We start from the raw sequence: 71,553 nt of genomic DNA, 5'->3' as shown, positions 1-71,553 counted from the left end.
GTGGCCCCTTCTTTCCTTGATTCCGGGTTGGTAGACTTAGCTAGCAAGGCCTTTTCAGGGATCACTCTCTTTTATCCTGCTATCCTCTTGTCATGGTTCATTTTTCTCAATAATATCATATCTTTGATCAAAAACATAGTATTAAAGATTACCAAATACTTTCCGACAACAAATTCCCCAGCTTGTCAATCTAAAGGAACACAATAGGGACTATTCACGAGTCATGAAAAACAAGTAGATAATTAAAATGAAGAAAGATGGTACTTTCCCATCAACTAGGAAGCAATATATATATAGACACACACACACACATATACCACAGTAATAAGAAAGTTGAGATTCCACCATAAACTAATTGGCAATATGAAGAGTAGTTTGGATCACATATGGCGAATTTTCAAGCTTAACACGTGAATAACACAATGGAGTGACATGGAGCGCTTGTGGCTGTTTGGCTTCACATGTGAGACAAGCTGCTCTGATACCATAAAGAAAGTTGAGGTTCCACCGTAAAACCAATTTGCAATATAAGGACTAGCCCAACCTCTTATAAGCTCATGCAAGATCCTTCTTTTCATCAATGTGAAACTCATTCTCAATAGGTAATGGGTGTAACTTAAGTAAGCCTTTTGCCAAAGAGGAATGTAAACATTATGTACATTCACAAGCAATTGCATGGCTTAGTCAGTTTTTAATTAACTTTGAGGAGGCGTAAACACACGCTCGGTTGCTTGAGGTTATGTGATAAGTTTAGAATAATGAGTATCTAACATTTATTTTGTTCAACTGTAAATTTGAATGATTGATCGTATAATCTTAACATACATACCATCGAAATTTACAATACACATCAATATAAAAATTTGCCCACTTAGCAACAGAAGTCTAACAAAATAACATTACGCTACGCAAATTGTTGAAATATTGGCTGTCATATTCTATTTTTTTGGGTCTGGTAGAGCATGATGGTGCACTGCCACTGTGTTTGCCATGCAAGACAAAGAAATGCTGCGTCAACCTAGCACAGACAATGCAAGAAAAAAGCAGGAATAAGCCAAAATAAAAAGAAAGATAAATATAGAGAAGTGATACTTGGCCATTTGGTAATGTGGTCTCTCTTTTACATGATAGCCACTAGGTTGATAACCAATTATTGAGGTGCAATACTCAAATCGTTGGTTCAAAATAATACTAATTACCACAACTAATCATCAATTAATTAGGTAGCCTTACACAAATAGATTTTTCTCTAATTAATTTAAGAACTTTCTGTGTTCATACTGTGGTAAATTAGCCAATATAATTTCACTTTACAGTATTTTAAGGTTTGTAAAGTTATTAGGTTAAGCTATACTATAGGGGGAGATTAATTAAACAAATACACGGCTGAAACAATTAGCGAGATACTATACGTTTTGATAAGTATAATTAAAGGAGTTTTTACCCAGCTTTATTTTAAATTAAAAAAATTATATATGTAGTTCGAGTGGATAGAAGTGTTTACTTACAACTCAGTTGATGTTCAACATTCGAAAGTCTCTTCTCTTAACATCGTTAGTATTGTAAGGCTGAAAAAAAAAATCACCAAATCTAGCTAATATCTACTATAAGATCTGCTGTTGCCATCACATATCATAAACAAATTTTTTAAGTAATTAAAAATATGAAACTGGCAAGTCTTGAGCTAGCACGCAAGTGTTCTGGGTACACAGAATTCAGTTTTAAAACGAAAAGACAGCCATGCATCATCTTCATCCATATAACTTTACAAAGGTAGCTAGGTAAGATTACTTGAATAAATTAACAGAGGGCTCACTTTAGCTTTATTTATATACTAGCCTTTATGCACGTGCTCACGCGCATGCAGAAAATATTTTTTGAATCACAGTATGATACGCGCGATTTACACATTTTAAATCATGTTAGAAGAAAAGTCAAATATTTGAAGTAAATAAATAATCTTAGATCATGCTAGAAGAAACCCCTCATAAACCAATTAAAGCAGCTGAATTCACATAATAAAATCAGTCTCTATAGAATTTACATTAAGAATAGAGAAAATAATATTTAATAAATAATTAATTGAATTACATTATTGTTAGCTCATTGTGAGGCATAACCCACCCCCTTCCTCTTAGTGTAGATAATATGATTTGTTAAAAAAAAAAAAACAATCATTTGACAACTAATTTAATCACATTATTATTCGCGTGCAAAAGATTTTTTTATAACCGGCATTACATGTCTCTTAAGATGTTTTGAATGAGTTTAAAATAGAGAGAATAATATTTAATAAACAACTAATTGAATCACATTATTGCTAGCCCGTTATGAGACTAGCCCACCTCCTTTCCTCTTAGTATAGATAATATCGTTTGTTACAAAAAGAAAAGAAAAAAAAAGTCATTTGACAACTAATTTAATCACATTATTATCCGCATGCGAATTTATAACAGGCATTACACGCCTCTTAAGATATTTTGAACGTGTTTAAAAATAGATAAATTGAATCACATTATTGCTAGCTTATTATGAGGTACTAATTAAAAAAAAACCACAAAATCATTAATCCTTAAAAAAAAAATACTATTAAAATGACGAAAATACCTTACCTTATTTGATGCATTATTTTGGAATGTCGTTGAAGTTTTTTGTTTTAGGACCATTTTGGTCCAATTAATTTTAGTAAAATGACACCAAAACACTATTCATCTTTTGTGTTCTCTTCATATATAATAATAGAAATAGATAGATAATGCTTCAGGATGGGATTGGGACCTGGATTTCTTTCCACCTTTTTATAATTATTTGTTTTCACGAGGTAATGGCATCTACTTCCCAACTCCAATCTAAAGTGATTATCTAGTGCTTATACCGAACGCATCTCCAGCATAAGGTCACTTTAAGAAAATCATTTAACAAAAGGTATTTTGTTTGGACTTTGGCCTCTCCCGCCCACCTTCTGTCTCTTTATTTCTTTCGCTTTTCATTCCTTCTTCTTTTCTTCTTCTCAATTTCCAATAGCCAAATAATATATGAACCTTAACATGATTCATTCCCTTACAGCTAGCACGTGTACAAGCAACGCTTGACATTCTCAACGCAAGATTTATATCCTGAATTGTTTGAAAAGTTAGCTAGTAATTGATTTATTTTTAGGGAATTTTCATGAAAAGGAATTCGGCTAATTTTTTTTTAATAAAAAAAATTATGCTATAACTTTATTTAATTAAAAAGACTTAAATATTAATGAAAATTCTTAAATTTTAATAAAAAGGACAAAAGAACTTAAATTTTAATGAAAAAGACATAATTTTAATATTTTAAAAAAAAATTTAACGCGCGGATCCACACGTCCTCACACAAACTGTTTATAAAGCTTTCTATATTGTTTATGAAACTTAACAGTACTACATTGTTTATGAAATTTATTACACTGTTTATGAAACTTACTACACTGTTTATGAAATTTAACGATGTTACACTGTTTATGAAACTTAACAGTACTACACTGTTTGTGAAACTTTACGGTACTACATTCTTCTCTTTCCTTCTTGAATTTTCTTGGCACATTCTCACCTTCCAAACACATTTTCTTCTTCTAATTTTCTTCGATACTCTTCAAATTTTCTCTGTATCTCTTCAATTTCTTAACTTTCTACACTAATTACTTAATTTTCTTCTATTGTCTACCCATTTGCGGCTGCCTCTTCTCCTCCACCTACAATCTTAACTTTCTACACCACGTGTTATTATGTAAGTGGTGGGAAATTTTATTTTTTAACACAAGAATCTCACCACTTATATAGAGACGTGGTGTATCACTCCATGTTCTGGACATATTGAAAAATCTCTTGTCATCTTGACTACTATTGGGAAACAACACCACAAAAATAAAACTGAGAAAATGTAATTCAATTTGAAGTCTTTCTCTTAATAATAATGGCTTAATGTTAGCTAACAATGGGGAGAAAACAAAGTGGAAATGGGGGGTGGGGTGGGGTGCATGCGCACCAGCTCATGTGGTATTTTTTATGCTTTTTTTATTTTCTTTTTATTTTGTCTCTTATCATTAAATAAAGTTAGTGGATGATTTTTTATTAAAATGTAAAGATTTGAAACCCCTTTTTATTAGTTTTCCTTTATTTTTATGCATGTCAGAGTACTTTTGATTTTTTTTTTTTTTTTTTATGTATTATGCTTTTCTAGCAGGATAAAAATTAAGATTGCTTTACTATACCTAATCTTTTAAGGTTTAGGATTACTTTCCTGTTTATTTTATTGTTGGCCTTGGTTTGAGATCGATACCATCAAACCCTTGCATATTAATATTCGGTAAATCTATGTTGTCTATGTTGTGCATGGGCATTAAATGAACTTGCATTAACCCTAATTACTTGTATACAAGGCTAACAAACCTAACCTGAGTTTGTAGCCATCTTTAGCACTCGATGAGTTAATTCTTATGAGAATGATTAGCCTTCTCCTCTCTTGTGATCACGTTAGGATTCTCTGGTTTTTAATGGGACAAACCAATCTAAATGGAACAAAGGATAGATCATTGAGAAGAGGGACCAAGCATCACTATATATACATTGCAACTGCTTCCTCCCATTAAGTGAGCAGTTGCAATTAGTTGTCAAAGAAACCATAACCGCATCATTCTAATTTCAAATTAGTTTCTTATATTTTTCCTCCAAATAGTTGTTATCCCTGAAAGGGAGATGAGTTTAGCCTCACAATGGGCTAGCAAAAATGTGGTTCAAATTCGCCTTTGGCGAGAATCGAACATAAGACCTTTTATTTACAAATGAAGAAGAATACTACTAGACCGTAGTACTAAGTAAAAACCCTAAATAAAGTCTTGCTTCATATATAACTCATATTACTTATGTTATTGCACGACTTGGTGTTTGATCATGCTTACTAAAGAAAACCTTATATTTGTTGCTTTCTTATTTGTTTCGTATTTGTCTTTATAAATACACCGTTGTAACACAATAATTAAGTATAGCAAATTCCTTAGCCATGTTACCGTCTTGATAATTTATAGTCTTTTTTTTTAATTTTATTTTGTGTCTATAAAATAAGAATCAGAATTTGTCTCTGTCTTTTGAATTTGTTAACATGAGCTACAATCACACATGTACAAATGCTTAAGCAATGTAACGTATGCAATTCAACATGGATCCATTTTTTGACTTGAGGTCAAAGCATTTGGAATTTGTGGCTTTCACATGAACAAGTTTCCATTTCTTCATATTCCTTTTTATAATTTACGTGTGATGTATTTCCAAAAGATGGCACAAGGTACACGCAAAGTGCAGCAGAATATGGCCTAACTAGCCAGTTGATTGGTCCTGCGATGAGATTCTAGTCCCATGTAATTTTGTGAACCAAGCGATCCACACGAATGGACCTTTGAAAATTCACTAAATACAAAAGCAAGAGCATTTCAGAGAATACCAACCATTTGGGTCTCAATAGATCCCTCCATTTATACCTACAACCCATTATAAATGGCCTAAAAGATTCTCCATTAGCATGCTGGTGATTGTCGAATTACTCAAATTCCTATTCGTTGTGGGGAAATCATAGGAATAATTAATTGAATTGATGATCATCAACCCCGCGCTGTGAGTTCTATCACAAACTCACTCGTACACCAAACATGTCGATACTCCTCTTAATTAAATAATTTAAGTTATTGGCTCTAGTTTGCAGTTTAGTAAGATATTGTAGCTGTGACTACCATGAATAATGAGTTTAATATTAATTCTTATGACTGCACATTGTAACATATAGCACAAATTCTCCAATCTCTCGCCACTAGTAAGGAAGTATTTTCTTAATTTATCCAAGCCACTTTTTATCACCATTTGGCATAGAAAAGAGTTAGACATTGCTTTAATCTAAGCCGCTTTTTATCAACGTTCCTTTCTCTTTTGATTGTCATGGCATATATATATGGAACACTAGGACCCCTTGACGTCATTCACTTAATCAATAAGTAGCTAGGGTTTAAAAAAGAAAATAAGTAGCTAGAGTTCATCGGGGCTGCAATAATTTGGCACTTCATACACTTTGTCCCCCCTCCATTCTTTTTTCTCTACTTTCTGCAGAGATATTTGCCTCCAAAAAAATTGTATAAATAATCCATTCAATTTTAAAACGCCAACAATAATTGAAAAAAATAAATGATTAAAATGATTAGATACTAAATTTTAATTATTGATTTGATTAAGATTAAAGATTGACGACTTAGTGATCAAATATTTGATGATATAGCGATGGGATTTTGATGATATAGCGATCATATTCCAATGACATATGAAAAGATCATTTTAACCATTTATTTTCAGGTCCAAGTACCATGAGTGTGATCCAAATTGTGTTGGTACTTGGTACTACTGTTTGGGAATATAGAGCAATTTGGTAAAACAAAGAAGGTGTTCAACAACAACCATACATGTTTGCTTGATTCTGTTGATCTTTTGCTCTATCCTCATGCATTATGCTTATTTTGGTGGTGTAAGAGGAAGACCTTTATGAACCATATATACTGGTTTGATTTGGTTCCCCTAGGCCTAAGTTAAGTGGCACTACACTACAATTTGGATTCCTTAGTGTAAAAAGACAATAAAACAACAATAGTAAGGTATTAACGCACTCTTTCATACAAATGAGACTCACATACAATAATATGATTCACTTATATTATAAAATGTATCAGTAAATATGTCGATTTCCGTGACCTAAATTTTATTGGAATAGTAATAAATAAATTTTAGATGCATTTCTTCCTAACAAAAGTGAATTGGAAGTTGTTTTCTTATTTGGTTTGAATCTATGAGCTTAATATATTCATTTCCTAGAGATCAAACTTGGGCTGAAAAGGGACAATCCATGTGCTAAAAACAAACCAGCCGAAGTGTTCTCTTAAAGTTATGGACAATAACTTATCGAACTGTCACCCTGAGGAAAAGAAATTTTTTTAACTATTTCCCATAGCTGAGGAACACTCTTTTCTTTATCCATTCTTCATATTACCATTTAGGATAATATTAGGTAGATCAAATTTTCTAACTAAAATTAGAAATTATGTGACGTATCACTAATAGGAAATAAATACGTTAATCAACACTTAAGTAATAATTCAATTATCAACAACCACGTCATATAATTTACAAAATTTGATTTAAATAACATTAACCTAACTCTTATTGCAATTCAGCCTGGAAAATGAACGAAAACAAAAGCAAAATTTGAGTGGTGAAATTGTCAAGACCACGTTGGCAAAGGGAAAAAACAGAGTCATTTACTGATGGATAACCTAATTTATTTTTTCTTTTTTCTTCTGGATAAATGCATGTAACTTTTTTGAAGAAAAACTAATTAAAATATTTTGAAAACTTTGAGTTTTAATGAAAATGACAAAAATAAAGGATAAAGTAAATAGTACCAGGATTGACCTTTTAGTGTAAAAATATGGTTTTTCATTAAAGTGAACAGTATCAGAAACTTTTCGTTAAAGTTCCCCTTTTCTGATGAAGTTGAAAGTTAGGAAGGTACAAGTGCAACAACAATAAATACTTATACAATAATGAATTTTGGGATATATATTTTGTGATTTTCAATTTCAACTTATGACCAGTATTCCGCGAAAACAAATTCACTTGAAAATTTTCCAACTACCTATTTTACCTAGAGCATATCATTAATTTCACCGAATCTTAAATTTGTTAGTTTATTTTTGTTCTTAGTTTTTATGGTCTTCTACGGAGATTATTCAAGTAAGACCATCTATGTACCACACTACTATATGGCGTAGACTCGATACCACATAACTTCGTGACACAAAGATAGCGTTCCTTTATAGCACTCACATTTCACAATCATCTTAAATATGCATACGATAAATCATTTCATAAAATAAATCGATGACTGAATTTAAAAACAACAATTTAGTAGAAAACATTTTATAAGTTACTCTTTCAGAAATTCTCTTTACTTGTTTCGAAGTTCCTTGTTAACGGTTTATCACAATTTCATGAACTTTGGGCTTAACCAGCTCAAATAAACCTGGAAACCCCAATTCTAGTGGGTGAACTCAATTCCCAAGAGAACCCAAAAGAAAGCCCATTCTGGAAACCAAATTCTAGAGATCCACCCTATACCGAATAAGAGATCCATCCCCCTTCACCAAAATAATATGAGATCCATTCTTCTCTTTTCAGATTTGATCCAATATTCTTTATATGATTGGATTTCTTTCTGTCAGCTGTGTTCTTCTCTTTGCTTGTTCCCAAGTTCTCAAATCAGAATTGAGTTGTTCATCCGACTCCAGTTTTGTTGTATCCTAGAGGAAAGACCGTCATAACCTGCGAGACATTGTTTTCACGACAATGACTAACATGCCTCAACTTAAAATTTTGTCAATTCCGGCATCAGCAAAGAATAGTTTTTACACTATAAAATTAGTATTTTTAAAGTTATTTTGTTGGCCTTATTTAGCACTGAAAATTATCATCAACTTATATTTATTGTATGTGAGTACTTGCAGGAGAAGTAGCTCCAACAAGAAGTGTGTGGGATCGTTGGGTCTCTCTCTAGTTTCTATCCCAGAAAAGTGGCAGGCAAAAATGGTATGACTGTTGAGAACTTGTTGAGTCTCTCTCTCTCTCTCTCTCTAAAAATAGGATCCTCTACAACAAATCAACTTCATCCAGATCATTTCTGGCGGCTCAGATTTCGCTCCTAAAACTTCATATCTATCGGCTCTCACTACTCCACTTTACACAATCTGACCACTTTTCTTTAGCCCTCACTCACACCTTATGTATCACTTAACTCATCACACATGCTTTCTTCCTTACATTTTTTTTTCTATTCTTCAACAATTTATGATATACATGTACATATAAGAATTTAACATTTCTCTTTTGGATTGGGTGAAACTTAAATTTGATCATGTTGGAGAACAATTCAGAAAATAAATAAAATAACAGAAGTTGAAATACTAATTCTTTATTAACGAAGTATACTTGCAATACAGAATGAAATAACAGAAATAAATACAGTAATTAAATTGATACTAACTTGGTTGAATCACAGATAGAGGCTAGTGAAAAGATATGTCATTTGAACAGTATTTCCGTCTCACTCTTGTGCTTGTGGTTCTATGACGTTTGCTTGACCAGAATACAACTATCTAATTCTACAACCCGCCCTAGATTATAGAATTCTGGCGGATTGCTTTGTGTGTTTACTCTCTGTAAGGTTTAGTATGGGAGATATGGGAAAAAGAAAAGGATGATGTACAATGGAATTGAGACTCCAGTTATATAGGTTATTTCATACCTCTTCAAATACCTTTTGGATTCAAGCCAGATTTGCACCCAGAAAGCATAAACTCACCCCGATTCAGTCATTTTAGCAATAGTTCCCTTAGAAAAACTATCTTTTGTCTAGTGTAAAAACTCTGCGACCTTCCATAGTGTTGTAGTATCAATTCCCTCGTGTAAAACCTGTTTACCATACATCCCTTTTAGCTTACAACCTCTGTAAACTCAAAGAGAAGTGGTTGCAAGAAGTTCAACCTTACTCGACAAGGTGAAATCTTGCCCAACTCTCTTTGTCTGTCTTTTAAATTAGTAGATATGTCGCTTAAATGTACTTTTTGACATATATTCAAGTTATTTCCAACTGTTTTCTACCTAACAGTCCCATTTGCATTCGAATCTGGTTAACTTAATAAACCTTTTTTGGGTAAGAACAAACTGGGATCAAGGAAATGGTTTAAAGGGCTCTGGATTCCCTCCTTTTTGGACATACAAGATTATGAACTAAAAGTCCTTGTTTGCAAGGCAAGAAAAAGAACTTAATACAGACTTAACTCATCTTTGACAATCATTTGATAAACAAGAAGTTTAAGTAACTTGGGGCGCAAGTAATTGACTTAAAACACACTTGTTCTATATTTGTTATACTGAGATAGCAGTGGCACGCCAAGGTCCCTGTTGGTTTTGATTGTGAGCCTCAAGGGGTACACCTAAGGTCCCATAAGGGCACTTTTCAAAACTAACTACTAACCTATCTTGCAGAACACCAAGCAAGAGCAGGCCTAACAACACATCATTACACACCAAATGCCATTTACCCCCGGGGAGCTATGCTAATGGACAATTCCATCTTTGCCTCAAACATAGTTTTGGCACGCTTGGTGGGATCCTGATAGTCTTGTATGCTAAGAAAAAAAAAAGGAATGAATGAACTTTCAGGTGGAACATAGAGTACAGACCACCCTATTGTCTATCAAGATCAGACATGACAGATCACCTAGAAGATTTTCCCTCCCTACAAGGTTCTGTGATTCTAGAGAGCTTAACTTCTTCTAAGAAGTCGGGTGAAAGGTTTACCAACGAAGACTTGCAAGCTACCATGGTGTAAGTGTTGAAGGGTATGAAGAAGATATCTTTGGAGAATAAAGGAGAGGTCAGTATACTTTGTTCATTAACTAGAAGTTTGCAGAGAAGGTTAGAGTTGAAGTATTCTACCCCAAAAGATGGTCATGTGAGGAAGGTAATGAGAGAGGCGAGCCCTGAGAGAAAGAGCCAGTAATTCCCCTGTTTTCTATGCTTGAGGATATGAGGAAAAAGAAAAAAGAGCCTAGAACTAGCCAGCCAATAGAGAAGGAGATCCAATTGTGATTTAAAGATTGGACCCATGACCTAATAGTTAAGGGAAGCTGTTGTTGAAGAAATCCTAGGCAAATATGATGATTGACATATATCCATTCCCAGAAGCCCCAATCAATATGATTAACCTTAACTGGGTTGAGAAAAGAAAAGTAAAGGCTACATAGGAAGAGATGAGTGAAAGAAAGCAAGCTGTTAGGCCATCTAAGGGTACTAGGAGGTTGCTCGATAGACCACAAGCAGTTGTGATTAAGGGAGTAGTCTTATGCAATAAGTGTCAATGTGAATATGAATTGGAGGTGCTCTCATGGGGCACCATTATTGACCAAGAGTTAGTTAGAAGGAAAGAAATAGAGGAACAAAATGCCCGTAGAAGTGTTATGCGAGCAGTAGAGAATGAAACCTCCAAGAATGTATTCCAAGGGTTAGGTGAAGACTCTGAACCTAAAAGCTTATCTGAGGTATTCAGGAACTATGAAGTCTCTGAAGAAGCTGAGGATAAGGAATCCAATATGCCAAAGTGGGTAGAAGTTAGACCTCCTCAGCCAAGTTATCATAACAGTTCAAGGCAAGGATGGAGAAAGAAGACCAAGAACTCAATTCCCCTAGTTACTAAGAAGGATTCAGCTCGACTTGGTCGTAAGTGGTACATAGTTGGGAAGGATGGGAAGCCTATTAGAGAAATGGGAACATCTATGATCAAGAGGGTCCAAAAGTAGCATAAGGTTCACATGAACTCATTGAAGATCTCTACCATTTCAGAAGCCTTTGGAAATGTCAAGTTTGAAAAGGCTATCCAAGGTGGACAACTCTAATAGGGGAGTAAGAAGGAGATAGAGAAGACTATTAGTAAAATGAAGGGTGAATGAGATCATGTACCTTAGAATCCTCATCCAGGAAAATACAGAATGTTGAGGAGAGCTTAAAAAAGTGTAGTGATGATGCATACACCAGATTAGAGACCAGAACCTCTTTGTTTTGGGACCATATGTGACATCCCATATCACCCAGGGGAATGATCCTTATATGTATATTCCCATCCCTACCTAGCACGAGGCCTTTTGGGAACTCACTGGCTTCGGGTTCCATGGGAACTCCGAAGTTAAGCGAGTAGCGCGCGAGAGCACTCCCAGGATGGGTGACCCATTGGGAAGTTCTCGTGTGAGTTCCCAGAAACAAAATCGTGAGGGCTTGGTCGAGGCCCAAAGCAGACAATATCATGCTACGGTGGTGGAGCGGGCCCGGGAAGTGGTCCCTCTCGGGCCGGGATGTGACACCATTTCCCTTAAGATGGGGATACCCACACCTTTACTAGAAGATACACCATGTCAAATGACTAGACAATTACCCAGTTTTGACATACCAGTAGAGGAGGTGCCTAAGTTACTGGTGCCAGATGATGCACATACAAGGATGGATGAATTTGTAGTCAAATTGGAGGAAAGAAAGAAAAAGCACTGGACCCAGCAACTTCCACGTAAACATGACTTATGTTTTATTAACCATGTTCTATGCCGAACCAGATCAACCTGCCACTATGGAGGGTGATTATTTGGCTACAAAACCAGTGATTGTTAGTGTTAAGGAAGTTAGGAGAAATGAATTGGGCATGGTAGGTTTGCCTGAACCCACAAGAAAGGAGCCCAAGAGGATATATTCGGACATAATGGCCTTCAGCAACCTAAGTATGGCCTTAGCCAACCATCTCATACCCATATATGTAACTGCTCATTTAGAGGAAGTACCCTACAAGAGGGTGTTGATTGATGGTGGAGTTGTTGTCAATGTGCTTCCACTTAAACAAATGAAGAGGTTATGTAGAAGTGAGGAAGATCTTATTCTCATTGATCTAACAGTTTCAAGTTTCTCTGAAGCCATCACAAGAACACATGGGATATTGCCATTGGAAGTTGACTTGGGGTCCAAGTAAATCATGCTAGCTTTCTTTGTGGTGGATAATAGTTCTACTTATGGAGCATTGCTTGGCAGAGATTAGATTCACCAAAGCATGTCTGTGCCATCCACCCTACATCAACAAGTTACTATCTACCACGATGCAAAAACCAAGGAACCAGGATTTTGGGAAATTGTGGAGGCCGAGGCATGACCATTTCTCCTCACAACCAATGTGGCAAAAGCAAGCTTCTACAACTTCAGTATTGGGATCTTGGAATGTTTAGGAGCTGATGAGAACGGTCGCCCGACTAAGGTGACAACCTAAAAGCTTCTAGAATAAAAATTGACTCTCACTCGGGAGGAATGGGATAGACCCCATATTGTCGAAGCTCCTCAACACCAATGATGTTAAAGCAAATGAGGAAGGACCAAGTAGTTGCAATCAGGTCCTTAATCAAAATATTGTTAGTGTATGGGAAAGAAAGAAAAGAAGTAAGAGAGAGCTCGATTAAGGAGGAAGCAGAATAGGAAAGAGAGGCTTTAAGTGCCAAAAACAAAGAAAAATAAGAGTTTTTGGAAGAGAAGATAGAGGCAACCATTCACATAGCTGAGTGTATATATGACTCGGACTAGCCAGATGATGTGCCTGAGGCTTCAAAGTTAATTGAATTTTTGTGTACAGAGCCTGATGAACCAACACCAGAGGTACAAGACCCCTTGGAAACCATTAATTTGGGGACTGAGGAAGATCCAAGGCCAATACAACTCAGTGGCTTATTAGAAACCGAAGATCAGGCAAGAATAATAAACCTTTTGCATAATTTAAAGATTGTTTTGCATGGCATTACACAGAAATGCCTGGATTGGACCCCAATTTAGCAGAGCATAGAATACCTATCAAGGAAGGGTACAAACCTGTGAAGCAACCTCCAAGGAGAATGTCCAAAGAGATAGAAAAAAAGGTTAAAGAAGATATCAAATGGCTGGTAAATGCAGGATTTATTAGGCCTGCCAAATATGTCGAGTAGTTAGCCAACATTGTACCTATAGTAACAGCTATAACTAATGCTATCAGATTTTGTGTCGACTACAGAAACATTAATGAAGCCACACCTAAAGATGAATACCACATGCCCATAGCTGACCTATCCATTGATGCAGCTGTAAAACACAAACTTTTATCCTTCATGGATGGGAATGCTGGCCATAATCAAATAAAGAAGGCTAAAGAAGATATCCATAAGACAACCTTTAGGTGCCTAGGACATGTATAAGCATATAAATATGTTGTTATGCCATTCGGGCTCAAAAATGCTAGTGCAACCTATCAAAGGGCAATGAATGCCATTTTTCACGATTTAATTGGCCATAGCATGAAGGTGTACATTGATGACATTGTAGTCAAGTCTAAAACTGAAGAGCATCACTTATGAGACCTCAGATAGGCCCTAACTAGAATGAGGACCCATATGTTGAAAATGAATCTTAAAAAATGCGCTTTTGGAGTTAGATCGGGCAACTTTTTGGGATTCCTGGTACATCAAAAAGGTGTGGAGGTAGACAAGAACAAGGCTTGGGCTATAATGGAGTCACTTTCTCCCACCAATAAAGTGCAGTTGCAAAGGCTACTGGGGAAGATCAACTTCTTAAAAAGATTCATTGTTAACTTGACGGGCAAGATTTAACCATTGACCATTTTGCTAAGATTAAAGAATCAAGAAGAGTTCGAGTGGGGCCCACAACACCAGGAGGCTTTTGACAAAGTGAAAGCTTACCTAGCATCTCCACCAGTACTTATGCCCTCTCAGAAAGGGAAGCCTTTAAAGCTCTATATCTCTGCTTCTAAAAAGTCAATAGGAAGCCTGCTAGCTCAGAAAAATGAAGGAGGGAAGGAGCAAGCAATATATTATCTCAATAGGATCCTTACTAAGGTATAAACAAGATATACCGTAATGGAGAAGCTGTATCTGGCTCTATATTCCATTGCCTGCAAATTAAGGCATTACATGTTACCTTGTCATATTCATATCATTGCCAAGACCGATGTGATTAAGTATATGCTATCAAAACCAATGCTAGCTGAGGGAATTGGAAAGTGGATTCTAGCACTTTCAGAGTTCAGCCTTCAATATATACCTTAGAGAGTAATAAAAAGACAAACATTGCAGATTTCTTGACTGGGCACCAAGAATCACAAGATGAACTTGTTAACATTCCAAGAACTTTGGAGGTGGCCAGCATTTATATCCTACCAAGTATTACTTACTTGGGCAAGGAAAAATGGATTCAACAAGAGGTAAAGAGAATAACCAGCCTCTGGATCACTCATTGGAGGTTGTATTTTGATGGATCTTGCACTTAGCATGCTGCTGGAGCTGGGATTGTCATCATTGATCCCTAAGGGGTTCATCATTGCTATTCATTCCTTCTAGATTATCAAGATACTACCAACAATTGGGAAAAATATGAAGCACTGATAATTGGCTTAGAAATCTTGATAGAGTTGGGGGCAACTGAAGTTGAGGTATTTGGTGAATCAGAGTTAGTGATCAATCAGTTAAATGGAGATTACAGGTGCAGACACATCAACATTGCTGGTTTTTACTTGGCAGCTACTCAACTATTGAGTTATTGGGGTACTGAGATTTCAATTAACCATATTCCCAGATAGTCAAATTTAAGTACTAATGAAATGGCACAGTTTTCTTGAGCACAGATCCAAGAAAGAAGGTTCGAGGTTGATGTGAAAATACAAAGAAGAAACTTCCCATCTATCTTTGAGAGAGAATTTAGCCTAAATGCAATGACCAAGCAGGCTAAGATAGAAGATTGGAGAACACCCATCATCCAATACTTAAAAGATCTTTTTTTCCCCACAAGTAAGAAGATTAGGCAGCAAGCAACTAAGTTTGTCATGTGGGATAGAACTTTGCTAAGAAAGACTCCAGATGGGCTTCTGTTAAAATGCTTAGGCCTAGAAGAGTCAATGAGAGTGATGGTTGAAGTGCATGAAGGAATTTGTGGAGCTCATTAAGCTGGAACCAAGATGAGGTGGTTGCTGAGAAGATATGAAGAATGATTGTAAAGCTTATGCCAGAGGTTGTGAAGAATGCCAAAAACATGGACCACTTCAACATGTACCCTCAATACCCTTGAATCTAGTAGTGAAGCCTTGGCATTTCAGGGGGTAGACAATGGACTTCATTGGGAAAATTTACCAGGTTTCTAGCAAGGGACACACCTTCATAATAATGGCAACATACTACTTCACCAAATGGGTGGAAGCTTCAACTGTGAAGACTATCACTTTAAATGCTGTGAAGAAATTCATTGAAACTAAGATCTTACATAGATATGGGGTTCCCGAGACAATTGTTACAGACCGAAGGCCATCTTTTATCCCGAAATAAGTAGAGGAATTTGCAAACAAGTTCAAGATAAAGATGATCCAGTCTAGTCCTTATTACCCCCAATCAAATGGCCAAACAGAAGCTAGCAATAAGATCTTGGTGAATATCATTGCAAATGGTCTAGAGAAATGGCATAGAAAGTTGGGGGATACTCTTTGGGCCTATAGAACCTTCAAGAAGGTAGGAACTGGAACCACTCCTTATGCCTTAACCTTCGGGCAAGATGTTGTGCTTCCTATGGAAATCAACAAGTGTTCTATTAGACTTCAAAACCAGTTTGTGGTCTACACAATGAAGAATACATTCAAGCTATGTGTCAGGAAGTTGAAGATTTGGATGTAGCCCAAATTGAAGCCTTGAACAAAATTCAAGAAGGGAAGAAAGTTGTTGCCCGAGCTTATAACAGGAAAGTAAAGTTGAAAACCTTCAAGGAATGAGAGTTGGTATGGAAGGCAATTCTACCTTTAGGAGCTTAAGTTAGAGGCTTTGGGAAGTGGAGTCCCACTTGGGAAGCTTTTTTCATTATCAACCAAGTGTTGGATAGAGGAGGATATTAATTGGTAGATTTGGAAAGAAATTTGCAAAGGCATCCAGTCAATGCTAAGTTTTTTAAGAAATATCACCCAACTTTGTGGGATGTCAGAGATTGTTATATTGAGGAAGTCTAAGCATTTTGAGAAAAGTTGAAATTAGTTTGTGCATTTACCACAGTTAAGCTTCAAAGAACAATAAGACAAGTTGAAATGAAGAAGGAAGTCATTTCATTTCATCAAGAGAGAAAGTTACAAAGACCTTAGCTTAATAGTTTTACATCTTTTGCCAAGGCAACTATCTTAGAGTAATATGTTTGCATAATAGTAAAAATTCTGCTAGGCTCTTCTAAGGCAATGTTACTGTTGGCTAATTGGGCTTCAGCATCTTCTACTTCTAGATTAACTTTCTTCATTTCCTCAATTTTTTGGTAAAGCTTGCTGGAAAGAGTCATTTGCTTAGCCTTCAATGCAAATAATTGCTCCTCTAACTTCTGAATTGAAGAAGTCACCTTCACGATTTTGGCTTCCATGGCCGAGACCTTATCCACCAGTCATTGCAGAGAGGATGAAGTTCCGGAATGTTTCTCTTTGTAGCACTTTACCCTGTTAGCTTGCCTTTCTACCCGAATGTGCTGATCTCTCAAAGCTTTTAGGTTCTCAAAGAAATTGAGGAAAGGCTCATACTAGACCTTCGACATTTGCTAAGCCTTGTACAGCTCAATCAAAGCCTTCTCAGCATCTTGGAGACCTTTAAGGCTGAAAGAGGCTGTGAAATCCCTTTGCATCCATTCTTTGAAGATCCGACGCTGATCTTGAAGGTGTTGGGGCTCAGAATGATACCTCGGAGACCTCAACTTGGTTCTAATTTGCTTGAACTCTTTAACAAGCTCGGGCAACGAGGTCGTGGCCAGAATGAATGCAAGGGGTGAGGGCATTACTCTAGCACCCCCAGAGGCAGCATCAGTGGAAGCAGCTTCAGTTGTAAGTGAATGAGGATGACCAGAAGTAGAGGAGGCAGAAGCAGCAGCAATGTTGGTTTTCTTCAGTTGAGGGATAGGAATCTCTATGATCCCAGAGGCCTTAGGAAGATTAGGAAAGACTGCATTGCACATCGCGGGCTGGGGAGACTTACTGGAGCCCTGATTAGAAGCTTGTTTTACAAGGAAAATAAGAACTTAGAATCTTAGTTCATATTTAAACTAAAGAAAAGACAAAACTAGGAATACTTATATACATGTGATGGAATTTAAGCGGGAAGATGAGGCACCTCTGTTGTTGCAACAGCCTAAGAAGCCCGCGGGCTAGTTACTTCTGAAACCATAGGGATCTCAAGGACTATTGGCTCCCCAAAAGTGGTTGGTGGTGGTTGGTGGGCCTCATGCACTGGAGAGAACTGAAAAAAGAAAAATATAATGATAAATACAAGTTAAGGAAGAATCTGGATGAGACTTTAGAAGAACTTAGGGAGAAAAGAGCTTACTAAGGTGCTGTCATCCTCAACATAGTGAAGCATCTCCCCAGTCCTTGGATTAAATTGGGAAGTGAGAGCCACCACTATCGCCGAAGTAGGAGAAGGAGTAGGAGAAATGAGGACTAAGCTTTGCTCGATATTTGGCGTGGGTATCCCAACCTTTGCCTATGAAAAGAATAAAGATGTTTATTAATTTCAAGATTAAGAAAATCCCAACTTTAACCAAGGATAAAGGGAGGTATACCTTTGAAGGCTTAGCCCGACAAGGAGAATGATGTGCTGCTCGGGCTAAAGAAAGAGAAGAAGGCTCGTGTTCGGTGGTCCCTTCGCCTCTAATGTCCTATTTCAAGAGAACAAGTAAAGAGTCAATGCAAGTATAGATGAAAATGAACTTCAGGAGTAATTTCATACTTTAAAAGAACAAAAGTTATACCTTCAACTCCTCAAGGATTGTCTCAATGACTGTTTTATCCTCAAGCTGGAATTCCCTGCCTGACTGTCCCTCTTTGAGAGTAGGGGTAGGTTTCTTGGTTGCTGGATGACTTAGTTACAAGAGAAGAAATAAGTGTTACTTCATGACCCAAGAAAACAGAAATGAAGGAAGAAAAAACTTAAAGTACTTACGAGAGGATTTATGTTTTTTCTTGCCCGCTTCAACTAGAAGGGCAGGGGAGGATTTGGAGGCCTTGAAGGTCTGAGTTATGGTCATCTTCCTAGTAGAAGTTGCCCTCGGGCCAGGCAAAGCAAATTGAGTTGCAGGCTTCTCATCGGGCTCAGACTTCTAGGATTCCACTATGGTTGCCCTTGCCCGCTAGGGTGCCCGCGTCTCGACTTCTGGGTAGGAATTGAAGAAAATTGAGACAGAAAGCAAGAAAGAACTGCGAAGGCAAGAAAGTTATGGAAAATCTGGGAATTCTGAAAACTCGAAAAATAAGAATTGCTAAGGTATTTGGCCAAAGTGGAGGTTATATAGTAGGCAGTTAGTTAACGTTGGAAATCGTGGGTTAGTGCAAAGGAATTATTCAAAAACGACTACTTAAATGGTGCAAGTCCCAAGGTAAAGCATGTGGTTGTTGTTTAATCATTATTAATGTCTCGGATTGTAGACTTAACAATGATTAAATAGGCTATTGTTTGAGTTAATATTTGAATATTAGGTTTAGCATAAAGGAAGCCCAAAGGCACCAAAACAAGTTGAACTTGCCCGAAGCCTAGCGATAAAGCCTGAAACAAATTGAAGCCTTCTTAGCTAAGGCATAGGTCACATGCTTATGATTGAAGTGACATAGACCAGCTCACTACTAACCAAAAAGCACTTTCTGATGGCATAAAGGTGTAAATACAAGATAACTCACTGCCCTTGGAAGCCCTCAGCCAATAACAAAGCCCAGACAGTCGGACCATTGCCTATAAAAGCCAAGAGAAGCACAAGAGACAAAGAGACTCAAACTATTAAACAAACCACATACAAACTCTGCTCTCAAGCCAATTTTGCACCCAAAAAGCTGAAACTCACCCAGATTCAATCCTTTTAGCAATTGTTCCTTTAGAAAAGCTATCTTTTGTCTAGTGTAAAAGCTCTGCTACCTTCCATAGTGTTGTAGCATCGATGTCCTCATGTAAAACCTGTTTACCATACATCCCTTTTAGCTTACAACCTTTATAAACTCAAAGAGAAGTGGCTGCAAGAAGGTCAACCTTGCCCGAGTCTCTTTGTTTGTCCTTTAAATTAGTAGATATGTCGCTTAAATGTACTTTTCAGCATATATTCAAGTTATTTCCAATTGTTTTCTACCTAAGAGTCCCATTTGCATTCGAATCTGGTTAACTTAATAAACCTGTTTTCATTAAGAACAAACTGGGATCAAGGAAATGGTTTAAAGGGCTCTGGACTCCCTCCTTTTTGGACATACAAGATTATGAACTAAAAGTCTTTGCTTGCAAGGCAAGAAAATGAACTTATGACAGACTTAAGCAATTTGTGACAATCCTTTGATAAACAAGAAGTTTAAGTAACTTGGGGCACAAGTAATTGACTTAAAACACACTTGTTCTATATCTGTTATACTGAGATAATAGTGGCACGCCAAGGTCCCTTTTGGTTTTGATTGTGTGCCTCAATGCCTACACCTAAGGCCCCACAAAGGCACCTTTCAAAACTAACTACTAACCTATCTTGCAGAACACCAAGCAAGAGCAAGCCCAACAACACATCATTACACGCCAGGTGCCATTTACCCTTGGGGAGCTGTGCAAGGGACAATTTCATCTTTGCCTTGAACACAGTGTATGATAACTCAGCTGTGAATAATCTTGATTACTCGGAGAACCAAGTGAGCATGTCAATGCTAGTGCCCGCAATATCAACATCGTTGTCAGAATCTCACGCAACATCTAAGAGGAAGCGCCATTTTTCTGATATAATGAAGGAGAAAACGATAGAAATGAGGCAGAAGCGGATGATCAAGAACCGCGAGTCAGCTGCCAGGTCTAGGGCAAGGAAGTAGGTCATATTGAAGTTTAACTTCTCGAATTGTACACAAGATTTATGGTGTAGTTAGAGTTTCGGAAATACTCTCTTGTCAGACTATCAAGTAGTATATGTCATATTGTGAATTTGAACCATTGATTATGTTGATTTTCACCTGAATGCAGGACTCAGATTCACAGTTTGACAACATAAACATGTTTAGCAAGAGAATATTATCCGTTACAATTAATTAGATATTTAATATGACTTGCAACTTATATTGAGTATTCTTTTTGTTTAATGATTTAGGCTTATACCAACCACTTGGAGCATGAAGTATTCCAGTCGCGAAAAATGAATAGCTAGCTCAAGAAGCAAAAGTTATCACCAGTGTCTCAAATTTCAAATAAATGACCACATGAAATCTATACCGTAAATTACGCTAGTGCTGAATGAAACTAACCCTAATACTATACTTCTTTTTTTTCTTTTTCTTTTTTTGAACAAAACCCTAATACTATATAGTAGCAAAATGTTAATTTTATCCAGCTCAAAGGAAGCAAGACAGATTGGATAAATTTACCATTATTGCTGCTTGGTGCTTTTGGTTGCAGGAGAGAAGATGATCATATCTTCAAACCCTATTTCTATGCCTAAATACCAACTCCGGCGAACCAATTCAGCTCCCTACTAGCATCTGTTTCTACATGTTCTTTTGTTTATGATTAAGCTTCATCTATTCTTTTATTTATGGATTTCAGAGATTTTGGTTTTGCATTTGTGAGAATTGGTGTTTTTCATAAGATGGAAATTTCTTTTCTTTCTTATTTCTCATGTTAAGTACATGAACAAAACAGAAAATGAATTAATTTAGCATTGAAGCTTTAATTGGAAGTTTTCATGAAAAGCCTATGATATTGTTCACTTTAACGAAAAACTACATTTTTACACTAAAAAGTCAATCTTGGTATTATTCACTTTACCCTTTATTTTGTCCTTATCATTAAAACTCAAAGTTTTTAAGCCATTTTCATTAGTTTCCCTTTAATTATATTATTTATAATTCCTCGGTTGAGGTATGAGCAATTCAGTTTCCATTTGGTCTTGGCTTAGCCCAATGTCTTCGGCTTCACACTTGTGCATTGGGCTCTATTTTGGGGATTCTTGGTGAAATTTTAAATTTCCATATAATATTTTTGAAAAAGAAATCAGGTACCACAATTGCTTTAATTATTTTGTTAAATTTTAGGTTTCATCCATGCCTTTCTTCTTTTCAAAACAAAAAATATTAGCTACTTACGTGAAAATAGTCATTTTTCCTCATTAGTTATAAGTTACGCAGTTTGACGATTCTAGCCACATACTATATATAGCAAGATCACACGTATATTAATTTGAATAAAATTGAGTACAAGAAGTCAAGTTGATCGAGTTCATTCTCTTTTTTTTACCATATGACATCGATTCTAAAACTATCAAATCTTCTCTATCTGCTGAGGAAAAATTGTCAAGAGGTAGCTCAGCGACCAAGTCACTCTTCTTCCTCACTTGGCACTTAGTCTCGCGCCATCTTTTCCTCCAACTAGGATCCCACTTCCTCCGGGACATGTATCAACACACAATAACCTTAGAGTCGCACATCGATCACGTTCAATAACTTCCCCGAACTACACCCGAAAAAGGCCATTTTTGGAGGCCGCTTGCTCCAGGACATCATAATCTCACCGATCCCTTCGACACTTCATGTCTTCCTTGCAGATTGTCGAGGCATAACTATACCAAACAACTGAAGCACCACTGCGGAGGTTCACTCCACTATTCTAAATTATCCACTTTTTGGTATCAGAGGCCTGTTTTTCTTCTTTAAGAGTGTTTTTTTTTTTTTTTTTTTTTTTTTTTTTTTGTAAATTCGGTAGCGGAACTACGTTAAGAATTGGACGGAGTCCAGCCCAATTCAGCATCCTGGTGGAGGAGTAATTAAAAGAAGAATCAAATAAAAAGTGTGGAAGGCTTTAGAACAAACATTATCAGTGGTATTGAAAGTGCCCTGTTCACAAAGGGTATCCTTTGTCTCAAAGAGTTTGGGAAATTAGTGCGAACAAATGCTGAGATTATGATATTATTCTTTATCTATTATCTCTTTCTATTTTGCTTTTTCTAGTGCTTCAACAAAAGTGGTTTGAGATTTGAGTAATGAAGAAGCTACTAATTCACAGGAATTATGCTGCTGCACTGCACTGCATTATCACAGAAAAAGTGAAATAAGCAAGATAATGACAGATCATATGTATCATGTATTAGGGTTTGTTGACTCCTTTCTGTGGAGGGCACTTGGCCGCCCTAGCCTATTTGAAGTATCACCAACGAACTTTTTAAGGTTTTCAATTTATTTTTCAGGTGATTGTCACACAATTGCGTTTTATTATTAATCTATTTGTCATATAAGATGTGGATTTAGTTCTTAATATTATACTTCAGGTCTATGACCTAGCAACCAACTATATTTTCCACCAATATTATAATACGCATACTAGTAACATTTTGTACTCAAAAGTTTATGCAAAATAAGCATTGTTTCATTGTCTTGTTAGGTTATTAAGAAGTCTAATTAATAATGGGTCAAACAAACAATATCTTCAAACATAAACTATTTGTACCCTCTGTTATAAAAAATCCCGCCTAGAGTCACTTAGGCCCTGCCTAGCTAGCGACTCATCACTGCCCTGATTAATCCTTAGGCATTTGAAAATTAAGAAATGATGCTTAGACCTGCCTAACATACGCCTAGGTCACGACTCTCACTTAGACAAAAAATAGATAACTTTCATTTTGCATTTTTTTTCTTCAATAGATTGAAAAAGACTTCTTGAATACTTGGATGAATTAACACTCATAACATGTTTGTTCTCATGTTTTCAATATGAATACTTTGTAATCTATATGTTATTCTATTTTGCAAATAATATATCCTAGTACAATTATCTTTTTTTTTTAAGTATAAGAAGACACTTATTTATATGTTTATATAATAAATTTAATTAAAATATTGAAAAAAATTGTCTAGGCCTGCCTAGACGTTTAGGTGCTAGACCCTTATTTCGCTGCCTAACTAGCACCTAACATTTTTTAAAACGTAAATTTGTACCACATTTATCTTATAATGAATGATATTTTGATTTTACATGAAGAAATTCACTATTAAAAATTAATAATTTGTATAGTACATTGTGGTAGGGCTTATATTGGAGTTAAGTTCCCGTCTCTCAAAGGGCAATACTTTGCTCATTCTTCGAAAGGAGGAAAGTCTTCATGCCTCACTAACGCACTAAACATTTAACCGAATAATAAAGATGCTCGGAAATACTGTTGTGTACATGTAGAACTTATACAGTGTTTCTCTCTTATTATATGCTCAAAGTATTTACTTTTGTCCACGAAACATGATCATTTGGTTTACTGCCACAACGTCACAACTCTAATGAAAAATATCTGAGTTCAAATTTTATAAACGACAAATGTTGAATTGACGATATAAAATAAAAACAATTCCCAAAGAAAAAATTAATATATGGGAAGTCTGACTGCTCTTCGGGCAGCAGAAGCATGACACTGTATCACTGCCCATACTGCCCCATTGACCATACTTCATTCATTTCCAACTTTAAGCTCAATCTCTCTCTCTCCCCCCCTCCCCCACCCTAAGAAACAGAGAGAGAGAGAGAGAGAACCTTTCTCTCCAGGATCACAATCCAACGGTTCACAATGGAAGCCATTCCTACGCAAAGCTTCCTGATGCTTTAGGACAAACAACTCACTCTCTCACCACCAAACCACAACAGCTGACGAACAAGCTTCGCAACTCTCAGATCTCTCTCTGTCTCTCTCTCTCTCTCTAAGAAAGCCAAAGCTTTCAGTACCAGCTGCTTCAAATTTCGCTAGCTCTCAGCTCTCTTCAGGTAACCACTCTCTTCGACGTCGTCGTTTCCTTCCCTTCCTAGTTTTCCCGGAAACTCTCCGGCTGCCTGCTATAGCTATTATTACAGTAAATTTTATTTTATTTTATTTTTATTCTACTATAAATTTAAAATTAGTGAAAAAGTTGTAATTTTACTGGCGGATCTAACGGTGGGGCCGAGGGGGGAACAGATCTGACGGTCTGTCTTGACAGGGCGTTTTCCGTACGTCGTTGAGTCCGTACAAATGGAGACCAAAAGGTGTACGTCGACGAGTAGTGGTGCTGCTGCTGTCGTTCAACTAGTTGAAGCTACGTTTGGTCAGCTCTTGCTGCTAACGTGCGCCTGGGATGCTCTTCTTGCGAATCTGCTTACCGCCTCTGGCTTGCTTTCTTTCGCTCAAGTGAGTAGTCCAGTTTTAGCTTTTTTTTCTTCTTCGTTATATATATATATTTTTTTTAAATTCGAAATTACATGAAAATCTCCTTTCCTTTTTCCTCTGATTTTTCCTCAAAAATGTTTAATTACTACTGCAGCTTATCATTATTTATTTATTTTGCTGAAAATATTCATTATTTATTAAATATTATTGCGAAGAATATGATGATAGGATATTCTGTGTGTGTCGTTTGTTTTGTTATACCAGTCAACGGTCCTCGTACAAGTTTATTTGATTATTTAAAATATAAAATAAAATAAAAAAATTATATTTTTTCTTGTTGTTCATCAGATATTATCTCAGCACCTGTCATGTCAGTTTGGATTTGGAAAATCTTTGGCACCTGTAATATATGTTAAAATTCCCCTTTCCAAACAAGAAAAATAAAGAAAATCTAAATTAGGATTATTTGTACATCACAAATCATTTTTGGTTAATTTTTGCCTGCCCGCAGCAAGTGATATTTTACTATCGTGATAGAAAGGTGTTGAGTTCTTACATAACTGCGTGAGTTTAAATTCCTTCAGTAACTAATATAATATCTAATATAATAAAATCGATCATTTGACAAAAAAATAAAAAATATTTGTCTGCCCATAGGAGGTTGACTGTCATCCGTTAATTATCATTTTCAATAAATGAGCGGCACAGATGTATGTAAATTGTGGACAAAGAGAAAAATACGATGATATTGCATATGGTTGCGCGAGGGACCATCAACTGATGATATTGAACTCCATTAACTGTTATACTCTTAAAAGAAGAATATCACTAAACCGAAAGCTAATTAGTCATATTATTTACATTTTTGCTGTAGGTATTGGGTAGCAAAATATAACCTTTTAAGAACTCCTGTGGTCCATTAATCCTGTGGTCCTTTGGTTTCAGGATCCTTTCATGCTCTCAACAACTTGTGGACAGAAAAGTCACGGAGACAATGAGAGTGAACATTCCAACTCCGAAGCCGTTGATGGGGACGAAGATGGAGACAAAGAGAAGAACAATGACGGTGGCTTTGGAGACACTGAAGAGGAGCTATCTTCGGAAGATGGAGGTGGCGCTGGGAACAACCCTAATGGGAAAAGTAACAACTCCAAAGCCGGGTCTGGAGGAGAAGACGGCGAAGTAGGCAAAGATGGTGAAGAGGAGGAGGAAGATGGCAATAATCGCGACGACAATGACAATGATGGCGAGGATGACGGAGATGAAGACAATGAAGATGATGAGGACGATGAGGATGACGATGAAGGTGAGGTCAAGGACGAGGAGGAAATTGTGGACGAGGAGGAACCCGAGGACGATGAAGAAGAGGACGAGGAAGAGGCCCTTCAGCCCCCGAAGAAGAGGAAAAAGTGAAAGAAGCATTTTTCAATTTACCAACTCCGCAAAAATGGTGGTACTCTTTTCGTAGGGGAAGCTACTGTTACCAGAACCGTTTAAGCTAATTTTATTGTATTTCGTACACATTTTGGTCCAATAATATTCAGTTTACAGAGAGAATTGACCCGGGATTTCATTAGATCACATCTTGTTGGCTGCTAATTTCAAGGATTATAGCATAATTAATCTCAAGGATAGAGATTACTAAAGTTAATAATAATCGTAAAACTCCTCGATCTATGTTAATTTACAAGAATATACAACCACCAGATTATTTCTATTTACAAGCTAAATAAAGTTAATTTCAAATTAAAACACTGCAAGAGTGTTACAGATCCCGTCAAGGTCCGCCGGCCTTGCGTTTTGTTCAAGTCTCTACCTTGATTTACCTGTCCGGTCCAGAAAAAAAGAGAAATTAACAGAAGAAACATTAAATTTCAAGGATGCACAAATTGGTAGCTAGAAAAAAGTTACGATTATAAACAAACAGAGGCTGTCATAAATATAATAGTATTAGGAACATAATATTGGTTGTGATTAGTAAACATTTTTTACTTTTTTTCAGTGAAAATGTTAGTATTCAAAGAGTTCCAAGCATAAATTGTGCAGAGAAATATTCAAGCGGTGAACTTACAGAAAGCAGCAGATAGACCCCGTTGTAGCACCAAATCATTTTCTTTTAGCATCGATGATCATGGCTCGAGTCCAATGCTCAATATCCTCGGACTGTGATGGTGGAGGGGGAAAAGTCGGATGTTCCACAAGATCCCATCCTTCAATAAGGGATTCATTCTTCCCTTCAGACAACTCAGTGGAACAAAGAAGGTTGTTTTCATTTAAGTTTTTCTGCACGACAAGAGAAAAATGTATGAAAATCGAGTACGGTATCCATGCATCCAATGAACAGCTATGTAACAAGATCATTCCTACGAAAGCAAATATAGACTTTCAAGGTATTAAAGTATCCCGTCAGATTTAGGGACCAATCAAGGATTCTATGATTGTTTATCTTTATATGCCCCTCGTTGGAACTTGGATCACATCATGTCAATTAACATGCTGCCCGGCAGCATATGCCAGCAGCTGACCATAGTGAAGGAAAGGTGAGAAAGAGGAGAACTAAGGATATTCCTTCAAAAGTCACGACAGAGCATAAGTCCTACTAATAGGGTAAACCAATGGCGTGATTTATTAGGAAAAAAAAGTACACAAACTAAGAACCCAACATCTCCTAACGAAACTGATTTTAGCCCAAAAACATACCGTTAGTGCCATTGCATGTGCGCTATCCAACAGAGTGGTTGACGATATGGCAGAATTCACATTCCACACAGACTTGTTTAATTGTTTAACTTGCTTACATGACCTGAAAGTTAAAAGAGGAATTCTAATCAATGTTTATATACCATCCATGGCATGCCTGTAGAGTTCTTTGACAAGATATTGAATATTAAGAAAACCATTAAAAGTCCAGGAATAAAGATCCAAAAATTGTTAAAACTAGATAATAGTTATTACTTTGCAAGAAAAAACTCTCTCAGAAGTTCAGGACTTCATGTCTGTCCAAATTTTTTTAAAGTTAACAGTTACTACTTCGTTTCTGCACAATGAAACTGAAATGAAAACACAGAACATATTTCACAAAGGAGCTATTGGACAATATACCTCGAGCAAGCCATTTTCAACGAGAACACAGAATGAACTTCCTTGGAAGAAGATAATGTTGCCAACAATTTAGCAAATGCTTCAAATGTAGATACCTCAGAAGGGACATCTAAACATAGTGAGTTATAACAATACGCTGTAATGCATGCCACACTTTTCTTAAGAAGTGAAATCCCTCTCTGCAAATCTTTGTGCGTTTCAACACTGTGTGCAGAAGCAGAAGAATAATTGAAGCTACCACCAGAAGAATCCAGACGCGGTTTTCTCACGGATTCTATTGAAGCAACACCAAAATTATTACTTGAGCTCCTGTCAGACCAAGAATTTTCCCCGCTACTGGAGCAATAATTTTGGCGTGGTATAAAGAGGGGATATTCATTGCTGCAATAACATAAGTTTGTCAGTCAACAGGGTGAGAAGTCCAATTATGCCATGTCATCTGATATATCTAGCCAAAGTACCTCCGAGAAGAAGGGGATGCATCCCAATAAGAATCTCTTTGCCATATCCGAGAGCAAGAACCCTGAAGTAAGACAATCCAAATTTAGCACAAAACACAGGTATAACTAATCCATAACTACTACATAAAAAACTTATTGGCACATATGGTTTGCAGGATTCAACGGGCAGGTTTTAATGAAGCTTCAAATGTCTCTCCAGAAGCAAAGCGCACCTCCAAAATATAAAATATAAAAATGCTTTCACTGGAAGATGTTCCCAATGAAGGTATGCTTTCCTCCCGAACCAAAAGTGTTCCCAGTATTGAGAAAAATAAAAACACATGTTATAAGCTACCAATATGAACAACTTAATTTGACACATGAATCACCTTCATTTTATATACAAGAAAATTTCTGAGAGTGTAAATTATCAAAGTTCCCCATTACTTCCAGAACGTTTTTGATATATTTTATAACCATCATTGGTACTTTTAAGCCCCTCAAACATTTTGTCCATGGTCTTCAAAGAATATTTAAGTTCATCAGGAGGGTGAACAATGCTTACCGCAAAACCTGAGTTATGAAGTGCTGGAGCAGCTAAGTTATGAACAACAAGATTCAGGAGTTGAACCATGTACCTGCTCTCCAACCATAGCGATCGGTTATCAGTGTAAAATGTGATATCACCTTAGCTAAAAATGATCCAACTGGATAGAATTTAACTAATAACAAAACATTAACTTCATAACAATAGAATTTAACTAATAACAAAACATTAACTTCATAACAAATACAACAAAAGGAACAAAGACATTTTCCAGGAAAAGGTGATGAATCTCAGTAAGACAACATAGCAATTAAATATTGTCAAGTTCCACAATAGCATCCTTCTTTAAAGCTTATCTGGATATACAACTTTAAATAGAGATTACCCCAAGGAAGCAGCAAGCTCTTCTGATGGAACAGTGTGTGGATCTAGCCCTCTTGGTAAGCATGCATTGCAAATTTGATCATATAGACCACCAGATCCATCATTCTTCTTTTCATCTACAATCACCTAAATGAAAGAATAAACATTAAAAAATTTAGATTTAACAACCCTAGCCCCAAACTATAGTAATGCTGTTTTTTCAAAAATAAATAAATTGGGTGCTCTATAATTCTACTTATAAGAGTCAGCCAAAAGCTTAACACAGTCATCAAGGTGTATCAATATAATTAAAAATTGAGTTCATAATAAAGAATACAATTATGATCATAACTTATAAGTCGTGCAAATAAGTCAAGACACATTTACTTTTAAAGTGCTTACCCGACGTTGGGGAAATAATTTGCATATTTGTTTTATAACTACTGACTGCTTATGAAGGCGTTCAGAGGTAATGGCCATCTGCATTCAGAGAATGCAACAAGCATTATTATTTTTTTCAAATAAGAAACATGTCAAGAAGAGAAGGAAAAAATAATACAGAACAGAGATAGATCTCAAACCCATCAAGATAGCATAACTTCAAAGTGAAACAGATCAAAATAAAGACGTAGTTATTTATCATCATGCATTCTTGTACAAGAAAGCTATACTAACTTCCATTAATTAGTGAAGATAAAAGAAGTAATTATAGTTTAAGGAGTATTAAAATGACTTACATGCCCTAAGTTCTGAGTGCATATAAGGTTAGGATAGAACTTATCCAATTGCTCCACACGATTCTTTCTCAACTGCAAATAGGAAAACTTAGAAGTCAAGATATATCTTAAAGGTCGTTTGATGGAGTTAAATACTAAATTATTCGAAAACATGAGGTACCACAGAGAGGGCCGAATCAAGCACCCCATATTTGACTTTGAGGTCATAGGATGTCTTCTCAATCTTAGCCTTCCCTGTAAACATCTCAGTCAGTCTAACAAATTCATATAAACACATCAATGATATTCAGCCTAGACAGTATTTGAGAAGAGGAATCAACCTTGCACAAGCTCTTCTTTATTACACTGGAGCTTTTCCCTTAATCTCACAAGCTTCTCATTTTGAAGCACTCTCCAATTTATTTGATCATCAGCCTTACCCTGACATATGTGTAAAGCATCAGTATAAGTGAACTATTCTGATGCCGTGAATTTGGAAATAAATTGTACAGAACTCTGATGATTTCATATGCTATAATCTACTGGAAAAGTGACATTAATAGGTTAAAGAACAAGAGAATACATACTCGTGTACACACTACACACCTAAGAAGCAAAATGGAACTTCCCAACAACTTTTTATCACAATGGACAAATTTCACATATATGGGTTACCCAACATTTATTCAAGATTAAGTTATTTAACGAAGATGAATGAGTAACCTTATCTTTATACAATAAATGATAATTTTAATTTTTAAGTAATAGTGGAATCGTTTCATGCCACAAACCGTATTCGTACTCAGAGCCTATTTAGAGTCCATGACCCATCTTTGCATCCTCAGAATATTTGCAGTTTAGTGATATTCCCCTTGGAATAAAATAGACACTCTACGGAACACTTTCGAATTTCAATCATGTCAAAGTCCACAGGCATTTGCAAATACTACACTGCATAAATAATATCAAGAACACAAAAGATAATATCTTGTGAAAAACCATTTTCATTCTACTTAACTTACAGGATTCTAGCTGATCATTCTATTTGGTGGAATACAGGCCATTTGAATGCATACAAAAACAAAATGAAACAACAGAAAAGAAAGGGAAACCTCGTTTCTTCCAAGCTCGAAGACAGATACATACCTTTGCGACAAGCACTTCAGTCAATCTTGAATACAATGAATCACGACGACTCTTCAGTACCTTTAACGAATTGTTATATTCATTTAATCTGAAAACAACACGCACAATTATAAGACGATTAAAGAGAATTGTTATACTTATTTACTCTATAATGATTCGAATAAATTCATAATATCACCCATAAATTCGAAAAACGATCAAAGTTCACATATCATACCTGTAATTCACACAAACAGCACAGATAGAAGCAAGATTTGAATTCTCACAAATAGCACAACTAGATTTCCGGTTCATCCCTCCGAAACAGCGAATCAACCTACACCTGGTTGTTTGCTGAAAAAAAATCAGCATCCAAATCCGTTCAGCACCAATTCAACTAAACTGATTCATATACTGCTAATCATGTTAAGACTTCAAATTTCTTATACCAAAATTTGAACAGACGAACAGTAATAAATAATTGATCAGAATTGAGGCAGAGATTAGATAGCAATTCAAATTTCAGCTAAAAAAATTGTGTGAATGAAACCTAGAAGTTGCATATTTTGCTTTTTTTTACTCTTAATTCCAAGCTGTTGGCAGCAAGCAAGCAATCGAAAATCCACGAAAAAATAGAGGGAAAAAAGCAAGAAAAGTTACCGGCGGCTGAGTCGTCAGCGTACAATCTATACGACGGAGGTTTGAAATTGCGCGCAAAAATCTGTAACTTGAAGTGGAGTCGAAATTTTTGGGATTCTTGTCGTCTTCATCGTAATAATTTGATTACTGATGAGAAGGCGACGCCTAGCTGGGCGCTTGGCAGATGGAAAAGAATAAAATAAAACATACGAAACTATAAAATATTGAGTGGTTTTTTGGGCCTGTAATGGGCCGGGTTTTTACAGTTATACCAAGGCCCGCCTTTTGAGCCCAAACCTCCAAGGAGAAATATTTTACTGTTAGTCACGTGGGATTTTGAAGACATTTTACAATATGAGTAAACAACATAATTGATACGATCATGTGGTAACATGAGTGAATTGGCAAAGCCCTGATGATAAGAACGATGTGATGTCACACAAAAATATTAATCGGATGGACACTATGAACATCTTAATCATGGCTGAACTACTTAGGGTAAATTGATCAACATGAATATGACCAAAGGCAACATACTTTAATATAAATGTACATGCTATAACACAAATGGATTGATAAAACAAATGTATGGCAGTCATGCTGAAAATTTACCCAATTTGAACCTACAACAGGTCTACAGGAGTTAGGGATATGGCCAACCAGTGAAATATCATCAGAGGTAAATCCTCAACCTACCTCAATCCTTGGTTACGGTCGAAAAATGAAATCAAGGTCAACTTTCTTATTGGGAGGTCAATCCACTTAAGTAGCCTCAACTCCATAACTTACTCGACCAAAACAAAAGTTCACATGTCTTTTTGTCATGTGAATAGGTTAAAATTCATAGTCTGACAGCATAAGACAACAAGTGAAAGCATATTAACAACATTGTGTATTCAATTGTGGAGAAATAAAGCTTCCTGTTAATTAATTTAGCACGGAGGATTAGCAGGACTTACAATTGATTAATTTTCACACTTATGAGCCAATAATTTAACAGCTGTGTAGTTTACAGTGAAAAAAAGGCTTGGTGTACATCAGACTACAAAGTTCCAGGAAATAACTACAACATGTTTAACCTATAAGGCTGACAGAGCATTTCGATGTTTGAAGTTCCAAGCTTCGTAGCTCATGCTACCAGGAACTTGAGAAAATCCGAAGATTCATGGCTACGATTCTCTTGAATATCCAAAGTTGATCTGAGATAAATGGATGGCCAAGGAGATTAGTATTGATCTTTGTCACAGGAACTTGTGTTCGACTAACTTCTTCAACTCCTCCATTTTTTTAATGATCTTTGGATTAATGAGGTCTCTTGCTCCCCTTATTAGAGTGCCTTCCTGGCTGAAATGGTAAGCATCCACAATAGCCTTCATCCAGGTGTGAAGCTGCACCGGGGTCCTGACAAAATATGGCAAGGAGAGAAAAGGAGAGCATAGATGAGCTTCTGAAGTACGAGGATAACCATTAAACTTCTTACTATACCACAAACTTAATAGTAAGAGTAATTGAGTTCATGATGCATACGTGAAAAGGTTATCAACATCCGTCCCTTCAAGTTCTTCTCCTGTGGTAAATGGATCGTGTAAGGCAGCCAGAAGCTCCTCAGGATCCTCAATTGTGAGAAGATACTTTAGTATCCGAATTTCTTTTGGCATGAATCTCTGAAGATTACCTCTTGCGGTGACGTACACATGATAAAGAAAGTCCTTTACCTATTAAAACAAAGAATAAAATTAGCAGAAGCATTACACCACCAAATAAATGAAAAATTGTCTATCTTCGGTTTTTCTTGGTTCCTTTCCATTGGAGGGGCACAGATACATAATTCCATTCAGTATTTCTGAGACAGCTTAAATGTAAATTGCGAGAGACAAGTATTTCTGAGGCAAGCCATCTTCTCACCTCATCTTTCGTCATGCTCGACTCTTTGGCAGCTGACCAAGCTTTTGCGATCATCATCACCAATGCTGAGTCGAGTTGATTTTTCTCAGCCAAGTGATCGATCTTCCTACAAGCGGCATCAACAGTAGGAGAGTTGATAATATCTTGAAATTTCAACTCTACAGCATTCAATGCTTCAATGCTTTCAGTTGCAGAATCATATGCTTTTACAGCAACCAAGCACTTATTTCCAATACTTGCCAAAGCTAGTCGTATAAAAAAAAAACTTAAAAAATTTTTACCCACAATATAATGGCTACGAAATTTTAGCCACACTGCTGATTAGAATTTAGGACACATGTATGCCATGATTACAAATGAAGACTTGACAATTATTTGTCTCTTTTAACAATATACTAAGTATATGATGGATGAAGGCGAGGAGGAAGATGGTGATTAAATGATACCAATATTTGTTAATGGGTTGCACATTTGTAGAAAAATAAATAATTAAATGATACATAGTCTCACCACTTTGTTCTGTTGGATTGTTGTAATAGGATTCGGCAATAGTGTGGAGATGCACAAAAAATTCTTGAGTGAAATCTTTGAAGCGCCTGGAAACTATTTCACTAATTTCTGATTTTAAGAAGTTCATTGTGTCTTTGCACATCTTCATCAACCTATGAAAGAGTAGCACCCAAACACTATCAATTTAGCAGCAAACAAACTCAAAACAAATTTAACCATCCCTTGAATAAAACAAACACGAGCATATCGATTCCTTATAGTCATCACTAAAAGGGAAAGACTAATCATAATTTCATCACTACAAGTGAACAGTCCTGAAATTGTAAACATCCTTTTAATCTTAACTCCCACAAGAATTGTCTTAAGAAAGACATGGTTAACTCACACACATCTCAATAAAAGACATTTAGGTAACAACTACGATAGTATCACTCTTAAGCAGTTCATAATACCTACCTTTTTCAATTTCTGTCCAAGCCGTAGTAGCTCATGCTTCATTCCAAGATCATCCTCAGTATCTGCATGGTCCTAACACCGCTTATAGAAATGAGGCCGGATATCGTCCCATTCCTTGCTGAAAGCTAATAATCTTCTCCAATCAGTTGGAGTGGGCTTGTCAACCAAAAAAACCTCAATAAGCTTGTCGCATGCTCGAATCATTTTATGGTCATCCAAACCCCAAACACCAACTTTCCTTTCCCCTTCCTCACCATTTCCGTTGTTGGACTGATCTTCAACAAACGTGGGATTAGAAGATCAGAAACGGGTAACTCTTGCCCACTAAAACAACTATTTTGCATTGCAGTTGTATCACCAACCGTAGCAGCAATAACGTAGGACCACCGTAACCTGACTGGTTTTTTAACTACCAAGTCACAACCTAGCAGTAGATAACAGATATCTGTTAAAATTGACTTCAAAAAAGTAACAAACACCCTTAACACAAATACAACAACAGTACCTCCTAAGAAACCAACATAATATTTCCCAGTTTCTTTGACGCTTTTCGGACACGAGTTTTTTTCTCTTTTCGAACAAATGATATTATCTACAGTAAAAGGGTGGGGAGTGGGCTAAGTCTCATAATGGATTAGCAATAATGTGGTTCAAATTCGCCTTAGGCGAGAATCGAACCTAAGATCTCTCCCTCACAAGTGAAGAAGAATACCACTAGACCGTAACACTAAGTGGCTTTCAGAAACGCGTTATATATGTTAAGAGTTGTCCCACATCGGTGAGGGAAAATGTTTGCTTTGTGCTTATATAATATTGGGCTATTCCCCATATTGCCAATTGGTTTTATGGTGGAACCACAATTTCATCATGGTATCAGAGCCAGGTTGTCCAAGTGTGAAGCCCAACGGCCACACGTGCTTCACGTCACCCAGTTGTTGTCCATGTGTAGACTTGCAAATCCGCCACATCGGTGAGAGACAAGGTTTGCTATGTGCTTATATGATCTTGGGCTACTCCCCATATTGCCAATTAATTTTACGATGGAACTGCAATTTCATCGATATATACATATTTAGTTTTCTCACTTCCTAATTTGACAAATGACACACAGAAAATTTTTGATACCACAAAAACACAATTACTAGCATGCTTAGTGCCAATTAAAATTACCCAGTTTACAAAGAATCGAAAGCAACGTAGCTCTTTGTTGCAGAGTGCCTTCAAACCAGCAACAAAAACCCTCAAACCAAAAGCTCAAATTGTGAATTTGGGACCCCAAACGGGGATTAAAACGACAATTACTTGCACACTACCAATACCCAATTCATGAAAATCCCACTAATGGAGAATCAAGCACGTAATTATCAAATAAAACAACGGATAAAGTTCATACCCTTGGTAATGCTAGAAGATTGGGAGATAGATTTCGGCGAGGTTTTGATGGAAGAGAGGGAAGAGACGCGGTCTCTGGTGGCGGTTTTAGGGGCTCTGAGTGGGAAAGAGCATGAGGGTTGGAGGGTGGCGGTGGAAACCATGGAGGAGTTTGCGCCAATGAACAGAGTTTTAGTGACACCTATTCAGGCCAATGAACAGGGTTTAGTGACAGTATTTATATATTTATTTTTAGAAGGTCTCTTTGATAACTTTCAAATTGTTGGAAATTCGGCTAAAAAACAATTTTTGGACAAAATTAAAGAAGAAATCATTCCTTTACCTTCATTTATTTTTTAGTGCAAGTGATATTCGACACAAGGAGAGGAGAGACGATTTCAATCGAGATGTAGTAAGTTAAAGAGAAAAATTATAATCACCGGCAATTCACCATTTATTACTTTCGTTTGTTTTTTTAACTTTTATTTTCCAGTTTGCTTTTATAATCTCTTTTACTGAAATACAATGACTTTAATAGAATTACAAAAAGATGAAATTTTGAGCCTAACAACAAAACAAGCATCTGGCAAGAGTATATTTCTCAATTTGAAGTGCCCTTTTCTAGTGATTGTATTCATCGAAAGTTAAAAAGAACTTGTGATCAAATTAATTAAAAATGAGATGAAGACCAAATTTATTTTAAGACAAAAGTACATTGTGGGATAAAGAAATGGAATAGTAAACCTCATATGCAAATATTAATGCACCTTTTTATTATGGAAAATAACTTTGTTAAAGGAAAAAAATCTCTAAAACAACCTGCTCCAATACAACCAAGGTTCAAAGCATTTAATGCTGAAGCAGGGAAGCAATAATCCTAAAAGTGGGGGTTAGACACCGATATCCCAGCATTAGCAAGCTTATCAGCTACAAAATTGACTTCTTTAAAAATATACCATCATTGAATGTTGAGAAACCTATAAGCCAACCATTTAATGTCTTCAATAATTGAGATGAGGCATGTCACATCCTGGCCTGGGGTCCACCACATCCCGGGCCCGCTCCAGCATATTGTCCGCTTTGGGCCTCGACCACGCCCTCACGGTTTTGTTTCTGGGAACTCACACAAGAACTTCCCAGTGGGTCACCCATCATGGGATTGCTCTCATGCGCTACTCGCTTAACTATGGAGTTTCGATGGAACCCAAAGCCAATGAGCTCCCAAAAGGCCTCGTGCTAGGTAGGGATGTGAATATACATATAAGGATCACTCCCCTGGGTGATGTGGGATCTTACAATCCACCCCCTTAGAGCAGTTCCACCCGGGGTTGTTAGGCCGGTACTTAGCCAAAAAACAAGGCTGGCACTCAGCCCAAGCTGGTCTCCAGGCCAGCCTAAAATTGACAGACCTTGGGATCGACCCAAGTGATGCCTTATTGACGCCAGCGTGGCGTTTGAGGGCAAGGAGCCACGGAGGGAAAAAGGAGGGAGAGGAGCTCGTCGCTGCGTCGATCTTTGGTACAGCAGGAAGCTCCTGATGTAAAGCGACTTAGACATGCTTTCCGCAAGACTCGATATTCACGCAAGAAACCTATTGGAGGTTTACAACACCGGTGTTTTGACACAGCGGTTCGCGATTGTCGTTTTGAGGCCTGGCAACGGAGCTTGCAGAGACGACATGAGGTTGTCTGCAAAGATTGTTTCTGTTATTTCTGGGTTTTGTTCGTACAAGGTTGTTCTGATCGGAGCCGGGATTATCACGCCGTTGATTCGGGTTTTGGAGTGTGGGAGTGAGGTTGGGAAAGAAAAAGTTGCAAAGTGCTTAAAGAGATTAAAGTCAGAAATTAAAAATAAAATAATTATTTTTTATTATTTTATAATAAAAATTAATAAAATTTTAATAAAATTGACTAGACTATTTTTTGTTAGGGTTGGAGATGCTTTGGTCTATTACTATTTACTGGGGTTTATTACTGTTCACTTGGGTGGATAAATGAGCTGGGTGCTGGCGCAAAGTCTTTAGGGGTGGAATTGCTCTTTGGGGCCCGATGTCCTCGTCGGCACGCCACGGCCAGGGTTAGGCTCTGATACCAAATTTTCACATCCCCGCGCGGGAGTCCACCACATCCCGAGCTTGCTCCACCACCGTAGCACGATATTATTCGCTTTGGGCACAGACCACGCCCTCACGGTTTTGTTTTTGAGAAATCACACAAGACCTTCCCAGTGGGTCACCCATCATGGGATTGCTCTCGCGCGCTACTCTCTTAAGTTCGGAGTTCCGATGGAACCAGAAGCCAGTGAGCTCCCAAAAGGCCTTGTGCTAAGTAGGGATGAGAATATACATATAAGGATCACTTCCCTGAATGATGTGGGATCTTACAGGGCACCAAGGGGGCTTCCATATCCCCTTGTCCAGATCAATGATAAGCAACTTGAAATTTTTGAAACAATAATTGATACAAACTAAATAAATAACTATTTCGCTAATAAACTAAACAATGTTTCTCTTCTCAATATTAAAACCCTTTACTAGATCCAAATTTTTCTCCCAAACCTTCTTTCACCCCCAACAAAAAAATAAATTAAAAACATATTTTTCTGTTAGAATTTTATTTTTTATTTTTTATTTTTTTCTAAAACAATAGCGTTGGTGGGAGAACCATCATTGAAGACATTAAGTGGCTTGCTTCATTTTTGACTCGGTGAAATGAAATTATGTCTTTAGGGAAGCAAACCTCACAGCAGATATTATTACCACCTTTGAGCACAATTGTACTCATTTATATGTTTGGGATGAGTGTGTACCTGCCCAAGCAAAAAACACTTTTTTGTTTGATTCTTGAGGCTTTGAGTGTCATCAAGGCTTCTCTTTAAATTAATTTTCTTCTTCTTCTTCGAAAAATAAATAAAAATATCATTGGTCGGTTAAATAATTTATCATCAAGATATGAGAATTGGTGGAAATCGAACCTGCATCTGAAAGTATAAACATAATTATTTTTTCCCGAAGATCTATGTGCAAAGTTATTTTGGGTAAACAAAAAGTTAAGAAAAAATTAGGGGAATATTTTGAAAGCTGGCGGCTACACCACCTACACTGGTTTTTTAATGCGAAGCGGAGCCCAGCTCTCTCAGACCAAGATTCTGTGTCTGACTTCTCCTTTGCTTCGCGGGATTTTTCAAACCTGCAAAACAGGCAATGCTTTCGCCGACTTTCTTGCCACCACGTATTGGTATCAGCCTTTATCAAACACCTTCTCTGCTCTCCATTCGACCGCCAAAACACACAAAGCATTCGAATTCAAAGCCTAATTATCTCAAAACCTCATCAAATTTTCGCTGTTTTTCTTGTGAAACTTCATCTTCTGCGTCAGATTTTCAGAATTCGAACTCCCACGAAAACTCAGAGGCTGAATTTTCGGGTACTCAATCGCTGAGCCAAAGCTTACGGCCCTACTTGCTTGCTCTTTGGCTTCGGTCATGTCGCGGTCTGAAAGAAGTGAGGAGATTGCATGCGATTGTTTTGAGGTGTTTGGCGAACCCGGTTACGTATGTTTTCAACAATTTGATGTGTGCGTATTTGGTTTTTGGGAAGTTGGGGGACGCCCGGAAGGTGTTTGATGAAATGACTGTGAGAAATGTGGTTTCTTGGACTGCCATTATTAATGGGTACTTGAACTTTGGTTTTGACGATGAGGCTTTGGGGTTGTTTGGGGAAGCTATCAATGATGGGGTTGTGCCGAATGGTAAGATGTTCGTGTGCTTGTTAAATTTATGTAGTGAGAGAGGGGATTATGAGCTTGGGAAGCAAATTCATGGTGGTGTTTTGAAAGGGGGTTGGAGCAACTTGATTGTTGACAGCGCCGTTGTTAAATTATATGCGCAGTGCGGAGAGCTAGTGAGTGCTTTCTGCGCATTTGATCAGATGCCGAAGTGGGATGTTGTTTGCTGGACAACTATGATCACTGCGTGTTCGCAACAAGGGCATGGACAGGAGGCTTTTTCGCTGTTCTCGCAGATGTTGAGTGATGGGTTTTCTCCGAATGAGTTTACAGTGTGTGGTGTTCTCAAGGCTTGTGGGGAAGAGAAGGAATTAGGATTTGGGAGACAGTTGCATGGTGCCATAGTTAAGAAGATTTACAAGAATGATATTTTCATAGACACTTCTCTAGTTGATATGTATGCAAAATGTGGGGAGATGGTACACTCGAGAAACGTATTTGATGGAATGAGAAACCGAAACACAGTTACATGGACATCTATTATAGCGGGGTATGCGCGGAAGGGCCTCAGTGAGGAGGCCATATACCTCTTTCAAGTAATGAAGAGGCGTAACATATTGGTCAACAACTTGACCATTGTAAGCATCCTCAGAGCTTGTGGTGGGATTAGGAATTCGGTGATGGGGAGAGAAGTTCATGCACAGATAGTCAAGAACTCGGTCGAAAGACTCAAAACCAATTTACACCTGGGAAGTACTCTAGTGTGGTTCTACTGTAGGTGTGGAGAGTACTCCAATGCCACAAGGGTCCTCCAACAAATGCCTTTACGAGATGTTGTCTCATGGACTGCAATCATTTCTGGTTGTACACAACTTGGGCATGAGGCTGAAGCTCTGGAATTCTTGAAAGAAATGATGGAGGACGGGGTGGAGCCCAACGCGTTTACTTATTCATCCGCTTTGAAAGCATGTGCTAAGCTGGAAACTGTTCTGCATGGGAAATTGATTCACTCCTCTGCAAACAAAAGTCCTGCCCTGTCTAATGTGTTTGTAGGTAGCGCTCTGATTTATATGTATGCAAAATGTGGGTACGTAACAGAGGCATTTGAAGTTTTTGACAGCATGCCAGAACGTAATTTGGTTTCTTGGAAGGCTATGATAGTGGGTTATGCAACAAATGGTCTCTGCCAAGAGGCTATGAAGCTCATGTACCGTATGCGAGCAGAAGGTTTTGAGGTGGATGATTACATCCTTTCCACTGTTCTTACTGCATGTGGAGATCTTGGATGGGAGATAGATCCTTCTTTGGAGTGTAGCCTACGGTCTAGTTGATCCTATCGCCTGATAAGAACTTCAGGTTAAGCTTGAATTGTGTCTAAGATGCCCTGCCCGGATCAGATATATAAAACTGAATTGACGGGAGGAAGAGGAAGCCAATGTCAAGATTGAATTGCCACGACCTCCTCTTTGAGATCACTTATACTCGTTAATATAAAGGAAGGGATAATTCAGCATTGTAACTTCCAATCAAGTTATGTATCGGTCCTCGCATTTTGTTCAGAGTCAAAGAATGTTACTGCGTTACGGACCCTTGGAAATACTGAACTCTGTTGTGAGGAATTAGCATGTAGAATGTAGCAAAACTGAACGTAGCTTATGTAAATATACATTCCGTTTAATTAGCCATGTACTTTGTGCTGTAAGATCTTCTGAATTTGGTCCTGCATTCTCAGAATTCTTAGATTTTTGGTTTCCACGTATATGTTACTAAAGTTTCTGCTGCGCCTTGCTATTCTATGCCATGCGTCAGGACCGGGGGTCACATTACCATCCTCGCCCCCGCTCTCCGTCCCCTCCTCCATCGGTGTTTAGAAATTTTGTTGAATCCCCGTCCCCATCAGCACAAAGTCCTGCTCTCCTAAGGTCCTCATTTTGAGGACTTGTAAGAACTTAATGTACATTAGCGACAAGATCGTATTAGTTTCAATCTAAAGGCTTAAAATATTTGACAAGTTAATAAAGTAAAACAAGAAAATGGATTTTCTAATAGTTCATGAATTTTAAGTTGATTTTGCTTTATTAAGTTGTCTGTTGTAAGCCTATTTGATTGAACTAATCTAAGGTATTAGAAAGAGGGGGCCGGCAGTATTATGAGAGAAGAGAGAGTGATTTAATTGTGAGGTGTGTGCTGTATCACCCCCATTGTGCCTTTATTTATAGTAGTAGGATAGGCAAAAACCTTACCCTTTTAGGATTACAACTCTTAATAGGTAATCAACTCCTAATAGGAATGTAAGAGATATTCCTAGATGTACTAGGATTTACACAAACACATTCCTATTATAAATATGATTGCAACACTCCCCCTTAAGTGTGTAAATACTCAACAAACCATCGCATCAGATCTTCAACAGAGAAGGTAGAATAGTTGATAAAGTCATCAGCACAACGGGTGAACACGAGTCTCAAATATAAAGAAAGTATGCATTGGTAGTAAAACTCACAAAACCTCGCTATGGTAAAACCCAAGGCATGGGGAAAAACCCATAGACTAAGGAGAAAAGTGAGAAGTATGCATAATGTCTAAAACAAACGTCAAACATGACGAAAGTAGTGAACTCAATGGAGCATGATCTTTCATCTCAGATTCCATCTGAACAATGCTCGATCTCTAGGCCAAGGCAGTATCGAGTTTTTCCAAGATCTTTCATCTCAAATTCCGATTTCAAGTGCATAGCAATTTCCTCAAGCTCTGCAGGAGTTCTGATGAGGTTCTTGTCATCGACATAAACTGCAATAATTGCAAATCCAGAATGTGACTGCTTTATGAACAAGCATGGGCATAATTCTTTGTTCACATAACCCTAACTTGTTAAATATTCACTTAGACAGTTATACCACATCCGCCTGAATTGTTTCAATCCGTAGAGTGACCACCTCAACATAATTAAAAGAGTGTTCTGTGGTCTAGAATTATTTGAACTAGTCAATGGAAGTCCTTATGGAACTTTCATGTATATTTCTATATTTAGATCCCCACAGAGATACGCAGCAGTTATCACGTCCATAAGCTGCATATTTAGTTTTTTAGAAACTACCAAACTGACAAGGTAGCAGAACGTTATAACGTTCATTATGGGGGAATACGTCTCCTTGTAATCAATCTCAGGGCGCTAAGAGAAGCATTGCGCTACGAGGCGTGCTTTGTATTGCACTATTTCATTCTTTTCATTACGCTTCCTCACAAAAGCCGACTTGTAGCCAACGGGCTTCACACTTGGTAGTGTAGGAACAATAGCTTCAAACACTTTATGTTTTGCAAGCGAATCGAGTTCGACTTGGATTGCTTGTTTCTAGTTTGACCAATCTGTTCTACATTGGCATTCATCAATGGAACGTGGTTAAATTTCATCGCTAAGCATGATGTCAGTAACTATTGTGTACGTAAATGCATCGTCGACGATCATCTTATTCTGATTCCAAACCTCATCCAATACTGCGTAGTAGACAAAAATCTCACAATTCGCGGGAGGGCCAAGTTGTCTCGTCTAAGAAATCATTCTAATCTAGAATAACCTCATGCGTTGGAACAGATGAGTGAACGATGGTCGGATTCAAACTAGGGTCACTAGTTAGTGGGACCAGGCCACGCGGAAGGTGTGGCCTCCCCACCTTCGGGGGCAGTCCGGCCTTCCGAGGCGGGCTGGTAACATACGCGGGGTACATCTATCCTTACAGGTGCGTTTGTAGCAGGTATATGTGATCTTGTCACCTTAGCCAGATCATTTAAAGCATCTAGCATACTCTGAGCAATGTTGTGAAGATCTATAATTCGTCACACCTCAGTTTTAGACTGGGTAGTGGGAGCATACCACGACAATTCGTGGGGTTCTCCAAGAACGTTAGCATGCTTATCTCCCCTTAACGATGGGAAGATTGTCTCATCAAAGTGACAATCCGCAAAACGTGTGGTAAAGAGATCTCCTACCAAGGGTTCTAAATAATGAAAAATTGATGACGAATCATAACCGATACAGATTCCTATTTTTCTCTAAGGACCTATTTTGGTACGTAGTAGCGGCGCTATTGGCACATAAATGGCTCACCCAAACACCTGTCAATACAAGACATCAGGCTCGTATCCAGTGGCCAATTGTAACGGTGAATGTGGTTGGGTAACGGTGGGCCTCATCCGGACCAATATATATCTACGTGCAATATTGCATAGCCCCAGGTAGATACCGGCAGTTTGGTTCACATAACCAAAGTCCGAGCCATCAATTGAAGGCGCTTTATGAAAGTTTTTGCCACGCCGTTTTGGGTGTGAACATAAGGTATAGGATGTTCCACATCAATCCATACTGACATGCAATAATCGTCAAAAGTATGTGACGTAAACTTTCATGCATTATCCAGTCAAATCAACTTAATCAGATAATCAGGGTGGTGAGCTCTTAACTTAATAATTTGTGCTAGGAGTTTAGCAAATGCAGCGTTGCGTGTGGACAACTGGCAAACAAGTGACCATTGTGTCAATGCATCAACCAACACCATAAAGTATCTAAATGGTCCGCAGGTTGGTTGGATAGGTCCACAAATATCCCTTTGAATCCTCTGAAGAAACTTAGGGGGGTTGTGAATAATTTTTGTAATTGAACGTTGAGTATTTAACTTCCTTAAAGAACATGCTTTGCATGGTGGGAATCCAACGTAGGGAGGTAACTAATGCCCATAAGATGATTTGAGGATACGGCGCATCATGTCACGTCTAGGATGTCCCAAACGGTTATGCCAAAGCATCAAAGTGCTCTGGAACTCAGGCATAGGGCCGCCCACATGATGGGCTTCTATGTCGTGAATGGTTGCAATGTACAACCCACTCGGGAGACGTTCCAACTTCTCGTGAATATGCTTTTGGCCATATTCATACGAAGTGATACAAAGAAATTCAGAACCATTATCTTCAGTGGTTTCAACATGATATTGATTATCTCAAATATCTCTAAAACTCAGCAACGTTCTTCCGGAACGTGGAGAATAGAATGCCTCTTTAATGGTTAAGACTATACCATTGGACAACATGATATGAGCATTTCCATATCCTTCAATCAGGTTAGATGGGCCTAAGAGAGTTGTCAGAGGTGCTTTCTTAGGTACAAAGTTAGTAAGATAGTGTCGCTCACGCAATGTGGTGTGTGTGGTAGCACTATCAGCCATACAACTAATTTCTCCACTAGACATATACCTAGAAATAAATTGATTGAATTGGTCACATGCACAAATATAATTCCATTCATTCAATTAAGCAATTTGAGCAATAATATCCATCAAATAACAATCCATAATTCAAAACAAATTATTCTAAAGATTTAGAAAAATTGAAATTAAACCATAAACCTAGAAAAATAGGGAAAAGGGGCCAGCCACTCTCAGTGGGTTCGGCCACTAGGGGTAGGTACCCTATAAAAATGTCTAATTTATTCGTCCATAGATGCTGACACCTCTTGAAAATCCGATATTTCCATTGATTTAGTAGCATCTTTCGGATGATCCACATGTGCAAAGTTAGACTCACGACAGGAATAATACTTGGCAATAGCCTCGGGGTTAGCTTGGCATATGTGTGACCAATTATCCTTTGATCCACAGCAATATAACATATCCATTTCAATGAAAGCCAATTGAACGAGAGCTTTACCCTTCTTCTTGAAGTTCGGGGCCTTAAAGGCAAGGGTTGGACGTTGTTGGGTCATATGTCCTCCCTTGGGGCCGGTGTTTTATTGACCTTGGGCCCGTGGTTGGGCTTGCCGCCCATTACCACGGCCACGACGGTTTTTTCGTCATTTGTGGTTGCTAGAATTGGTCGCATGCGCTCCAAGCGTGGCTTCGAGTCAGTCAGTCGAGCTTGATGATTCTTCATCAAAAGTTGGTTCTGGTTTTTAGCGAGAAGTCAAACAGAGATCAAATTCGAAAATTTGGTGAACTTCTATGCCTTATATTGTTGCTGCATGACAATATTGGTGGTGTGGAAGGTCAAATAGGTATTTTCCAAGAGATCTGATTCGGTTAGTTCCACTTTACAGAACTTCAGCAGTGATCGAATTCTACAAACTTCAGAGTTGTATTCATTCACGGACTTTAAAGTCTTGGAAGCGAAGATGATGCTAGTTGTGTCTTGCTTCAGGCAAGTATATGTCTTTCTAGTGATCAAAATGGTCGGCCAAAGCAAGCGAGAGGGTGCGTGGGTCCTCCTCAGTGATAGGTTTGTCGTTGGTTAGTGCCTCGATGGTGGCTCTAATGCCCTTTACAGTAAGATGAAGCTTCACGTCTTGAACCCACTTTAGGTAGTTTCTTTCAGAGACTTCCAGATCGGTCAAATCAAGTTTGTTCAAGTTCGACATGTCCCTAAAACGGAGGGTACAAAAAACGTGATTAGTCATATGGTGGTCCATAGACATATATTGTAAAACATTCGGGTTCTATAGAAATGTATTGGTTTAATTTATGAAAACTTCGGGTTTCAAAGGCACTGAATATGAAACTATAGGTTCAATTTAGTTTTTATGAACGACTAGTTCATAAATAAGAGGTTCTTGCAAGAAATACAGACTGCAATATGCTGATTTAAGTGTAGTAGATTTGAGTTTCTTCGAGAACTCAAGTGTGAGAGCTTCGTTACTACGAAAGTATGTCAACGGTTCAAAGTATAAAAATAAATTATTGAATCGATAATGTCCAAAAGTGATCTTCAGATCAATAATTTTGGATTAATTATCAGATTAATGGATTACATGTCACTTTTAATTAATTCAATAGATCGAGACCAAACAGGGTTGATTGTGGAAGCAAAATAATAGCATTAGGTTGAAAAAAACCATAGCCTAAAAAAAATTTGGGTTGGGTGCTATGAGTAGGGTAAAGCCCTATAGGCATATGGGCTTGGGTATGGCTGCAAAAGTAGCCCATATGTCGCTGCAGGCCACAGGTCGAAATACAGGAGCCTAGTAGCAAGTTGCTGGTGTGATTGGGCCGAGACCATCGCCCGGAAGTAGGCCTAAAGGCTTGCAGGTGCGAGAGAAACCCTAGCCACAGTTAGGTTTCAAGTTTGGGCCGTAAGGACTAAGCCTAACCCCGTGGATTGGCTGACTAAGTCGCGAGTTGTGGCAAGGGCTAAGCCCAGTAGCAAGTTGCTAGCGTGGGTTGAGATGGAAGGACCAGTCCAGCATGCACTGGTGTGGGTCGGGGCTGCAGGTCTATGGTAAGAAACTAAACTAGGTACACAGCCTGGTTGTCCACAGGTTGCAGCGAAGCTTAAAGGCTTCAGTAAAGGTCCGAGACATCAAACGACATCGTCTCAAGGAGGGTCTGCATGCGATTGGGCTTCAGGCCAGCACGGTGGTCCTTGTGGTGGTGCCACGACGGTGATGCCGCAAAATCTCAAATTCCTTGTTTTTTTTTTTGTTCAAAATTTTCTAGGGTTTGAAAAACCTTAATATGCTTCTAATTTATTTATATACTTTGACTCACAATTCCACATAGCAATTTAATTACGTAATGCATGAAACATATGTGTGTGTATATATATATATGTATGTATGTATGTATTGACAAATATATGAAACATGTATAATATATGTGTCACATCCCGGCCCGGGGGGACCACTTCCCGGGCCCACTCCACCACCCTAGCACGATATTATCCGCTTTGGGCCCCGACCACACCCTCACGGTTTTGTTTCTAGGAACTCACACGAGAACTTCCCGATAGGTCACCCATCATGGGAATGCTCTCGCGCGCTACTTGCTTAACTTCAAAGTTCCCATGGAACCCGAAGCTAGTGAGCTCTCAAAAGGCCTCGTGCTAGGTAAGGATGAGAATATACATATAAGGATCACTCCCCTGGGCGATGTGGGATGTCACAATCCACCCCCCTTAGGGGCCCGACGTCCTCGTCGGCACACACAGCCAGGGTTAGGCTCTGATACCAAATTGTCACATCCCGCCCCAGGGGGGACCACTTCCTGGGCCCACTCCACCACCGTAGCATGATATTGTCCGCTTTAAGCCCCGACCACACCCTCACGGTTTTGTTTCTGGGAACTCACATGAGAACTTCCCGATAGGTCACCCATCCTGGGAATGCTCTCGCGCGCTACTCACTTAACTTTGGAGTTCCCATGGAACCCGAAGCCAGTGAGCTCCCAAAAGGCCTCATGCTAGGTAAGGATGGGAATATACATATAAGGATCACTCCCCTGGGTGATGTGGGATGTCACAATATGTATCGTAAGGAAAATATAAACATAGAGGGGTTCATGCATCATGGGGAATATTTTTATGCTTCATGGACATTTCAAATATCTTCCTTTATTTTAAACGTTCCTAATTAGCAGAAAACAAATAAGAGCCTTTGAATTTTGTGGAAGATAGTCTCCTCTTACAATCCTTTAGTTCCTCAGCTTCTGGCAAGAATGTGCTGATAACGTGTTGTAGGTCTATTTGATTGAACTAATCTAAGGTATTAGAGAGAGAGGGGTCCGACGGTATTAAGAGAGAAGAGAGAGTGATTTAATTGTGAAGTGTGTGTTGTATCACCCCAATTGTGCCTTTATTTATAGTAGTAGGATAGGCAAAAACCTTATCCATTTAGGATTACAACTCTTAATAGGTAATCAACTCCTAATAGGAATATAATTCCTAGATTTACTAGGATTTACACAATCACATTTCTATTCTAAATATGACTGCAACATTGTCAAATATTTTAAATCTTTGGATCTAATCTATTATAATTATATGACTAATATGCATTTGGTCCTCACAGGTCCTTAAAATAAAGACCTTAGGACAACAAGATTGCGTCAGAACATACTTCCCCCCTCCCTCAATTTTTTTAGTACATCGATATTTTTACACTAAGGGGAGGGAGAGTTCGGTAAAGCCACACAATGGATAATTCGCCATCCACAAGATTCAAACTAAGACCTCTTACCCACCCACTAACCCGTCCAAGTCCCCATTTTATTTCTTTACAAAGACCTTTCCTCGTGGTTCTTCAATTTTGTCTAAAATTACCATTTAATTCCTTTGTGTGTCTTTATATAAACGGTTTTGTTATGTGCATGGAAATAGACCGAGAAAAAAAAAGAAAAAAAAATTAATTTACCCAATGGGTAACTTAATTTGGTATGTGATAACTTTTTATTTTTTATTTTTTGAACAAACGATATTATTGATAGGGGGAGGGGGTAGGCTACGTTTTATAATGGGCTCGTAATAATGCAATAAGTGGCGATATGTGATCACACTAGACGGTAGTACTAAGTGGCAATATGTGATAATATTGATATATCTACTTTTTTTCTCATGATCAGGTATGAAAATAAAAATTTTAAAGACTTGGAATAGAAATAGACCGAGAAAGAAAGGAAAAAAAAAATTTAGCCAACAAATTAAGAAAATAGATTATTTCGACGAAAAAATGGAACTTTAACGAAAAGTTCCCAGTACTGTTCACTTTAATAAAAAAACTATATTTTTACACTAAAAGGTCAATCATGATTATTTATTTTATCTTTATTATTAAAACTCAGAATTTTCAAATATTTTTCATTAATTTTCCACGAAAAAAAAAGAGAGGAAGTAATGAATTTTGCATACGTGGTATGAATTTAATTTGGGAATTAAGAATTTCATTACCCAAATGAGTCCACGAGAATATTCAAAGTCCAAAACCCGGACCGTCAAAAATTCATGTTTTCAGCCCACGGACTTCCCGCTCCCTCCTCCGCCCCTTTCTAACCGCGGTTTCATTTCATTCTGCTTCTCCCCCTAAACCCCCAAATCAAGACTGTAACTTCCCCCAAAATTTATTACCCATCTCTCTAACTCCTTTGAGATCTCTCTCCATCTCTCTCCTCTCTCTCTCGGAGTGGTTCGTCTCCAACCCAACGAATCCAACCAATCGGGCTCTCTCAGTCCCTTTCAGATCTGTGAGATTTCTCTCATTTTTTACACTAATTTTGAGTTGATTTCTGTAAATTTTTTTGTTAATTGTTGATTTGCCTGCTTATTATATCCTTTTTCCTGTTTTTTTTTTTTTTTTTTTTTACCGAGAAATTGATAAAATTAGGATGAAAATTTATTTATTTGGTCGAGATAGTTGACAATTCACATTTGCTTAGTGCTATTTTATTGGTGAACGTTGAATTTGATACTTTATCCTGGGGCTGAAAATTTTGTATTATTTCAACTGAATATACTCATACTTTGATTCTACCTGTTTGTTGGGTAATAATCTTCTCCTAAACTAACAAGCTGACTATCTGCTGAGCCTGTAAGTTGTAATTAGTCAAATGGGTTCTTGCTTTTGGACTTTTTTTTCTCAATCTCGGATTCTTGTTTACGCTGTTGAATTTAGTTGTGGTAAAAGCAGGTCAAATAATGTGTATCTCTTTGTTTGTTTAGGTTTGCATATTAACACGGTAGTTTTGTTTTATTATCATGGTGGATTAGGATTGATGTTTCAGTGTGTGTCTCTGTTAGCAACAGAAAGCAGTAATTCTTTAATGTACAAAGAAATATTTACCAATATGATCAGCATAGATAACGATTTTCACTTCTGATTTGTACGTTACGTAGAAAAGGAACATTTAACCTGAATGCTTATTCTCTTACTTATTGAGCCAAATAGTTCCTTTTGTCGTTTAATAAGCAACTACGTTCACCAGTTTGCTATTAATGAAGGTCAAGGGTTAAACTAGTTGTTTGCAAATATATTCTCTTTGACGATGACTTATTATTAGTTTATTATTATCAATCAACATTCAACATCTTTGCATAGGGATTAAGTTTTGTCTAAAACTATTGCAGGATCCTGCTTAAATTCATTGAATGTTTAAAGTTTAAAATTTTAAGGGCTGTGTTGTAATGAGTTAGTGCTTGAACTTCATTCTTCCCAGCCTCATGGAGAAGGAGGCTTCAGCTAAGGAAGATATCACAAGTTCTGTAAATGCTCAAGATTTGGACAAAGATACACTTGCTCTTCATAAAGATCTGGGTGAACCATCAAAGGAGACGAAAACTCTGAGTATCAGCACTGGTGGTCCCAAGTTAGACAAGGATGGTGGAGAAGATGTGCTAGTTGATAAGATGGCCAGGAGCGGGGATGTGAAGTCTAAAGATGGGGGAAAAAAATTAGACAGTAATCCAAGTCACAGGGACATAGGTGAGAAGATCGATGAGAGTAGGCATTTGGAATCAAAAATTCAAGAAAAAGAATTAGACTCTGATCATATGGTGGAGTCCGAAAAACAAGAAGCAAAAACGCACAATGATGGTTTACAGAATAACTTGGGTAGGAAGGCAGATGAAAGTAAGGGTTTGGAGTCCAAAACTCAGGAGGAGACAAATCAAACCACAGATGAAATTCTTGGTGAGGAGGAAGAGCAAGAGCCGGTGTTTGATGGAACAGAGATTCCTGGGATGGCAGCTAACAGAAGTATGTCCACTCGTTCTTTAGATCTTGATTCAGAGAACCAGGGGGTAGTTGAAAAGGCAGTGGCGCTTAAAAACCTTGTTAAGGTTAAAGGTGTAGTTGCAGTCTCCACATTTCTGCGTCGCCTTTCTGGCAAAAGAGATGAAGATGGTGATGCAGAAAACAAAGCTGCGCAGAGGGAGGAAGTCACTGAAGGACCAGCACAAGCTATAGCCATAAAAGGAAGAATTATTCTGTTCACAAGATTAGGATGCCAGGACTGCAAAGAGGCTAGGTTATTTTTGTATAGGAAGAAGCTCAGATATGTAGAGATCAATATTGATGTATATCCCAGCAGAAAGCTTGACTTAGAGAAATTTGCTGGGTCTTCTGCTGTTCCAAAGGTTTTCTTCAATGAAATCCTTATTGGAGGCTTGAGTGAGCTAAAGGGCTTGGATGAGTCTGGAAAGCTTGATGAAAAGATTGAATATCTGATTAGTGAAGCACCGTCATGTGAAGCTCCTTTGCCGCCACTTTCGGGTGAAGACGATCTGTCCAGTAGTGGAGCTATTGATGAACTAGCTTTAATTGCCCAGAAAATGAAAGAATTTGTTGACGTGAAGGATCGTTTTCATAAAATGCGCAGGTTCACAAACTGTTTTTCAGGTTCAGAAGCAGTGGATTTCTTATCAGAGGATCAGTATCTGGAAAGGGAAGAGGTTTGCTATTTTCATTTTCTTTTCTTTTTTAAAATTTTGGAAAGCAAGTTGAACTTTTTGAGTGGTCATAGGAATTCCACCTTTTAGTGGGCTAGATTACTTTACATTGTCCTAAGGGGTTACAGGGCATCCTTTTCTAAAATTTGTTGGTCTTGATTCGTGAATCTACATTTGGATTATCTCATATGGATGAAATTGTTTCATCAAGTGTGCTGTATTTACTATGTATGCAAAATCGATTTCTAGTTAAGGTTATCGTCGTTAACTCTTCTCTTTTCCTTTTGGTTTGTGTTATGATGCAGGCTATTGAATTTGGGAGAAAGCTTGCAAGCAAACTTTTTATTCAGAATGTTCTTGAGTGAGTCACTTGAAGTTTTCCTTGAAGTGTCTTTATATTCTCTTTCACTTGGTTTTATTGCTAGGAAACTCTGAGTGGAAAGTAGTTCAAAAGAAAGTACTCAAGCAAAATTACATTTGATATACAAGAGGAGATTTTAGAAAAATGAGATCTCAGCTGTCCATGATTCATTGTCCTGTTAAAGGCTGTAGTGGTTGGATGACATATTTTATTTTTTTCCATAGTCGGATGACTTATTTATTAAACAATTAAATGAGTGAAGTATTAGTGGACAATTTCAATTTTTGATTTTCATGTCAGACCAACTTGTTTCACATATATTATTCCATTGTTGACATATTTTCTTCTGTTTGTTCTCAACAATGCTTTTATGTTGCTCTAGGGAAAATCTATTTGAGGATGGGAACCACCTATATCGGTTCTTGGATGATGATCCAATTGTTTCTCAATGTCAGAACATTCCGAGGGGTATAATTGATGTAAAGCCAAAACCCATCCTAGAAATTGCATCAAGGTTGAGGTTTTTATCTTTTGCAATTCTTGAGGCCTATGTGTCAGAGGATGGAAAACATGTTGATTACAGAAGTATCCATGGAAGTGAGGAATTTGCAAGGTTTCACTTTTCTTTTCTCTTTTGTTTTTGTCAAATAATTTTTAGCTGGAAAAAGTATTTTGGTATCTCAATAAACTGTTTTTGGTTTTATATCCAACACATTGTTAACGGTAATATCTTTGTAGATATCTGAGAATAGTAGAAGAGCTTCAAAGAGTGGAAGTGAAGGATATGAAGAGGGAGGAGAGACTTGCTTTCTTTATAAATCTCTACAATATGATGGCCATCCATGCAATATTGGTATGGGGTCATCCAACTGGAGCAATAGAACGAAAGAGGTTGTTTGGGGACTTCAAGTATGTTGTTGGTGGGTCCACATACTCACTTTCAGCTATTCAAAATGGCATTTTACGGGGAAACCAGCGACCACCATACAACCTCATGAAGCCATTTGGTGCAAAAGATAAGCGTTCATTGGTAAGATGATAATAATATTCTTCAGTATTTACATGGCATAAACTTTTACTTGGCCACATCAGTCATGTATGTATTCATCAGTGTATTAAAAGCGTGAGGTGTGGGCGAGGCGTCCAAGGGATAGCTTGGCCTAGGAGTGAGGCAAAGCCTCACGGGACCTAAATTTTTTAATATATACACTGAGTGTACTCATATTATATTAAAAAAAAAAGATTATTAATCAATAATCACCCTGAGCACACACATATATTATAAATATATATACACCAGTGTATTAAAAGCGTGAGGCGTGGGCAAGGCGTTTGAGGGATAGCCTGGCCTAGGCCGCCTCACGGGACCTAAATTTTTTAATATATACACTGAGTGTACACATATATTATATTAAAAAAAAAGATTATTAACCAATAATCACCCTGAGCACACACATATATTATAAATACACACACACACACATATATAGACATATATATATATATATATATATAATAGAGGATGAAAAGCACAATGAGCACACATATAACAATGCACGCAGACAGCACACACATCCATTATATAAAAAATAAAAATAAGAAAAAAAGGCAGAGAGACGATAGTGCAAGGAAGAGGTATGAGGCAATTAAAACCCTACCCAAAATTTGGGTTTGGGAGTTTAAAAAAAAAAAAGAAAGCCTTGAGGCACGCCTTCCGCCGCCTAGGCAGCTCTGGCGAAGCCTTGCGCTCACTCCCTCAAAACAGAGGCGGCAACCCTCAAGCCCAGCCTCAGAGGGCGCCTAGGCACTCCTTAAGGCGAGCCTTTTTAAACATTGATATACACACATATATATACATATATTTTATTATATATATATATATATATATATATATATATATGAAATAGAGGATGAAAAGCACAGTGAGCATTGAGCACACATATAACAATGCACGCAGATAGCACACATCCATTATATAAAACGATAAAAAGACAGAGAGACGATAGTGCAAGGAAGAGGTATGAGGCATTTAAAACCCTTCCCAAAATTTGGGTTTGGGAGTACAAAAAAAAAGAAAAATAAAGCCAAACAGAGTTGCCTGGACGCCCTGAGGCGCGTCTCCGCCGCCTAGGCGGCTCCGGCGACGCCTTCCGCCCACTCCCTCAAAACAGAGGCGGCAACCCTCACACCCAACCTCAGAGGACGCCTAGGCGCACCCTGAGGCAAGGCTTTTAAGACATTGGTATTCATGTGGTTTACATGATCAAAGAAATTTGGCATTCCCATGTGTAGCATTTCAAATTTCTTTTGGCCATAACATTATAAAACTTGCCTGTCTGGTTTTCTAGTTTGAGAATAGGAGGTTGATGATACACATTCTTTTCAAGTCATTAAAATCCAGAATTGCAATCTGCTACTAGGCAACTCTTATCTCTTAAGAGTTGAGTCTCTCTGTTGTCAATTTATGCTACCTCATTTTTGTACCTTTCCGTATCAGGTGGCTCTTCCTTACCCAGAGCCTCTTATTCATTTTGCACTGGTTTGCGGTACTCGATCTGGCCCTGTTCTTCGATGTTATTCTCCTAGTGACATTGATAAAGAGTTAATGGAAGCAGCCCGTGATTTCTTAAGAAATGGAGGTCTTATTATAAATTTTGATTCGAAGGTTGCTTCAGCTAGTAAGATTCTTAAATGGTAAGCTGTTCTAAGCAAGTGTTCTAATTTTTTATTTCTTCATTTAGGGGTGGGGTTTTTCTGAGCACATTCTGTGGTTTTCTTATTTATCTTATATATAACAAATATAGGAACACGCACACTGTCTTTAATTTGGGGTTCTGAAACTTTCGAATAATTAACCTCTCTCGTCTAATAATACTCGTTAACGGTCAGGTTTAGCATAGATTTTGGCAAGAATGAGGTAGAGGTACTGAAGCACTCATCAAACTACCTTGATCCAGCTGTCTCAGAAGCTTTACTGGAGTTTCTTGCTGACTCTCAGTTGAAGGTGACGTACCAGCCTTATGACTGGGGTTTGAACTGCTAACGACGTTAGTATACCTTTCTCCCATACCATATACAACTTTAAATAGCTTCCTCTGTTTTCCAAAATATAGCATGAGAGAAGTGATGGATATGTACTTTCATTATTTCCATTTGTAGTTTGATAGACAGACCAGATGCATTTTCCGATAAATAGTTTGGCGAGACGCATTGAAAATGTTCTTTTCTCATATACATGAAACATGATGGTTTGGCTTAAAATTACAACGATGTAGTCTTATGTCTTTTACCTTTTTACAATGTAATTTGTTTCTTTGGTCTTCTAATCATCGAATACATGACTATTGACTGTCTAATTGTACATTTGTGAGTCTTGAATATCGGTGTAGAATTCTAGTTCCAACATGTTCTTTACAATGGTTTCTTGGGAAATCTTGCATTCCTTGATTTTGGAAAAATATTGGGCTTCATTTGGAGTTGTAAGATTTCAAATTTAGGGAGTTTACTTGATTACTGTTTGATAATCATTTTGTTTTTAGGTTTCATTTTTTTGTTTAAAGCGGAAAACTTGTTTGGTAATTGTATTCGGTTTATGAAAAGTGAATTATTTTTTTGAGTTTCTAAAATTTGGCTTCGTTTTGGTTATCAATATTTTTTTTTTTTTAGAAAATGAAAATTGAAATGATTACTAGCATAAACTTGTCAATATCAAAGTCCTAGTATGTGGCCTTTTATTAGTGGGGTAATATTAGTGTTCTAAAAATCGGCCTAGGCGGCGCCTATACATTGGGCAGAGACCAACCGCCTCGATTAACTTGTAATCAGTTGCAAAATTGGAGAAAGTATTAGACGGACGTTGGGCGGGATTAGGAGGGATTAGGCAGGTCTAGGCAGAGCTATGCAGGTTTGCGTGGGGCTGGACGGGGCTGGGCGGAGTCTAGTTGGTCGTATTTGAAGACGTCGAAATCAGGAAAAATTTTGAATTTGGAAAAGTCAAGTTGCAGTCGAGAGGAAGGGCTGGTTTGGTATTGCTGTGCTTTGAAAAAAAGCTGCTTCTGCTGTGCTGTGAGAATAAGCAGCTGTGAAATAAAGCAGCAGAGTGTTTGGTAAACTTTTTTGTAAAAGTGCTTTTGAAAAAAAAAAAGCAGTATTAGAGTGTTTGGTAAACTTTTATGTAAAACAGATGTGAAAAAAAGCCGGTTTTTCAAAGCTGGGTTTTGCAGCTTCTTGTTTTTGGCTTTTTTTCACCCAAAACTGTGAAAAAAAGCTGAAGCTGAGTGTTTACCAAACACAAAAACAGCTCCCAGCTTTTTTTGATAGCAGCTTTTTTCAGAATCACCTCAGTACCAAACCAGGTCGAAGAAGATGATTGGTGGGGTCCATCTTTTTTTTTTTTTTTTTTCCAATTTAAATGGACAAATGTGGTCTTTATGGTCCCACCACACTGTTTGGTTCCGTGTTTCACTATTTTATGTTCTTTTATTTCTGTTTATTTTTTTGGGTCAATATTCTTTTGTTTATTTTCCCACCCAAATCAATCATCATGTTTTACTTTTTAAATATTTTTGAATTGTTTTATTATTCCTTTTCCTTTTAAGACCATTTATATTAAAAACCCTAACATTACATATATATTGTTTTAAAAAAAAAATTATTTATATAATAAATTTAAATTTTATATTAAATTAACTTAAATCCGCCTAGGCCACCTTCTAGCCGCCTAGGCGCTAGGCCCCTTCTCGTCGCCCGACTAGTGTCTAGCGTTTTTTAGAACCTTGGGTAATATTACAGAGATCAAATTTACAAACCAAATGATGTGATTGTAGATGGTTAGATTATTAACAGTGTCGATTAACGGGTTTGTTTTTTTATTGGTGATACATCATTTAGTTTAAAATTTTGGACTCTCTAGTGTTACTCTTAGCAATGAGTGCAGTTGCTAAATTTGACATTTCTACCACCTGGGCTTGGTTAAGTTTTGTTCTTTTTCCAATCTTTTCTTAATTCAGAGGGGAGATTTAAACTCAAGAGTCTCTTGTAACACTGCAAAGTTAAGTACCACGAGATTAAAAAAACAATTTGCGATTCCAGTCTTATCTTTTTATGAGAAGATCCTAATAGGAAAGAAAATAATTATTGAAGTGATTATTATTTTTTTGAACAAATGATATTATTTATACTAAGGAGGAGAGGGCCGGCTTAGCCTCACAATGGGCTAGCAATAATGTGGTTCAAATTCGTCTCTAGCGAGAATTGAACCTATGATCTCTCACTTACAAATGAAGAGGAATACCTTTAAACTGTAGTAAGTGATCATATTTATTAATAAATAACTAAATTGAAGTAGATGAATCATCTTTATTACTACACACGTAAGGTATGGGGGAAGGAATGTTTTCGTTCTCTCCTCCATGAGAGCCCTCCGTCGTGAGTGTCTTTCTTTCCTCTATGAGAGAAGTGAGTGAGTCCCTCAACCGTATTGATACCTTCTCAGCTATCCCCAACCATCTGGGTTCAATCAAGCGATTCGCAATAAACCTCAAATCTTAAATCCCAATTTGTTGAAACCCACCACAAAACCTCAACACCTTCATCATAGCTGCCCAAGATGAGAGTATGACCACAAAAGTTCTAAATCAGGTTCCTTGGGCAGTGATGAAACAAAATTTCTTGGTCAAAAGGTGGCCCAAGAGATTGGCCTAGAAGAAGTAAAAATGGAGATGGTCTTTTTCTGGGCCAATATCAGATTAGGGGAGTGCCTCTACATCTGACCTCAGAAGCCAATGTCAGACGTCTCGCTAATGAAATTAGGGAGTTCATGGAGTTTGAAGATCTTTCCAAGGCGAGAGGTTTCCTTCGTCCAAGGGTCATGGTGAATACTTCTGAACCCTTGACCACGAGCTGTTGGCTACCAAGGGAGAACAATAAGGATACTTGGGTCGAGTTCAGATATAAGAGGCTGCAAGATTTCTGTTACCGTTGTGGGATATTAGGGCATACAAATAATGAATGCTCTTTCGAATCGACAAAGGGATGGGCTACTAGATACAGGGAGTGGACAAAAACGAGGCCAATAAGATAAGTGGTGGATCTGGCTAGAGCCATATTATTTGGTGCCAGGGAAAGAATGCTTGCTGGGGTTGTGAGGTATGGGGCCACACCCACACCGCATCGAAATGTGGAAATAATAGAACAGGGTGTAATGGGGAAAATAACCCCAACCCATTGGACCCAATGTAAACAAAGGAGGTTCATGATACCAGAAAATGAAGGAAGAAAAGGTACGGGCAGGAATATAGAAAAGCCAGGGTGGAGAGCAATCCTGCACAATGGATCATGACTGGAGGCACTCGAAAAATAACTCACCACGTGTTTATGGGATACAGGCCATCGAGCAATATTCAATCACACATCCTTGGAGTACAGTCAAGGCAGATGATTAACCCATCAATTATGATTCAGGAATTGCCATAAGAGGTTAATACTCAGACACAAAGGAAGGATCTAGGCCTGACAATAGTTCAAATGCTCCCACGATTAAGCATGAGGATTGGTGCAGGTAGGGAGCAACATAAAAATTTGGAAGTCTTCCGGGCTTCTTGGGCTGAGACACAGGAAAAGGAGATAGAGCAATCCAGCCGTATGGAGGCCATGAGGAGCCAATCGAAACGGGGACCTGATACCAAGACCAGGAGGTGTTCCAATCCCCACAAAAGAAGGCTATGAGTGGTGAGAGAAACGAGGTTAGAAAAGGAAAAGCTGCTGAGAGGCTTCAGAGAAATACATGTGTGAGTTTCAAGAGCAAACCCCAGTCACAAGACTTACCTGACATGGGTACACTGTCATGGTGACATTTCATGTCAATAAGATAAATACATGTGTGAGTTTTTGTCCAAATATTCTTATTTCTTTGGCATGAAACGTCACGTAACGTAACAGTGTACTCGTGCCAACTTGTTCTCCTTTACTTGGGGCCAGCGATGCATGGTGGGAATTTAGGCATAGTTTTATTTTTAATAACAATTTGGTGGGTTGGGATTGTCATACCATTTCGTTATGTGTTTAATAGGATCAACTACTAAAAGAAAATTGATTTGTTCTTAATTTATAAAAAAAAATCCACCATTTTCATACCTTTTTAATTTCAGTACACTATTATCCCTCAACTAAATGTAGATACTTGTAACTCAAGTAGTTGAAAATATTTAACCTTACAAATGAGATCATACTCTGAGTCTCTCTTCCTCAATCTCGCTTGTATGTAAAAGTAATTAAATTAAACAAAATAAAACAACTTATCATATATGATACAACCAAGTACATGGTTATTTTACAAGAGGATAAGCTCACGTAATCATATAGGCTCACAGCCATGGGTTTGTGGATCACTTGGACCACTGGTGGGTCTTGATCACGTAAAACCAATTCCCAATAGATAATACCTAATTGATGCTTAGATTTATAGATCTGATGGTCACATACTGGAGAAGGACTTACAAGTCATGGAAACACCGATACCATAACATCCTGTTCCATGTAAATTACACCCTACTGATTCACCTTGAGCTTTTCAAGCTCCCATCATTACCTGCCAACACCATATACTTATCTTTCCTTGTGAGACCGGTGCACTCAAACCCTAAAGCCTTGCCTATCTCATTTTGTACATGATTGGCAACTTCAAACCTTGATTTCCCTCCAAGATTGCAAGTTTCTTGTTCAGGCAGTTTATCAAGGAGCTGGAGGGTGTAAACAGGATGTGGATTCATGAAATGAAAAACTGGATCCAAACTTTTGAACCCACTAGCACATGTACCATAAAACATATTTACTTTCACATCAATGGCTACAGGAACAATGTCATCAGTGAGCTCTGCAAACAAAGGGCTGAACCTCAACAAATATGGCTCTCGGCATGTTGTTCCTTCTGGGCAAACCACAAGGTCTCCTTGTTGCAACAGTTTCTCCATTGTTTTTGCGTCTCTCTCTCTATCTCTGGTTAATCCGATGGTTTTCATCGGGGCAATTTTCTCATTGACTTTGCTCAAACTGTATGTGACAGCAGAGAGGGATTTGTCAATGGCTAGTTGGACATAGAGTGGATCTAGGAGGGTTCTATGGTTGCAGACATAAAGTCTTCCCCTTTGTTTTTGGGCATCATTTGTTAGGGAAATTGGGGATTTGGGTTTTGAAATTGTGGTGATTGTGCCTGTGAAGGCCAAGATTGGAGAGGAAATGCTGTGAGGGAGAAAAATGCCAGTGAGCAATCTTATGATGCAGATGAAAATTCCTAGAGGGAAGTACATGAACATGGCTAAGGTGGCTGCTGGGGTTGGGAAGAAGGCCAATCTTCCATCATGGAAAATCAAGGGTTTTGGGTATTTTTGTTTTGCTAGGGTTTTCCAGTTTTGCTTCTCAGCTTCGGTCACCATGTAAATCTCATCCTGAAAAGAAAAAAAAAAACGTGGGTATACAATATTTTAAATCATTTTAATTAATTTTAAGAAAGAGAAATTCGACGTAGGATAGATCAACATACTATTTTAGCCAACATACCGTCTTAATATTATTATTAAAAAGGGAAATATCCGACACCCAAAAATGATTACTCGTACAAGAAGACTTTCTAGTCAAGTGACCATGTTATTATTAAAAAGGAAATATACATGGAGTTGTTCATGATGCAAACTCAACATCAAATTGAGAGAGAGAGAGAGAGAGAGAGAGTCAAAATGACCATTGACCAACCTTGCAATGAGAAAAGAGTTGCTCATGCTGCAAAAAACTATCTTGGCAACCAATTATGCCAATAGTTTGAGAATCTGTCTTGATCTCCTCTCCAAAAATTACATTTGGTTCAAAAGATTTAGTCTTTTTTTCCTCCATCAACCCCACAAAGTATCCAGCAACAACTTTTAGCTCTCTTGCAACAACAACATCAACCCCGACATAATCCTTCAACAACCCTTCAACCATCACCCTAGGCAACTCACTCACTCCCACTTTTTTCCCACATCTCATCACCACATCAAGCCCTTCACTCCCAACATCCTCCAAAAAGAACTTGGGCAGGACAGCTGTCCCAACCCTCATCCTATCCTTCCTAATCCCACAAAAGCACAAAAAAACCATAATATTTAGGCCTAACTCTCCACCAACCAAAAAAACTAGAGGGCTCAAGAGAAACAAGATCATAGCTCTCAAAAGCCCTCCAGCCTCAAAGGCCACAAGCAGGAAGTAAGGAAACAGTGAAGCTGATGACTTCAAAAGTGCTTCCTCAAAGTGGAAAAGCACTGTTTTGTTTGAAAGCACTTTTGCCTTTTGAGCAAGGGTTTTGAACTTCTGAAAGTTGAAGTGGGTTGCATGGGGCTGGCTGGCTTTGTGTTCTGGAGGGGATGATGATATGTTGCTTGGTTTGCTGTGGACTTGGAAAGAGGAGGAAAGTGCTTCTAGGGAGCATAGATTTCCAGACATCTTTGGTGCCTTCGCTTACTACATTTTTTCAATAGATGCAGCATATTATATACTGAAAATTTGATATGAACTCTTGAAACTATATTTTCCTCTACTAAAACCCGTCTCCTTTTGTTTTCTAAAGCCCATTGACTAGCCTTCAATTAAACAAATTCTTTAATTAAGTTTGACTTTTCAAATTGTGTATTTTTCGAATGCCTAAACTACCCCTATTAATACTTGGATGAGGTTTTTGGATCAGTTACTTGTTATATCCATTTAATTAATTTTATATATTTTACAAAATAATTCATGTCATTCATTGTATATTCAATGTATTTAGTTTCAAATTGTTATAACGTGCCAATTGAAAAATAATAATACTAATTTCATAATTTTGTGCATTACATATATAAGTTAATTTACCTACCAACACAACAATAAACCTAAAACAGCTTTGGCTAATATTCCAATCCCTAATACACAAAACAAAAGCTATATGTTCCGCACAATTCTTACCTACAAAATAGTCTAATTTACCTATTACATCAAACCAAAATTTAAAGGGTCTAGTTTACTTTCAAAATGGTCTAATTTACCTACATGATTTATGTGCCTTAGATTAAAAGTTTATTTAATTGCCTACAAGCACAAACCCACAACATTCGAACATTATCTAATATCACTATTTTTTTTTTTTTGGAATAGGTAAATTAATTTAAATGTAGGTAAATTAGTATAATATTAATAAGTAGGTAAATTAATTTAAATGTAGGTAAATTAGTATAATATTTTATAAGTAGGTAAATTAATTTAAATGTTGGTAAATTAGTATAATATTTATATGTAGGTAATTACATGATTCAAAATGCAGGTTTATTAGTATAATATTTTATAAGTAGGTAAATTAATTTGTATGTAGGTAATTACATAATTCAAACAATATTATTTTTTCCGTACAAGATTGTCTTTCTCTTTTAAATTTGGTAAATTAATTTATATATGTTGCTAATATTTATGATACAAGAAAGGTAAAATATCCATATGGATTTAATTGCTCATCATAATTAGGATGAGTAATAACATTTATTGACCAAATTAGGATTCTATGGCATAGGTTGTAATTGCATTGTAATAGTTGGTCATATATTTGTCTACATGGTAGGCTATTTGAAATTTGGGTTTTATTTGAATGTTTAAATTTAGATGGATTGTTATTTGGAAAATAGGAGTTTCAAGGGTCTATATCTAAAGAACCCTATTATATATTATATATTATTACGAGGGTTCATTTATGATTCCTTCATGGTTTAGGTATGAGTTTTCAATTGGTATCGTGATGGGTTCTCTACTATTTTTATATTTTCATTTCCAAAAGGTACATAAAGTTATATGAAAAATGCTAAGAAAATCAAAATTTTAAATTATTATTTGTATATCACGTAAAGTAGTGGTTAATAGTTAAGCTTCGTTTTTAGTGATTTGAAGAAAAATTTAAACCATCAACCTCCATAATATGTAATTTATTGAAAATGATTTAAAATTTTGATCTCTCTAACATCACCAAGTTATATACATGGATTTTCCAATTTAAACTATGAAGATTTTGTATTTATATATTTTGGAAAATAATATATGTTGTATAAGTCAAGTATTTATATTTATATTCCAATACAATAAAAAGTATTTATATTGACATATATTTTTGTCCAAACCTAAAATTTATATTTATATTTTTGAAAATCATATCTTTTGTAAAAACAAGCTAATTGATTAACTGTTTTTTATGCGATCATTAATTTTGGGTGAAATAAGACTACAATACTCTTACATTCGACAAAAGATAATGTACAAAGTGATATGCACATATCATGTAATTTTATTGATTACATACTATGTCATATTAGTAACTGCATTTTATTGGATATATCACACACACATATATATTTATGTATTAAGTTGTACGAAATACTTCCCATGTAGATATTCACAATTTTGTATAGGTTCGAGAACAATTTTGCTCATTGTATAGAATTAGTATGTGGGTAATGTTAAGGAGATTAAATTTGCAAACTAAATGATGTGTCATCATAGGAATGAACACGTTTATCAACACTAAGTCATAATTAATCCAATCTCCAATTTCTATGCCATTTAGGTTGCAAAATTTAGTCTGCAAATTTAGTCTTAATAACATTACTCTGATACATGAAACTAATTAAATCATATTTAATATGAAAATTTGAGTGTAGCAATGTAATCCTTAAGTGCCCCAAAGTTTAAAGCTCCCTCTCCATAATTTTTAGATTAACAACAATTGTGCATGAGATTTGGACTCACGATTTTTTTTAATACAATGGATACTAAGCAATTGCTAAAGCAAATAATGTGCAATTTGATTTTAAGTGCTGATATATTACCTCCAATTGTTAAAAAATATTTCCTTAAAATGTATCTTAGGGAAAACGATAATAATGGTAATATATAAGTATCCATAGTTATGCACATTAAACTTCGAAGTTATAATTTACTACCCTTCTGCGATGGACCAGTTAATTTTATAGATGGAAATCCTGTGGCAGGAAAAGAATTGGGAAACCATTTCCTGAGTATTTGTACCATGTATTCAAGGTTTTGTTCGGAATATTTCCTCTCATCCAATATATGATAAAAAGAAAAAACATGCATCTCTATGAATGAAGGACTTGTAGTACCCTGGCCTCGCTCATACACAAATGTAATTTCCTTAGTATTTTCTTGGTCTATCGCAAAACGACAAACACGCGAAACGAGAGGGAGTGAGGGGGGGAGAAAGCGGGAGAGAGTTGAATGCACACATACGATATGGGTGAGAGTAGTTCAGATTCACTACTAGGTCTACGTAGCCAACATAATCTCTGGCCTTCTTCTCTTATATATCTAATATAGCATATCTATATAGTAGAATAAAGTGTTATGGGCAGTGTTGCGAGTGGCAGTCGTCCAAAGGTGAATATTTAACAGCGACCAACAACTAAATCATGAAATATGTCTAAAACTGAACCGTCCAAAGGAAACCTACCTGCATGGGCATTGGCCAAACCAAACTAAGAAGGCAAGGACAGATTGAACATCGATCTCTGAGCAAGTAATGAACCACACCAAACGTAGCAACCAGTGAACCAGCAGATGTACAGAGATAGTCTTCGCTATATAGAACCAATCAACGCATGACAAACAGAAGTATGAAGAAAATGAATAGGATGCATGCATACTAGCTATGCATGTGGTAAAGAAGAATAATGTTAAGGAGACTAAAATTTTAAACTAAATTTGCAAATCAAATAATGTGTTACCAATAAGAATTTGGTCTCTCTAGAATTACCCGGTAAAAAAATATGTTAATTAATGCAAGAGAGAAAGTAGAGCATGGGGATGAGAGAGACAAAATGAATGAGTATTTTGGTACGTAATCGAGTTAAATGTTCTCTTGATCACAGGATCAATAATTTATATCATCGATTCATAAATATTTACGTCTAAACCTTATGTTTAAGTATGTCATGCATACTCAAAATCAAAATGTACTGTACATTAAATAATATAAGATAGTATATTTTTATACGATATATATGACGTGAATATGAATGAGAATGATAAAAATTTAAGATATTTTAAGTAAAAATAGACTATGTATGAACTTTGGATAGCTGATCGTGAAGTGATAGCATATCGAATAAAGAATGCATTAATATCCCACTGAAAAAAAAAAAAAAAAAAAAGCAAGAAAGATTGTTTGCCCAATAACGTATATGTCACGTAGCTTCAATCCTTCCAAACAAAACAAAACACAGTAAAACAGTGCAACACGATATCGGGTCAGAACCATGACAACTGTCAAATGAGTTATAAGCCATTAACATGACACATTAATATGGATAAAACGTGTAAAATAAATAAGTATTCCAGTTTCTCTTATTAGGTTAAGAGTTGTTTTGATCTCATTGGGGCTGATAACAACTTATGCACTTGACGTTGGTTACGGAAAACAAAAGAAATCTTCATGCATAAACATATATTAAACATATATACTCAATGCTTTTATTTGGGGAAAAAAGTATTAGTAACAACGTTTATTTTTACATTTTACATTCGAATTAAAACTACCCATCAAAACAAATTGGCATGTCATGTAAGCTGGTTACAAAATCTCAATCCTCAAATGATTATCCAACTTGTGCCACGTTCGCAGTACATATATAGATATCCACATCTCCTTCAATCTCAACATCCAACAAGAAAATTAATTCAGCAATTAGCGGGGTAAGTAATTAACTTTTGGACAACACAAAATCTTATATAAGTCATTGAATAATGATTTTAAGTAAAAAGGGGTGTTTATCGTAAATGATATTTAAAATTGACCCACAATATAAAGATGATTTTTGAAATTGAAAATTGATCCATATAATCCCTGAAAATAGATGTCGCAAATCAATGTGGTAGTTTCGCCACAATTCTGTTATATGATGATGTGACACATAAATGTGTCCCACAAGACACGGGTTTTTCTCTCAAATGGTCCATAAAATTTACTCACACCATCAAGATGGTCCATGAAATTGAAAATCGATCAATGTAATCCCTAAAAATAGGTGTCACAAAATCAATATGGTCATTCCGTCAAAGTTTTTGTTATGTTCTGATGTGGGTTCAATAGTTTGATGATTAATTAAAAAAGTTGTCAAAGTACCTTTTTGCACAATGTGATTATCTCAAGGTAAAACTCGCCACTCTCCGCATCACCAAGATTACCGGGGGAGCACCCAACAAGCTCTCCAAGATTAAGGTTGTGAGGATGTTGGTCGACCAAATGTAAACGGTGATGTCACAGAAGTCATCTCCAATCCAAGTCGTCATCAAAGTTGGTCTCGATCCTAATCCAATTCGGTGAAGCGTGTCGAAGGGTGTAAAGATGAGTGTCTTGAAAATTTCTTTTCCAAAGAAGAGATGGCAAAGGGAAGGAGTTAGAGGAGTGTGCGTTGAGATTGGAGGTGATTGCGGGACTGAGTTTCTAGGTTGACAACCTGTTTAATTAAGTATTAAACCTATTTCCAATTTATTTTAAATTTAATTAGAATTGTGGAAATAGGTTTAATAGTGGGTCCCATATTCCACTAACATTTCAATCAATAAAATTTTTATTTCAACATTTTTTTTAATAATTATAGTCGTTTAAAGTTCTATTTAAATAATAAAATAATATTTGACAATTCAGTTGGAGAATGACAAAATTTGACATAGGGCTTCAGATTACCACATCAGTCATTAATTGTAATTTGACTTTTATAATTTAACATTTCATTTGGAGATGGTCTTATATGTCACATCACCCCATAACCGATTTTTTTGACAGAGTTGTGATCATCTTGATTTGTAACACCTATTTTTAGGAACTATATTGATTGATTTTCAATTTCAGTGATCATCTTGTGAGTCAATTTCAAATACCATTGTTAGTTATAAATCTTATAATACAATGAGTTTCAGTTGAGAGATGATTTAAACAAATATATTTAATATATACAAGTGATATTACTATTTTAATTTATACTTAGGCAAAATGTGAGTTTGACTGTTAGATTAATTAGTTTAAATTTGTCTAATTTTAGTGTCTTTAACCTTTTTTATTTTTTTTATTTTTTTTAACTACAATTCTGTTTTTAATTATTTTATAATTTTATAATTTCTTATATAGATAATTTATGTATGATGAATAATTTATGTATGAGATTGAATTGTTGCAAAAAATGTCATGGATTGAAGCGACTCAAGGGAATTACAACATATTTTATGTTTTGCGCGTGGATATACGTAACGTCAGCTGTCCCAAACAATTAATAGATTTATTATTATAGTGCAACGTGTGTCCAATCTGGTGAACTGAAAACGTTGAAATTTATTGCATGGTCTTCATCAATACATATTAACCCTAGCAGCAACCCTGAATTTCCAAAAAGAAAACCCTAGCTATCTAACTGCAACTTTATTTCCAGGTCCTTTAATGTCATTTCCGGCTGAAAAAGACTCGCTAGAATCTTCTTGTGAACGTATGTTTGGTAGTCAATAAGGCTACAATGACCGGTCCAATGACTCACACCATTAGGAACCTGCATGTATGAAACAGATTCGTTATCACATAACAATTCGGTTTAATAGTTATCTTTGTATAAATTTTTTTCACATGATATTACATTATTTTCACCTTTATAGTATTACATACTGATCGTACAAACCAATAATACAATAGTTCAAGCACATGAAATTATATCTTTGATATAACATTATTAGTTTGAAACACTACGTGTATCTAAAGGATGTATTAAAATCCCTAAGTCAAAGAAGTGCCATGTTGGACTCCCACCTACGCCTTAGTGACATGAAGAAAACTCATTAATTCGAGAATAGTATAAGTGTAGTACTATCATGTGGTTTTATCAATCTACACACGTTATAAAATACATCATATTTGTAATATACAGTTATATATATATATATATAATTCATGTTTATAACAACATGGACCATTTTTCTCTTGCATGAATGTATTAATCACAGGTGATATCACTATTTTAAACTAAATTAAAAAGAAAAAGGAGAGTTTAAATCAAGAATGCAAATGTTCAAGAAAAAGATTCTAACCACCAAATCAATCAACCGTTTGCCTCTTGCATGAATATGATCATAACATATTACAAGTTAGAATATCAACCTAACTTTTTTCCCTCACAAGAAAAACGTCCGAAACCTTGTGCTAGCAAATTAACATCCAACAATAATTTTTATGGCTGGTTTATGATTGCGTAACAATACATAGTTTATTTTTTTTCGGACAAATGATGTTATCTACATTAAAGGGGTGGGAGAGTGGACTAAGCCTCACAATAATATGATTCAAATTTGCTTTTCATGAAAATCAAACTTAAGACCTCTCACTTACGAATGAAGAAAAATATAACTAAATCGTAGTAGTAGATGGCAACAATGCATTGTTTTCTGCAAACAATTATTTGATACCAACAAATTAGATACCTAGGATGACATTATGCCATTTCCAACTGAAGGGTCCAGAGGGCCGAAAATAGCCCGAAAACCGTCTCCAACCGAGGGCTAGGCCAGAGGGCTCTGGAATCTGAGAGAGCCCCACTGAATTGGAGAGGGCTAAAAATTATACAACATTAAAAAAAAAACATTTAACAACATGAAACTTAAACAACATTTAAATTGTAGTTTTTAAATAATAAATTATATTGGCCTTGTGGCCATTTGGTTCTCGGTTGGAGACGGTTTTTTGTGACAAGGCTAAAACAAGCTCTCTGGCCCTTTGACCCTCAGTTAGAGACGGAGACAAATATGATCTTGTACTGTTTATTAAAATATTAATATATTGAAGAATCTTGGAGGGCTAAGAGGCTAAAATGAACCTTCTGGCCAGCCCTCGGTTGGAGATGGCTTAGAAATGTTATAAATTTCTAAAATAGTTAAAATAATATTATAAATTAAACTATTGAACTATTCTAAAATAGTTAATATAATGTATATCAAAAATTTATCAGCATTTTAAAACACTAAAATAGTTAAAATAATATTATAAATTAAAAGAATATAGTGGATTAGAAATGTTTGATTCCATTGGTTCGTACCAATCCACGAATCCCATCCCAAAAAATGAGTTTAATTGCCAGAACCAATTGAATGGAACAATTCACAACCACAACAATGCCATTTATGATTCATTCAATGGCATTGGGATTTGGGATAGTCACCCAAGCACTTTGCAGCCACGCATCTTATTTTGAAAAGGATGTTGAAAGATCAAAACTTTAAATTGAATTTGCAAATCAAATAACGTATTATTAATATAAAATAAAGACTAATATTAAAGAGATCTAATTTTTAAATAAATTTATAAACCAAATGCTGTGTCATCGATCAGAAATAAATTTGTTAAAATAATAATACAATCATCAATGTTCATATCATTTGGTTACAAAATTTGGTTTAGACATTTGATCTCCTGCAATACTTTAAAATGAGAACTTTAGGCAATACTTAAATAATAATTCAAAATCCAATAATCAACAATCATATAATTTAGTTTGCAAATTTAATTTAAAATTGTAAACTCGTTAATCAATAAAAAATAAGTATGTTAATCAAGTACTAGAGATAATTTTCAACGGCTGATACATGTTGATCCAAAAACAAGGCCGCCATGCATATATGGTCAGAAATCGTCCACGTCCAAAGCCCCTAGCAAATTCCACTGTCCAAGTTGTCCATCTTGCTCAGTAGGAATGACAAGTCAATAATGGTAGGTTGGCTACTTATTGAGTGCGTAAATGAGAGGTATCTAATGACAATACACAAACAACAAATCAGAATAATGTTGGATCCTTCTTTCCATGTGCATAAAACACTATCAACCACAGCTGACTACTGCAACTGCAGATTGAATAACCACCTCTAATAAAGGCATTCAAAATCAATACCCCACAGTCACAAAGCAGTTTTATTCTATGGCACATTGGAAACAAACAAGTTTTCAGGAGAGCTCACTGTTTTGTGCATCCTCTGCTGCTGCTGCTGCACCTTTTTGCTGTTCCAGGCTGCACACTCACTGGCTAACCTTAACCCGCATTGAACCCGCATTGGTTAATTGGTTCCGGTTATCATAACGTTTTCTCGAGAACAATACACAAGTTGGATTTGTCAAAAAATCGATCAACGATTACAGCGTCTTTCATTCCAGCTACTAATCTGGATAATACAGCAAAAGAGTAAATGAGCTGGTGAAGTTAAGCATCGGTTATACAGTATATTGTCAGAACGTTAAGAACTGGCCACAAAATTTAAGTTATCCTTTAACACGGTTTACGTGTTTGTTTCATCTTTAAAAAACGAAATAGACGGAAATCCAACTAGACACAAAAAAGTTACGCGCATCAACCAAGCAACTGGGTAGTTGTGAGGAGCTTAAATGAAGCAACTAGGAGTGGGCTCCCTAACTTAGAGGCTGGCCTACCATTACGATTGGGGGATTCTTCTCCCACTGGGAAGGCTTGGTCCAATAGACCCATGAGGCTCCTTCTCATACTCATTTGCTTCTAGAGTTGGCCTCTTTACCTTTAACGTGAATGGTTTTCTCACCCAACTTATGATAATATTACTTCAAGCCATGAACCCGAATTCGATGAGCAAAAACTCATCATTCAGGACAGCGTAAACAAAATTTTGGTGACATGTCAACGTAAAGATAATTTGGTGACATGTTCGCCACACATAGATCATAACCTTATAACCAAAGTTTCATATATATATATATATATATATATATATATATATATATATATATATTTATGTCTACTAGGTACCTATGGTACCGTTTGATACGTGGGACAGGACGGAACAGAGTGGGACAAGGCGTTCCGTCCCACGTTTGGTGCGCCTAAAATGGGTGGAACAAGCTGTTCCACGGGACGAGTTTTGGATGAATTTTCGTTCCATCTCACCCCCCCTGGAACGACTCGTTCCACATCCGTGGAACACAAAATTATAACCTCTCCGTCTCCTTCTTCTTCTTCTTTGTTTCCATCCGAGGGCATTTTTGTTCCCGCTCCGTTCCGTTCCATCCTATCCTGTCCCGTCCCGTCTCATTCAGTTTCGTCCCGTCCCGTCTGCATACCAAACGATACCTATATTACACTGCTGTGAGTTTGATTTCATTAATATTTTTTATGAGTGAACTTTTTTGATCAGTTACTGATCCAATGATGTAATTGTAAACCATTATGAGT

The 71,553-nt window shown here is 36.9% G+C and overlaps 5 protein-coding genes and 3 pseudogenes across 8 annotated transcripts; 3 read left to right on the top strand and 5 right to left on the bottom strand.

The window, feature by feature from the left end:
* Positions 1-16,796: 16,796 nt before the first annotated feature.
* On the bottom strand, positions 16,797-17,471 carry LOC148690482 (uncharacterized; annotated as a pseudogene).
* A 6,648-nt stretch (positions 17,472-24,119) lies between these two features.
* On the top strand, positions 24,120-26,369 carry LOC137747029 (uncharacterized). Its single transcript, XM_068487028.2, has 3 exons — positions 24,120-24,433; positions 24,646-24,833; positions 25,758-26,369. The coding sequence occupies exons 2-3, from the start codon at positions 24,678-24,680 to the stop codon at positions 26,223-26,225; spliced, it is 624 nt and encodes a 207-aa protein (XP_068343129.2). The 5' UTR covers positions 24,120-24,433; positions 24,646-24,677; the 3' UTR covers positions 26,226-26,369.
* Positions 26,370-26,400: 31 nt separating this feature from the next.
* On the bottom strand, positions 26,401-31,975 carry LOC137747021 (uncharacterized). 2 transcript variants are annotated; one of them, XM_068487018.2, is made up of 14 exons: positions 31,766-31,975; positions 31,344-31,459; positions 31,127-31,214; positions 30,322-30,421; positions 30,162-30,235; positions 30,002-30,073; positions 29,667-29,744; positions 29,287-29,411; positions 28,920-28,992; positions 28,376-28,437; positions 27,915-28,295; positions 27,513-27,615; positions 26,884-27,095; positions 26,401-26,638 (listed from the first exon to the last, which is right to left on the bottom strand). In XM_068487018.2, exons 2-13 carry the CDS (start codon positions 31,418-31,420, stop codon positions 26,919-26,921), a joined length of 1,410 nt encoding a protein of 469 aa, XP_068343119.2. In that variant the 5' UTR covers positions 31,421-31,459; positions 31,766-31,975; the 3' UTR covers positions 26,401-26,638; positions 26,884-26,918. The 2 variants fall into 2 exon arrangements, with proteins under 2 accessions (XP_068343119.2, XP_088541686.1); XM_088685560.1 differs by having other exon boundaries at positions 30,186-30,235; positions 31,766-31,930.
* Positions 31,976-32,985: 1,010 nt separating this feature from the next.
* Positions 32,986-37,543, bottom strand: LOC137726460 (uncharacterized protein At4g37920-like; annotated as a pseudogene).
* Positions 37,544-38,968: 1,425 nt separating this feature from the next.
* Positions 38,969-41,413, top strand: LOC137712410 (Pentatricopeptide repeat (PPR) superfamily protein). The gene has a single exon (XM_068451493.2). It carries the CDS (start codon positions 39,189-39,191, stop codon positions 41,040-41,042), a length of 1,854 nt encoding a protein of 617 aa, XP_068307594.2. The 5' UTR covers positions 38,969-39,188; the 3' UTR covers positions 41,043-41,413.
* Positions 41,414-49,398: 7,985 nt separating this feature from the next.
* LOC137738708 (uncharacterized) lies at positions 49,399-55,620 on the top strand. 3 transcript variants are annotated; one of them, XM_068478190.2, is made up of 7 exons: positions 49,399-49,703; positions 50,584-51,906; positions 52,209-52,264; positions 52,647-52,877; positions 53,003-53,294; positions 54,762-54,958; positions 55,154-55,620. In XM_068478190.2, the coding sequence occupies exons 2-7, from the start codon at positions 50,677-50,679 to the stop codon at positions 55,305-55,307; spliced, it is 2,160 nt and encodes a 719-aa protein (XP_068334291.2). In that variant the 5' UTR covers positions 49,399-49,703; positions 50,584-50,676; the 3' UTR covers positions 55,308-55,620. The 3 variants fall into 3 exon arrangements, with proteins under 3 accessions (XP_068334291.2, XP_068334285.2, XP_088542248.1); XM_068478184.2 differs by having other exon boundaries at positions 49,413-49,703; positions 50,673-51,906; XM_088686122.1 differs by having other exon boundaries at positions 49,454-49,703; positions 50,650-51,906.
* A 3,920-nt stretch (positions 55,621-59,540) lies between these two features.
* Positions 59,541-61,782, bottom strand: LOC137715356 (putative glycerol-3-phosphate acyltransferase 3). The gene is made up of 2 exons (XM_068454656.2): positions 61,013-61,782; positions 59,541-60,708 (listed from the first exon to the last, which is right to left on the bottom strand). The coding sequence occupies exons 1-2, from the start codon at positions 61,736-61,738 to the stop codon at positions 59,821-59,823; spliced, it is 1,614 nt and encodes a 537-aa protein (XP_068310757.2). The 5' UTR covers positions 61,739-61,782; the 3' UTR covers positions 59,541-59,820.
* An 8,217-nt stretch (positions 61,783-69,999) lies between these two features.
* The window catches only part of LOC137726469 (tRNA (carboxymethyluridine(34)-5-O)-methyltransferase pseudogene), a 2,445-nt pseudogene continuing 891 nt past the window's right edge, over positions 70,000-71,553 (bottom strand).

Source organism: Pyrus communis, chromosome 15 (assembly GCF_041283825.1).
Source record: "Pyrus communis isolate YQ-2024b chromosome 15, ASM4128382v1, whole genome shotgun sequence".
Classification (NCBI taxonomy): Eukaryota; Viridiplantae; Streptophyta; class Magnoliopsida; order Rosales; family Rosaceae; genus Pyrus; species Pyrus communis.
This window is presented reverse-complemented; position numbering and strand designations above follow the sequence as displayed.

Bases quoted from the DNA above. Each gene is read 5' to 3' on its own strand.
- LOC137738708 (XM_068478190.2), top strand. From the start codon at position 50,677: ATGGAGAAGGAGGCTTCAGCTAAGGAAGATATCACAAGTTCTGTAAAT. The intron at 52,265-52,646 runs GTGAGTCACTTG...ATGTTGCTCTAG, and splicing joins TTTATTCAGAATGTTCTTGA to GGAAAATCTATTTGAGGATG. The intron at 53,295-54,761 runs GTAAGATGATAA...TTTCCGTATCAG, and splicing joins CAAAAGATAAGCGTTCATTG to GTGGCTCTTCCTTACCCAGA.
- LOC137747021 (XM_068487018.2), bottom strand. From the start codon at position 31,420: ATGAACCGGAAATCTAGTTGTGCTATTTGTGAGAATTCAAATCTTGCT. The intron at 28,993-29,286 runs GTAATCTCTATT...GTTGGAGAGCAG, and splicing joins GAGCTTGCTGCTTCCTTGGG to GTACATGGTTCAACTCCTGA. The intron at 27,096-27,512 runs GTATGTTTTTGG...CTTGTCGTGCAG, and splicing joins CACATGCAATGGCACTAACG to AAAAACTTAAATGAAAACAA.
- LOC137715356 (XM_068454656.2), bottom strand. From the start codon at position 61,738: ATGTCTGGAAATCTATGCTCCCTAGAAGCACTTTCCTCCTCTTTCCAA. The intron at 60,709-61,012 runs GTTGGTCAATGG...TTTTCTTTTCAG, and splicing joins AACTCTTTTCTCATTGCAAG to GATGAGATTTACATGGTGAC.
- LOC137747029 (XM_068487028.2), top strand. From the start codon at position 24,678: ATGGAGACCAAAAGGTGTACGTCGACGAGTAGTGGTGCTGCTGCTGTC. The intron at 24,834-25,757 runs GTGAGTAGTCCA...CTTTGGTTTCAG, and splicing joins GCTTGCTTTCTTTCGCTCAA to GATCCTTTCATGCTCTCAAC.
- LOC137712410 (XM_068451493.2), top strand. From the start codon at position 39,189: ATGCTTTCGCCGACTTTCTTGCCACCACGTATTGGTATCAGCCTTTAT.